This window comes from Oreochromis niloticus, linkage group LG16 (assembly GCF_001858045.2).
Source record: "Oreochromis niloticus isolate F11D_XX linkage group LG16, O_niloticus_UMD_NMBU, whole genome shotgun sequence".
In the NCBI taxonomy this organism is placed as follows: Eukaryota; Metazoa; Chordata; class Actinopteri; order Cichliformes; family Cichlidae; genus Oreochromis; species Oreochromis niloticus.
This window is the reverse complement of record NC_031987.2, coordinates 21,340,132-21,410,270: the sequence shown is the minus strand read 5'-3', so window position 1 is coordinate 21,410,270 and position 70,139 is coordinate 21,340,132. Positions and strand designations below refer to the sequence as shown.

At 39.9% G+C, this 70,139-nt stretch overlaps 6 protein-coding genes across 13 annotated transcripts in view; 2 read left to right on the top strand and 4 right to left on the bottom strand.

Annotated features, from left to right (window-relative positions):
• mrpl30 (mitochondrial ribosomal protein L30) overlaps positions 1-2,077 on the bottom strand; it is a 3,135-nt gene extending 1,058 nt beyond the window's left edge. Inside the window, exons 1-3 of the mRNA XM_003452887.3 lie at positions 1,768-2,077; positions 371-457; positions 1-78 (exon numbers count right to left, since the gene is read on the bottom strand). The exon at positions 1-78 is cut by the window's left edge and continues 69 nt beyond it. Coding sequence (XP_003452935.1) covers positions 1-78; positions 371-457; positions 1,768-1,809 — 207 coding nt within the window. The 5' untranslated portion in view covers positions 1,810-2,077. The remainder of the gene's footprint in view (positions 79-370; positions 458-1,767) is intronic.
• A 187-nt stretch (positions 2,078-2,264) lies between these two features.
• mitd1 (MIT, microtubule interacting and transport, domain containing 1) lies at positions 2,265-5,573 on the top strand. The gene is made up of 7 exons (XM_003452881.4): positions 2,265-2,530; positions 2,635-2,736; positions 3,318-3,454; positions 4,121-4,207; positions 4,307-4,419; positions 4,599-4,659; positions 4,750-5,573. Exons 1-7 carry the CDS (start codon positions 2,386-2,388, stop codon positions 4,843-4,845), a joined length of 741 nt encoding a protein of 246 aa, XP_003452929.1. The 5' UTR covers positions 2,265-2,385; the 3' UTR covers positions 4,846-5,573.
• A 2,416-nt stretch (positions 5,574-7,989) lies between these two features.
• On the top strand, positions 7,990-15,781 carry cracdla (cracd like a). Of its 4 annotated transcripts, none has more exons than XM_005457795.4 (10): positions 7,990-8,525; positions 9,496-9,555; positions 9,750-9,894; positions 9,992-10,127; positions 10,218-10,370; positions 11,031-11,282; positions 11,397-12,492; positions 13,019-13,935; positions 14,323-14,437; positions 14,543-15,781. In XM_005457795.4, the coding sequence occupies exons 2-10, from the start codon at positions 9,507-9,509 to the stop codon at positions 14,737-14,739; spliced, it is 3,060 nt and encodes a 1,019-aa protein (XP_005457852.1). In that variant the 5' UTR covers positions 7,990-8,525; positions 9,496-9,506; the 3' UTR covers positions 14,740-15,781. The 4 variants fall into 4 exon arrangements, 3 of the variants coding, with proteins under 3 accessions (XP_005457852.1, XP_005457853.1, XP_005457851.1); XM_005457796.3 differs by lacking the exon at positions 7,990-8,525 and adding an exon at positions 8,563-8,819; XR_266876.4 differs by lacking the exon at positions 7,990-8,525 and adding an exon at positions 8,991-9,383 and having other exon boundaries at positions 13,019-13,942; positions 14,543-14,682.
• Positions 15,782-21,388: 5,607 nt separating this feature from the next.
• On the bottom strand, positions 21,389-34,514 carry ildr1b (immunoglobulin-like domain containing receptor 1b). The gene is made up of 8 exons (XM_005457797.4): positions 34,221-34,514; positions 30,425-30,595; positions 27,368-27,517; positions 27,149-27,268; positions 26,891-27,037; positions 24,997-25,122; positions 22,677-23,545; positions 21,389-22,144 (listed from the first exon to the last, which is right to left on the bottom strand). Exons 1-8 carry the CDS (start codon positions 34,267-34,269, stop codon positions 22,106-22,108), a joined length of 1,671 nt encoding a protein of 556 aa, XP_005457854.1. The 5' UTR covers positions 34,270-34,514; the 3' UTR covers positions 21,389-22,105.
• A 5,980-nt stretch (positions 34,515-40,494) lies between these two features.
• ildr2 (immunoglobulin-like domain containing receptor 2) lies at positions 40,495-61,107 on the bottom strand. 5 transcript variants are annotated; one of them, XM_005457799.4, is made up of 10 exons: positions 60,875-61,106; positions 55,759-56,088; positions 54,752-54,871; positions 49,899-49,955; positions 48,866-49,012; positions 48,579-48,743; positions 47,638-47,751; positions 44,604-44,808; positions 43,055-43,721; positions 40,495-41,061 (listed from the first exon to the last, which is right to left on the bottom strand). In XM_005457799.4, the coding sequence occupies exons 1-10, from the start codon at positions 60,912-60,914 to the stop codon at positions 41,026-41,028; spliced, it is 1,881 nt and encodes a 626-aa protein (XP_005457856.1). In that variant the 5' UTR covers positions 60,915-61,106; the 3' UTR covers positions 40,495-41,025. The 5 variants fall into 5 exon arrangements, with proteins under 5 accessions (XP_005457856.1, XP_005457857.1, XP_005457858.1 ...); XM_005457800.4 differs by having other exon boundaries at positions 44,604-44,805; positions 60,875-61,105; XM_005457801.4 differs by lacking the exon at positions 49,899-49,955 and having other exon boundaries at positions 60,875-61,107.
• A 1,920-nt stretch (positions 61,108-63,027) lies between these two features.
• On the bottom strand, positions 63,028-68,826 carry LOC102082739 (cell surface A33 antigen). Its single transcript, XM_005457804.4, has 7 exons — positions 68,662-68,826; positions 68,202-68,368; positions 67,430-67,643; positions 67,158-67,322; positions 66,927-67,043; positions 65,923-66,046; positions 63,028-65,796 (listed from the first exon to the last, which is right to left on the bottom strand). The coding sequence occupies exons 1-7, from the start codon at positions 68,705-68,707 to the stop codon at positions 65,094-65,096; spliced, it is 1,536 nt and encodes a 511-aa protein (XP_005457861.1). The 5' UTR covers positions 68,708-68,826; the 3' UTR covers positions 63,028-65,093.
• Between the last annotated feature and the right edge of the window lie 1,313 nt (positions 68,827-70,139).

Genomic DNA, 70,139 nt, shown 5'->3' with positions numbered 1-70,139 from the left:
CGTCACTATGTGCAGCTTGTGCGGCTGGTCTGGATCACCACCATATTTCTCATGCTCTTTCGATCGCTCAGCAAAAATCTGTTAAGAAAATGCAGAATAAAGGATTATCATTATTCCATGGCAGGATTCATCTGTAATGACGGCCCTAAGGCAACACTAAAAATGCTGAGTAGCTAATAATCCCCCTAAACCATTTTGTCTACCGGACCTGCTGGAATTATACCCAAAATTACTTAATCCAAATACATATTAACGTAAAAGAATTAGATTTTGACACACACATGGGTAGGGTCACAAGACGTTACATACTTTAAGTGTTGCTAATTACTTTACAAATGTACAACATTATAGATTCTACATTTATTCTTACCTCTTGTGGGATTCTAGATTTGGAGAATTTGCTTCGTGCTGACACATACCACGCACATGGTGACAAAACTGGAGCTTCAGTCAGGGTCTATAACATATGCAAACAGAGAGAAGGTAAAAAGCAAAGCCCAGTACCATGGAAAATGTGTTTACATACATATACAGAAAATCTAAAAAGTTCTGTAGGGTTAGGTCTCAGAGATAGATTGCCGTTACTGGTGGTAGATTTTCTTTTCTTTCGGGAACAAAAGTTTTTTTTGTTTTTTTTTATGATTTAAAAATCTGATATTCTGACACATCAGCAGATATTTTGTTTTTATCTTTGGTCAGGTTGTTGTATTTGTGTTACTCCAAACAGCTAAAGGCAACAGGGAAGTTGGAGCGTGCCCTCTGGTGGACAAACTACACAGATCACATTCCTCCCATATTAGCTTTTCATCTCTGGATCCCTGTTAAATCTAGAATTGGATATAAAATTCTTCCTTCTTACATACATCTGATACACCTGAGCACTTCCACTTGTCTCTTTTCACTCCCCTTCTGTTTACACACCACTGCACTACGTCATTATTGCATACATACATTTTTGTCTTCCCTCTCTCCCTTAGTCTGCTTTTTCCTGCTTCTCTTTGCTTCCCCCCCCCCCCTCTTCTATTTCCTCTCATACCCCTCTCCAGTCACAGCATATGCCTGCCCCTCCCTGAGGTGGTTCTGTCAGATGTTTCTTCCTGTTAAAAGGGAGTTTTTCCTTCCCACCTTCACAAAGTGCTTGTTCATAGGGGCTATTTGAAATCACAGTATTAGATTTCTCAAATACTGTAGGGTCTTTTATCTTACGGCATAAAGCATCTTGAAGCGATTTTGATGTGAACTGGTGCTATATATAAAATAAACCTGAATTGAACTGAATCTTAGATGATAATATTAGTATTAAAGTTCTAACTTAAATACTTGGAGCACTTTCTGCAGCAAATTTAGCCTAGTGCACATCACAGCTGACTGGATGGTGGTGCAGAGAAGCCCAGTGGCTTCACACCACAAGTTTTGAATTTCATTAATGCTGAGTTAGTTACAATGGCCTCGTTTTCTCTTTTTCTTAATATAACTGAGCACGTTGTATATGTATACAGAACATTGGTGATTATATTTGAAAGTTTCGCGTCCTAAAATTCAGCACTGCAGTCATCTAGCAAACAAAATAAATAAATCCAGTAAACGTAGAAAAATCCAGTAACTATTCTGCAAGTCCCTTACTTGGGTTTCAGGTTTCATGTTTAGCTTGATTTTTCCTCAAGCAGCGTTAAACTAAATGAGCCCTTATGTCAACTTAAAGATGCACGAAACACTTTGTAGACAGTTCAAGTCTGAAACATTAAAAACGTGCAGTGATGTACCCACCTTGACTGATAAAAAGCTCAAACTGCGACAGACAGCTGACATGTTGTGTTCCTTCTGCTGCTCTTTAGCTAACAGGGGCTACGAGCCAAGGTTACAGCCCTGCTAACCGCTAAATAACACCGAACTCGAGCCTAACTAACCGATATGAAAAACTGACCTATAATTATACCATATTTACCAAGTTCGCACATTAAACATTAATTCGGCACTGAAAACAGCAGTGAAACAGGAGAGTCACGCTAGTGCCAAGCCCTCTCTCTCCTCCATCTTAACCGGAAACGTTGGGGAGTTACATTAAAAGGGCACCGCCTCTTCGACAGTACCGGCTCTTTGCACATTGTTCCTACCCTCAATTTCCTAGCTATTAAAGTGTTATAAATATGTTGTTTGAATTAATTTAGACTTAATAAAAACTGAAAATACTTTATCTGTGTGTTTTTATAAAAAATATATATAACCATCAATTTTCTAACCAAAGTCATTACGTTTCTCCGGGAGTTATTTTTGTGGGGCACTTGTGGGTAGAGCTACTTCTCTCAGCTTCTTTTCTGTCACTGGTGAAACGTGAAGTTTATTTAGTGTTGTATATGTTTTAAAAGACAGTTGAAAGACAGAACAATGACACAAAACCACCTGTCGGGAATGGAGGCGTCCGCCGTGTCTGTCTTGAAGCGGGCGGTGGAGCTGGACCAGAGCGAACGTTTCCAGGAGTCTCTCATCTGCTACCAGGAAGGCATCCAGCTCCTTATGGACGTGTTAAAAGGTCCTCCTTTAAAAATAAATAAATAATGATAATTACACATTTTAAACATTGCCCTGAATTACACTGAACGTCTCATTGTAATGTTCTCTTTGTCGTGTGAACAGCTGTAAAAGACGACTCAAAGAGAGGACACTACAGAGAGAAGATAAAGGGCTACATGGACAGAGCAGAGCAAATCAAAGTTCATGTGAATCAGATGAAGGAAGGTAATTTGCCAGTAATGGAGCAAAAAAGGGCAAAGTGGGTCGGGCAAAGATGAATTACCCCGATCTACGGAGCCTCTTGTTTGCAGTGGTTTTGACTGTTATGTAGCACCTGTGTGTAAATGAGAGGGAGACAGGTGTAACAGTGGAGCGCAGAGGTAGATGTAGCGACCCCTAAAGGGAGCAAGAAGAATAATTTTGTGGTAATTTTGACACAAGCAAGAAGTCAAATCAGGTGAACAAGGTGCTTCAGTGTTGCATATGACCAAATTAATAATTTGCACAATCTGACTGACCCTGTGGATTTGGGTTGCTGAAGCCCACTTTGCCCTGTAATCCAGCTCTAGCTGAATATTGACTGTGCGATCTTCTCAACAACCAAAATCTAGTTTTAATTGTTTTGTTATATCCTTTACATTTATGTATAAATCTAATTATGTCTAGTATCTCTTATAGATAGGATCCTATTCCAGTGTAGGACTGTGCTGGTTAAGTTTTTAGATTTGGGGGGGAAATGTATGGCAAGAGCCACAGCTAAAGAAGAAGGATTTCAAAATTTGTGTTTCTCTTCTCTTCCCTGACAGATGGGAAGTACCACGAGCAGATAAGAATATCAGAGGATGCTACTGGTTACAGCTATGAGGTTCTGTTCAAGCCATACATCAGCAGCGCTCTCACTGAAGTCTGGGTGGAGGACCCGTACATACGGCACACCCACCAAGTAAGAGTTTTGTCTTCATTAACTGGGGTTTTTATTTATTCCACTCTGTCATCAGTCTTTTATTAGCCTTTGTTCAGAGGTTGGAGCTTATCTTTAATGAGTTTATCCATTAATTTGATACTGATAAAATGATACTAGAGGACAAAGTCTGCAATACATGAATACATTTTCCGCCTTGGGTAGCAGGAGCAGTCGACGGGGGGGACATAATCTCTTTAACGTGTCCTGGTCTGCACCAGGGTCTCTCTGTGACCAGAAAGCCTTCAACATTTACATTGCTAAAAGATTCATTGATTAAAAGAACTGTCACAGATTAGTGGAAGTTCAACAGACAAATGTTATAAAATCTGTCTGGTAGGTTATTAAAAGACTGCTAAGCTAATTTTAATGAAATGTTTTTGTAGAGGTCGTGTACGCGAAAAGGAGGAACCCATTCAGTTATGATGTGGATATCGATGAAAGCCTGAACGTATATACTGAAAATCTTTTTTTTTCTCTGGTCATGTGTTGCAAGCTGCAAGGAAGCAGCTTTCTCCTTATTAGTTTGACTAGCACTTTATAATAAATAATTGTAATTTTATGTTTATGATTTAAAAATCAACCCTAAACTGTACCAACCTTATATAATATGCCAAACAAAGCCCTCGCCTTTCCTCTCACAAACAGTTGTACAACTTCCTTCGGTTCTGTGAGATGCTGCTAAAAGCCCCCTGCAAGGTGAACAAGATCCACCTCCTCACGTCGCAGGATGAAGTGAGTTACTCACATAATAGAGTTGCATTTTATAGCTAAAGCTGAGCAGCCACTGCTGTCTCCTCTGTTTAGTTTATACTGTAATTTCCTGTTCCGCAGGCTGATAGTGGCCAGCAGAGCGGCGCTCTGGCCGAGTTGAAAGAGAGTCTCAGCGCTCACGGAGTGACTTTAGACCTGCAGTACTCCTCCACTATCCATGACCGGGAGATCAGGTACACCTGCAGATTTTCCTCATTTACAGCAGCCATGTACGTGCAGCATGAGGATTTTTGTTTTCAAATGGAAAGAAGTTCATCCTTATGACATCTGATGTTCACTCCCACATTAACACTCCATTGCTCAAAATACTGTCTCTTTTATCCAAGTAAATTAGACCTGATTTTATTTTTAGGTTCAATAATGGTTGGATCATAAAAATTGGAAGAGGGCTGGATTACTTCAAGAGACCTAAGGTGAGTATACGCATTATATACTTATTAGTATTCATCTGTATTTACGGAGTGGCTAAGGTGAACGAGATCTTTCTGTCATTTGTCTCGCAGGGCCGATTCTCTGTTGGATACTGTGACTATGACCTCAGGCAGTGCCAGGAGACCACCGTAGACATTTTCCACACCAAACACACAAAAACTCTATGAGACTCACAAAGCTAAAATGATTATTTTTTGCCAAGCCAAGCCATTTAATTTACTTACCTGCCTTCCAAACACAAACAGATCTACAGTATTGTTGGATTTGCCTTAGCTTGCGGGTGTCTGGGGACTGACTTTTATAACAAGATGGGTTACTGTTTGATTTCTCATGCACTGGAACATCTTAAATTTCTGCTAACTGTACCGCCGCTGCTATTGGTGGATTTTTAAGGACAGTTCTTGAGTTTTCTATGATTTTTTTTCCGTTTTCTATGATATTTATGAAAAACGTTTTATCATTTTTTTTACTTCCACAGATTGTAATTCTACAGAGACCTTTTTTTGGGAAGATTAATTATTTCAAAACATTTTTTCTAGATTACTTTACACAATTAAAATGTATTTTTGTTTAAATCAAATTTAAACTTAAAAATTCAAAACCAAAACATACTTAAAACATATTAATAGTAAAATGTGTTACAGGATTGCTAACTTTAGGCCCTTTTTAAATGAATTGCTTATGATGGGTAATTGGACCTCTAGGTAATGAAACATTAGGCCCTTCTCGGTTGACTGGAAATGTACCGTCCTGATTCTATTAGTAGATTAAAGAAACCAAACATGGACCTAAATATCGTTTTGTACTGAAAAATGAATAAAATGTAACCGTTTTTAAACTATTTATAATACATAACTGCAGAATAAATATTAAAACTGACCAAAGTGTGCTGAAAGATTGTGAGATGCTTTCTTGTTTTCTACAGAATAGAAAAAGTCCAAGACACAGATAAAATGAAAACAGTGACAAAGAGGACGAGAGTGGGTAGAGTTACACAGAAAGGTGTACTTACAGAAAGCATTTATGGTAATCAGCTGGTTGTTTTCCAGGTTATTACAGGGTTAGGGTGGAGGATTACACTAAAACCTAGAAGTAAAACATTTTAGTGAACTAAAAAACAAAAACTAGACTTGGGAAAAAAATGAAACTAACTGAAAAGATTTTGTGAACTTGGAAAACTGACTAAAAAAATGGTAAATGGCCTGTATTTGTATAGCGCTTTACTTAGTCCCTAAGGACCCCAAAGCGCTTTACACTACATTCAGTCATCCACACACACGTTGGCTACATTGTACATTGTTGGCTACACAGCTTGGCTACATTGGCTACAATGTAGCCAAGCTATGTAGCCAATGTAGCTACATTGTAGCTACATTGTAGCTACAATGTAGCTGGCAATTGTAGCTTGCCAGGGCCACGGCTGCCCTGGGGAGCACTGACAGAGGCAAGGCTGCCGGACTGACCACCACCAGTAGGCAACGGGTGAAGTGTCTTGCCCAAGGACACAATGACTGAGACTGTCAGAGCCGGGGCTTGAACCGGCAACCTTCCGATTACAAGACGAACTGCCAACTCTTGAGCCATGATCGCCCCACGATCGTGGCGATATAAAATAAAAATGTAGAGGAATTTTTATAATTTGTTAGATTGGTCAAATTTTATCGTAGCTTGTCTGATGAAGCGTTGATAGAAAAGTTTATGTCTGAATGTCCACAAGACTGAGTCCTCTGATTCAACTAAACATTTGCCAACAATAAAAATCTGACTTAAAAAAAGAGCAGAAGCTGGTCAGTGCAGATCAGACCTTATCATAGTCTCCACACAGTCAAATTATATCCATGACAAGCCACTTGTTCACTTATACACACTGTATTTGATTCAGACATAGATCTTTACATCTGTAACAAGTTCACAAATATTGCAAATCCCATTCTGAGTCTAAGCTTAAGGCACATTCACCACCTGCTTCATAGCTTTCATACATATTACATGGATCAGCAGATCGAGCAGTCATGGAGCACTGAACTAAAACCTACATATTTCCACAATTATTGAGTTCTAGATAAGATTATTATAAGATAAGATTGTAGCCAAAGCTTCCTCTGTTTCTGCTGGCTCTGTATTGGTGCAACATTTCATGCATGCAAGACACTGATGTCTAGTTAACGATTACCATCAATCTCTTATCTGAATCCGGAATCCCAAACTAAATACAGATAAGCTGCAGGGGAAAGCTTGTTCAGTGGTTTCAGATATCAGCTAATTGTTCTTGGATGAATCAATGGAAACATCTTGCCAAAAAAAAGTCCTCTATAAAAGTGAAAAAACAAAGAAAATTCCCTCACATTTTTTTCACATTTGCTAGAATGAATGGTAACCCTCGTGAGTTCAAACAGCGCTGTGATCGGATTATCTATCGGCCTTAATCTCGATATGCACAGCCCTCATCTGTGCTGTGAGAGGAAGAAATTATAATCCATCACAACACCACATGAATCAGAGACTGCCATATACTGCTAAAAAAAAAAATCAGTACCTTTGCTTTCTTTCTGTCAGGGGGTCAAATGCTGTGATGACAAAAGCAGAAAGTGCAATAAACGTGTATGATGCTTTATCTACAAACAGCCTCCCTATGATAGCAGATATTAGCCATAATCACATTACATCCCTATTATAAGATAAAAATAAGCCTGTGTGTGTATTCTCCTTTATGTGTAGATTATGGACAATAAATCTATGAATGAGGGAATTAAATAAAACCACATCCCAGACTGTTATGTCACTGTGGGCTCTTATCACAGTGCATGTGTCCCATTGGATGTAATCCAGGTGTTACCCAGCTGGATGTGGGTTCTGGTGGGAGAGATGAGGATTTATCTGTAAGGAGACTCATTGGAGATGCTGCTCAGCCACGCTTCCAGACACATGGATGTGGATGCAAGCGTTCGCATGCCAATTCCTGCAGGCCCTCCCTCTAGCCGATTGTAGCCCAGTGGCCTAGATTAGCGCTCCCATCTCCCAGTACTGTCCTGTGTGAATGCGCAGGAAGTAGGACTCGCGGGAACAATGTGTCATTTCGTTGCTGCGAAACGAGGCGTCGTCTCACAGATCGGGAAAAATGTGTGTGGGAGTTATATAGGAGCAAAGGTCCCAGGCAAACATTTCAAAGACCGCACCTTCAGGACTGTGGCCAAACAGTCTTGGGTGAAAATGATGTGATGTGCTGGGAGGTGGCTGATTCCTGTTTGTTTCTATTTATTTATTTCGTTTCTGAACACTCACAGCACACCCACAGACTCCGCTCTTTGATCATCGGAAGGGCGTGTGCGAGCCTGTGCAATATGTAAACAGCTCTGTGAGCCATAATTCCTATATTCATGCCCTCTTTCCAGCTGGAGCTTTATTTTTTATTTTTTTACCCTCTACTCTCATTTCTGGGCCTAAAATCAGGTTAACGTTTTATAAGGAGCTTAGCGCAGAGGGCCACAGTGTGCCACTAATGTAATAGAGTATCTCTCTCTCGCTCTCTCTCTTTCTCTCTCACACACACACATTCTCATCTGTCCTCTTTTCTCTCGTGCATTTGCTCACCCTGTCAGGAAGTGACCTTCTCTCTCTCTCTCTCTCTCCCTCTCTCTCTCTCTCTCTCTCTCTCTTTCTTTTCTCCCAGCCTGTTTTTTTTTCCCACCTCCCTCACTCCCTTCCCTCGGTATCTTCCTCTGTCTGCAGATGTGGTAAGTCTGAGGTTTAAACATTAAGGCAGGGACACAGCTGATACGAGAACGCTCCGTGAAGAGAGGAGGGCGATCAGGAGGGACAAGTTGAGGTGCTTGGCTTTAGATTTTTGGTAAGTTCGGCCGTTGTTTTCTTTTTTTTCTTTTCTTCCTCCCTCCCCATCTGGAGTGCGTGCGACTGTACGTGTGTGTTTTCCCCACCAGGTGACATTCGCAGGGAATGTCACCTGGTGGGGAAATGTTGCAGCGTCGTGGATCATTACGGCGTTGTGAAATCTTACAAGGATCTCTCTGCAATGTCAATAATCCACCGGATTATCCTCTGTTTCTCTGGGAGCTACAGTTCAGCTCAGTGAACGGTGAAACCGCAGGGAGCACTTCACTGCAAAGAGGAAATCAAGTCTGAGGTTTACATACTGTTTAAATCAATTTGCTTAAACTGATCGCAACTTTTTTGAGGATTGAGTAAAAAGGGTGTAATCGGTGGCATGAGAGGTGCAGTGTGGACTTTGCTTGTTCGTCCATAACCTGGCACATCTTGTCTTATCAGGCAGTTATACAGCCTCATGCTCTGTTGACATCAGTTCCTTAGAACTGTTGTCAACAGAGCATGAGGCTGACATATGTATATCCCACCTTTTGCAGCACCCTGCAAAAGGTGGGATATACATGTGTCAGGCAGGTCTTCATCAAAAAAATTGGAACTGACTTTAGCATAGAGTAACATGCCAACTCAGTCAGGATGTTTGTAAGATGGTAAAGCAGTGAAGGAAGATTTTAGCTTTTGCTTAGTTCATCAAATGTGTTGTTCGGGCTGTACGGTGCGATGCCATGCTTCAGATCCACGTTCTTCCTACTCTGCAGTACCTGGGGTGTTTTTTCTTGGCAATGCCACATGTAACATCGATTAAGATGTTGTTCATCTTGACAACAGACTGTCCTCGCCCAGCCCTCCCAACTGATAATGAACAGTAATAAACCTTTGAACCTCGAGTCCATGTTTACTCCTGCAAAGACAACGAGCGAATGATTTTCCACTGAACACTTAACTGTCATCTGCTCGACACTTTTTTTTTCTTTTAGGGATCAGACCGATGGAGTCTTTCTCGGGAGACACAGAGGAAAGCACAGAGGACGTCGCAGGTGAGGTGATCTGTCTCGTAGTTTAACCTGAGAGTGCTAACACATTGTCATGAAGTGAAATATGAAAGAGATGCTCATTAAAGAACGTATCGAAAACAGAAAATAGAGAGTGTGTGAGAGCACGTGAGTTCTTCTTGTTCACGTGTGCGTGAAATGCTGTGACCTGGATCTGTCTTGGTCTCAATCTCTGTTAGGACGTAAAAGATCCAAGATCAAGGATCTGAAAACTCGTCTATTTGGGAGAAGTAAGAGAGCAGGCGGAGAAGGAAATGCCAAACTCAGCCAGTCAGCCAGTGACATCACCGCAGGAAAAGATCTCGGATCAGAAGAAGATTTGGTGTGAGTGTTTACGTGATACGACGCCTTTCTAAAAATTCTCTTTCAGATTCACTTACTTGTCCTTACTTTGACTCGTCCTTCTTCTGTTTCCACTTAGATGCGCACAGGGCATTATGGGATCGCGGGCGCTGTCCCACGACAGCATCTTTCTGGATGACCTGGTCATGACAGACCCTGAACCCACCAGGGTCTTATCTCAGGAGAACGTTCACGGCAAAATCAAAGCTCTGCAGGTACTACACTTTTTTATTTTAGGCCTGTTGTTTAAACTTATGGTAACAGTGACTCTATTAAAATCCTCGTGCTGCGCTCTGTCATCACAGATGAAGCTTCAGCAGCAGAAAATGCATTTGGGCCCACCTCCTATGGTTCTGCCAGTGAGACGTCCAGCGGATCTGAGCAGCCAGGAGTCACTTCCTCACAGTCCTCCTCATGATTCAGGAGAAGACAATGAATCTCAGGAAACCCTTACAAAGGTGAATAATCCTGCTGATTAGATGATGCGTGGATTCGAAAGCAGGATTTGCATTTGTATAAATTTAACAAACAAGCATGAAGTGTTCTGATCATATGTTTTTATTCTCAGCATATTCCATAAAAAAGGCCAGCGCTGTACCCCCATTTTTTCCTACTATAGTTATAAGTGAAAAAAAGTGGGGTTATAAATATATTGCATCATTTAAAAAACAGTATTTAGCACAGTAATCCCTAAAACAGCTGGTCTCTGTAAAACGTTTTATTGAAGCAGGAGAAGCTGGTGCATATGTTGGGGACTATTTTAAGACAGATTAATGCACGGTCTGGACCCTCCTGAGGATTTACTGTGTACGTGGGATTGACTGGACATAAACTTCAAGAAAGGAATCTGTCATCTGAAATGCTGTTTCCAAAAGTCGAATCAGTGATAGAGCCAGAGGGTTCTTATGTAAGGTGCACCGTTAAAGTGTGTCCATGCAAGCCTGGCCCCCCTTTGGCTCCACTCCATATAGAATATCAGATAGGTAATAGAGGTTACCAACAACCACGTGTGATAAATTTATCATAATAATCCAAAACAGTGTATTTTGTAGTTCTTTCTCTTAGCCCGTTGTTTGCAGTATTGTACAATGATTTTCTTTGCCTTTTTTTCTTTGCAGGCGATATCTCAGCCAACATCTCGCACTCTCTCACCCATCCCCAAACCTGCACCTGTCAAATCTCTTCCCTCGACTCCATCCCATGCTTTTCCTCTTTCCATCCCCTCTGTTTCTCCTTCTGCTGCCGAGGTCCCATCGGATTTTAGCAAACCGGCTCGGTTCACTTCCCGCTTAGACACTTCTGCTGCACGCCACCGAATGTCTATCAAACCCAAAAACCAGAGGGCCGGCACTAAGATGAAAGCTGCCGCGGTAAGTTGCTGTAGTTATTTCTCTCTCTTGTATGCTCTTTGTATAAGCAAACAGTGCACCGCTAGTTCACTTTCCTGCCCTTCAATTCTCTCTCTCTTTTTTATTTATCTTCAGACTGTCTCTCAGTCTCATTTAGACACCGTGAACAACATTGACCGACCCGAGCCTGTCAAAGAACTAAAACATCTTGGTGCTCAAGAAGAAGTAACAGTGAAAACAAAAGAAGAAGAAGAAAAAGAAGGGGAAGAAGAAGAAAAAGTTGGCGTTCCCGTTGTACATCAGCGTCTTCCTTCAAAATGTGCAGAAGTGGCACAGGTCACATCAGAGGCGGTACCCAAACCATCGAGTCAAAGTTTCTCCAAACAGGACCACGCTCTTCCTGAGACTATAGCCTCCCAAGTACCTCGAGCTAAACCTCGCAGACGTGTGGGTTCAGCATCTGGTGAACGTCCACACTCATCCTTCATAGAGTCAGGACTGAAGGAACAAAGACAAGAGGATATAGAGAAGCGACTAATGCCTCATGATGATAATGCCTCAGGAATGGCATTCAGGTCTTCCTCTGCTAGCCAGGAGGTTCAAGGTGATGGCGAGACCACAAGAGGAATTAAACGATATGCCCAAGGATCTGGCTCTTTCCACTTTTCTGTCACTGCATCGAGAAACCGAGATGGAGAAAGACCCCGATCGGGCAGTTTTTTGGGAGTTTTGGAACGGGCTGAAGCCAGGAACAGGATCACTAGGGAAATGGAGGAGAAAAACAAGGAAGAGGAGGAACTTAAAGAGCCAAGAGAGCGTCCTTTTGCTTTAGGAAGGTTTCGTCAAGAAGGCGCACAACCTAAAACCTCAGCTGTTCCCTGGGACAGGAGTGACAGCTTCAAAAAGGTGGAATCAGTGACAGCGTCCAAAGATGCACCTGCAGACACAGGCGCTGCTGAGGCGGAGGAGATCGAGAGCAGCCAGGAAGAGGTGGAAGAGGCGGTGGAAGCAAAAGAGCCCCAGGAGGAACAAGGAAAAACAGCTTTCGGTGTCAAACTGCGCTCCACATCTCATTCACTTCGATTTCGGCTTGATACATCTTCTAACAGGCATTCAAAGTCAGCACTGGGTGAGGACCAAGGTGACCAAAAATACCAGGAAATAAGTGAAAAAAAGCTGCAAGCAAATACGTCTTGGACGCCATCCTCCTCTGGAGAGCTCAGACCAGCTGGTGAGTCTTTCAGAACTCCTAACATTGTCATGTAGAAGGTTTGAAAGTACTCACATTAGTTTTTAAAAATGTCTCACAAATTCAGAAAAATCCAGCTACGTAAATTTGAACAAAAAGGAAAAAGCTAAAGAATTTAGGCAAAATGTCTAAAATAAAAATAAAATAAAATAAAGATTAGATTGAAATAATATGTAATAATATAGCATAATGCTGACATAATGTCCACCGTGTCCTTGATTAAGTGGAATCACAGTGATTATAGAAGATAATGTTTAATTTGGAGATCTGCTTTAAATTTACACTGATAGTGAAGCAGTGTCTCACAGCCATTATCTCTTTGATTACAGAGTTAATATTGCACAGATGTGCACTGTTGTTGCTGTTTAACATGGTAAATAATCACTCTAGGAAGATAAGATTTTTACTGATCACAGGGAACTTTGTACTCATTAAGATACCACCCGGGTGAACTTTAACAGTAACAGTGCTGCCGAGCGTATCTAACAGATTTGTGTGTCTCCCTTAGATCAAACCCCATCTGGCTTCTCTCATCCAGTCAAACATAATGCTCCATTTACCAGCGAAACTTCTGACGTTCAGACGACGCCTGCAAACCCCAAAGAAACAGAAGCTACACCCCGGGAGCCTCAACCTGCCCCGCAGAGGGCCTCATCTGAGGTATCTTGGATGGCTCTGGCCATGGAAAAAACCAAGAGCCTCCAACAGCTTTTCATTAGTAGATTCCCCAGAGAATTTGCAGGAAATTTACAGGCAAACATGCAATCTGCAGCTCGACCGCAGGCACAAGCGCAGCCCACAAATCCAACAGAGACTTTTACACAAGTACGGACACAGACGGTGCAAGCTGCAAAGCAGCCATCTGCAGAAACCAATCAAAGTGGAAGCCAAGCACAGACTGTCAAAACATCACCAGTATTTCTGCAACAGAGGGCATCTCCTGCGTCGTCCAATGCCTCCAGAGATCCACAAATGTCAAAACACACCAGTGAAGACCAGACGAACACAACAAAGTTTGCCTCACATTCAGTGGTAACCACCAATCCGTGGACAACCCATTCTCCTTTGCGCTCCCCTTCACAAACAGACACCTCGTTTCAGTTTGCACAAGGCAGCGCCACACAGTCTCTTGCGCAGTCTTACCTTTCCTCAGGCCAGCAGCAATCCTCCTGGAGCAATCGAGGTCTCCAGTCTGCCCAGCAGCTCAAGCCCACACCTTCGGCGCAGACTTCAGCCCCTGCAGCCTCGTCAGCTGTTGGTTCTGCTTCAGCTTTTGCCTCAGGAAGAGGGGAGAGAGAAGCCAGTGAGCAAAAAGAGGCTCCTCCACTCACAAGTCGAAGAGCATTTTGGTCTGGTTCTGTAAGCGAGAAGGCTGCTTTTTTAGAGAGACGGGGAGAGTGGACCACACCACCTGGACCCAAGGGGGTTTGTGGTACTTCTTTATAACTGTCTTTCATATCATTTGCCATCCTCACAGTGCTGCCTGACCTCCCCTTGCTGTCTATGGCAGTCAGATCTATGCCCATTTGAAAATATAAATGTTTAAAAAATCTCTAAGTCTCTGTTTGGCACCTATAACAGTAGGCTAGCATGTGTCTGTCATTCATTTGGTGTCCTGGTGGCTACCAACATATTGTTTTATTGCAATGGAACTGATGATTTTGACTGGGTTTATTAGCAGGTTAAATTTATGATTGTTTCTGGACTTTTTATGGCACTTTCTCACGGTGGTTGAAATGCAGGCCATGAACAGATAACAGGGATGTTTTGAACTGACAAGATTGTCCTGTTTGTGTGATTGTGTGTTCTTAGGTGGAATTGAAGAAAACTCATACAGACATGCAGGGATCAGGTGAATCCCCTACCTTGGCAAAAACCGCACCTTTGATCAAAGATACAGACGAAAGACAAGCAGTAAACCTTGCAGGTGTGTTTGCTCAGAGTGATAATAAATCATTACTGTATAAACACCTTTTTTAATATTCTTACTGAACCCATTTGACCTAGATTTTTTCTGCATTTTGTTTTTTAGAGTTAAGCCCCACCAAAGTTGCAGACAGATCGCGTGAGGACAGATGGTCACGGAAAAATGCAGCGTCTTCTTCATCACCGTCATCATCACCCACACTGCCGTCGGTGCTGCAATCCATGTCTGACAGCGGTCAGCCGTCCTGGATGGAATTGGCCAAGAGGAAGTCAATGGCCTGGAGTGATAAGACCATGGACTAAGAAGGACACGAGTCTATGAAGAGCCCGTCATAAAGACTAAAACCGCCTTTGCCATGGTTAAAGTGTAGGCTGTGTGGTGAGGCTGTCAGACAGCCGGTTGTTTGATGCCGTTTTTATTTGGATTTAAGTGTTAATGTTTAATAGGATTAGGGCCACTGGAAAACAATAAAAAGTGGGCACGTCTTTTTTTCTTCTTTTCCAGAATTCTGAGAAAAAAGTAGTCAGAATTTTCAGATTGAAGCCAGAATTCTGAGACAAAAGTCAGAATTCTGAGATTAAAGTAACAATTCTGAGGTAAAAGAATTCTAAGAAAAAAGTCAGAATTGTTACTTTAATCTCAGAATTCTGACTTTTTTCTCAGAATTGTAAGATTAAAGTCAAAATTCTGAGGTAAAAGAATTCTGAGAAAAAAGTCAGAATTTTGACTTTAATCTTACAATTCTGAGAAAAAAGTCAGGATTCTGAGATTAAAGTCAGATTTCTGAGAGTAAAGTAACAATTCTGAGGTAAAAGAATTTTGAGAAAAAAGTCAGAATTTTGACTTTAATCTTACAATTCTGAGAAAAAAGAATTTTCAGGTTGAAGCCAGAATTCTGAGAGTAAAGTAACAATTCTGAGGAAAAAGAATTTTGAGAAAAAAATCAGAATTCTGATTTTAAAAAAAGTCAGAATACTGAGATTAAATTCAGAATTCTGAGGAAAAAGAAAAAGATGTGCCCACTTTTTTTTTCGGTGGCCCTAATCCTCTTCTGTATTTAATTGAGAGGGAGGGAAGCAGAATATCTTCTGAAAGTTCATCATGATTGCTGTTATTCAGTTAAGGACGAATGTTTCATGTGATTGAGCATTTCACTGCTGTTAAAACTTTATGTTAAATAATAAATTTGTAAGGACGAGTTTGTTGTTGTCATTGAATGACTTAAACTTCAAGTAAAATGAAATGGCCAAATTACATCGCTGTATAGAGTCATTCACTTGGTATCACCTGAATATCTCCTGAAATTGTCCATCAAACTGCTAAAAATAAACTTATTATAACACAGACGCTGGCTGTGTCCCAATTCAGGGTCTGCACGCTTGAAGTACGCGCACTACGCGTACTACGTACGGTGCGTACTATAAGTACGAGAAGTGCGGAAGTGAGAGGCTTGTGAAATGGGACGGTCTATCCTTCGTCGTACTGCTCAGGTTGCCTAGCAACCATGATACTAACCGCGAGAAACGTTACATACAGCATTGTTTGACAGAAATGAAGGAGAAAGAATGTTTTGTTGGTCATTCATTTTTGTCATGACATCACTTTGATTAGTTGAGTATCTGAGGCTGAGACCACGGGACTGTAAAACATGATAGTTGGGCTTCATTTCTGTACTGAACAGTCATTTTAAGATTAGTTAGTAAATAACAATTAGCTAATGTTGTTCATTAGACTAAAATTATCTCACTGTGGTAATGTAAATATAATATGGCCAATATTATAGTGTTGTCAGATTATTATGATATATAAATATATATATATATATATTACAGCAGTGAGCTTGAACTCTGGGTCAAAGATTCAAGTTGCAGTTATTTATATTTCCTATCACCTTAAATCTTCACTCAAAGACAAGTATCTTTAACAGTGTATATATAGATGTATTATGCATAAGAGACAAATATTGTTCGTTTAATATGTTGGCATTATTACATTTGGCTCAATGCTTACATACATGTGTAAAAAGGAAAATGTACGAGCTGTGATAACCGTTTCTGATAGAATGAAGAGTAGACTGATATATTAAATATTCCTTTATTGGGTGAGAAAATCAGACCATGTCATAACTGCTTTAAGTCATACAGAATAGATATCAGAGCCTTAAACAGGCTGACTTCTGCTAAATGGGTCAAACTGGGCAGAAACTATACAAACACATAACATCCTTATAGAATATGATGTAACACTATAGATCAACTTACCTCAGAATATATAAAGCATATAAACAATTACAGCAATATGATGCAACAAACACAGCAGTACTACTAATCCAAAATACTCTAAGCTTCATAGAACTGAAACAAACATTTATTTTTAGCTCCATTCTGCTGCTGATACATACTTTAGCTTTCTGAATATTAAACTTGTTTCTGCCTTTCATAGTGTGTAACTTGAAGGCCCTGAGTACTTTCTCCCACACTGAAAACACTGGAATGATAAAATTATTTGAACATTACCTAATAAGACTGATTCAGGACAGACAATTAGTTATTTTAAACCTTTCTAGCAGTCCTTCACAAACAGGGAACAGTCTGTCTATTCTCTCCATCTGTCAGCTGCTGCTGGCTCTTCCTCCTCCTCTTCCTCACACACTGCTGAGTTTGTCCTGGTGGATCATCAGGGGTGCAAAGCCTCACAGATGATGTGCAGCAGTGGGTCCCTCAGTCTGTCCTCACTCTGGACACTTGCAGTTGTCACACATGGAAATCAAATGTGTGATAAGCTGCAGGATTCAAACACAGGTGTAACTTATAAATACATGTTCATACTTTTATTCCACAATCAGAGAGAAAGAAACAGAGAGAGAGTGCAGGACAGACAGACAGGTGACAGTCTCAGGTGTATACACTGCTACAAAACAGCACAAGAGAAGGAGGATTTAGTGTTTGTGTTATTACGAGTGCTAAACAAGAAGAGTTCCCAGATGGTACAGTGGACACATGTGTGACTCCTGTGATTAAAGCATCTTTCTTTCAGCTTAACGAGTGAACCGTCAGCTCGTTCAAACACACGTTAAAGTCCGTTTGGCTCGACACCACCGAACAGAGGCAGCAATATAACATAGCTAACATTAACAGTGCAGTGAATCCCGCTTGTGCCGTCATATTCAGGACTGCAAACCGAGCAGCATCACTGACTTTCAGCTTGTGTTTGTGGATATATGACTGACTTTAATTATCCATAAAATCATCACATTCTCTGTAAGATTAAGGTCAACTATATATATTTTTTAAAGTAGAGGCTTTAAAACCAAGTTAACGCTGAAGGTACAAACATCACTAATGTCACATAACTTTGCCGACATGTGGCCAACAGTAATGTTTTAATGTTCTTCATTATTAAACATTCGCACATAAATAAGTGACATCATATTCAGTACTTACTTTTGACAGTTCACTCTTCGGCCGCTCCCTTCTGCCGTATTTTGCGGCAAAATTATCCACACCCACCGCCGCGCTATGAATTGTGGGATACATGGTATGGCAAGCCATTTTGGCACTAATGGCTTGCCATAATATGGGACCACGAAGCGTGCACCGGACCACGCTTGATATTTGGGGAAATCGACGGCGCATTTGGAGTATGCATTTGAAGTACACTTCGAATTGGGACAGCACTTAAAATGCGTACTTCAAGCGTGCAGACCCTGAATTGGGACACAGCCAATATGTGGAGAGCGACGGTCAACGCTGAAAAATGTCCCGATCTACCTGTTAGATTAACCTCTCGTCTGCCGGTGTTTCCTGGACGTTTACTTCTTCACTAACTTAGTCCACATCCCCACCTGCAGGCCAGATCTGAGACCTTGTACTGAGCTCTACAGCATTACAGCAAACATGGATTCAAAAATGGTATTTTTTTATTAAAAAGTCTGAGATCAACAGGTACCTTATTTTCACACTTTAAAGAAAGATGGGTGTGATTTAAAAATAATAAAAAATAAAAAGGCAATGAAGGCTAACAATCTCAGGACCTCTCATGGCCTTACACTCTTAACATGACTTATAATGAACCGTGCCATTGTTAATAAATAATGTTAGCCCATGCTACACCCACACAGGTGAGTCATCCCCTGGGACTGTGTGGGTGACATCGGTGTCAGCCTTGTTTGTGCATAACATACATCAGAGATTCTCAGTGTGAACATTTTGACTTCCTAATATCTGCTAGATAAATTAGGCTAGATTTGTGAGTTCATAAGTTTTAATGCATGAAACAACTTTTGAATTGTTTTTTTGTTTTTTTCAACAAGGCGATTTATACTTTCAATCCTTTTTGCAACAATATATTTAGTAATTATTGCAGCGTCAGTTAATAAGGACAGGTACGGGACTTCTCTTTGACATCAGGAGACTGCAGAGTATGAAAAAGGTTATCTGATGTCACAGTTTCTGCACTGGGATGTAACCCATAATGCACTGGGCTCCCAGGAGACAGCAGCTCAGCTGTGAAATTATTGTTGTCCGGGAAACGCAGAGTAACACATTTATCTAATGAGCTTTACATTCTGAAATATTTAGCATACAGACTTGCCTTTAGTATAACTCTGTCATCACAATATATTTTTCAGAATTCAAGGTTAAATAATTTAAAGGAAATTATTATTAAGGAGGAAATAACAAACCCTGCTGATGCTGATACAATCTTCTAATTAAAGTGGGAGATGAAAAAGACGCCAACAAGTATTGTTAGCTGTAGGTCTTAAATACTCCAAGATCTTGTGCACCTGGTTGCCAGACAATCATGCCAGTGTTTTCAGCTTTTATGGAGAATCTATAGTGGAAAAAACAGAATCCGCTCTCCCTGGATTTGATTTTCATCCCCACATGGCGCTGTTATCTGGCTGCCACATAACGCCTCTGGAGAAGCCACTTCTTTTTTTGCAGGACTCAGCTATGTTTGCTGGCACGCAACAGTTTTCTTTGCGTCACACAAACCCAGTCAGGTTGTGTGTATTCTTCCAGGTAAGTTTTGCAAAAGTGCCTTTCCCAGTCATCAGTCGTGTGTCCTCTGTGTTGCACCTGTATCATCATAATTATAAAAATCCCTGCCAAGTTAATCACGACCTTAATCATCCTGCAGCCCAGGCACTCACAATACGACTGACTCATTCCCACATCAGTCTGCTATTCAGTTCTGCACCATGCCAGCCACCCACAACAATAACACAACTCACCTGTGCATTAGACTACAGATAATTATAGGACATTAACTGATGTAACAACAGTTCACATGTCACTTGTTAGCAGAAGAGCAGATTGAAAGAGTAAAAAAGTAAGAACTTCTTTAGTAAAGATTAAACAAAGACAAGATTAAATAAAACCTGATGTAACGTCAATGATCTTCACTTCTATTTTGAGTTAAAGAGTGTTTGTGTCTTATTTACTGTGAAGTAACTGGGACATCCAGAGCCAGTTTGGCTCCCTCACTCATTTTTTCCCAGCGTGAATGTAGCTGTTGATCATAATAAAAAAAAATAAAACAAAATTTTCATTTATATAGCACCTTTCAAGACAGAATCACAAAGATTTTAAAAAGACAAAATAAAACAGGCAAAAAAATTAACCAAAAGCAGTTTTAAAAAGGTGAGTTTTGAGTTGTTTTTTAAAAACAGCTACTGAGTCCACAGTTCTTAATGTTTGGGGGAGAGAGTTCCACAGTCTAGGGGCCACAGTGGCAAAAGCTCTATCACCCTTAGTCCTCCTCTTAGTAATTTTTATAGCAAGTAAGCCCTGATCAGATGACCTCAGGGACCTGCTGGGGACATAGGGCTGTAGCAGATCAAAGATGTAGGCTGGTGCCAGTCCATGCACAGCTCTGTAAGTCAAGACCAGGATCTTAAAATGTACTCTAAATTCAACAGGAAGCCAGTGTGGCTGAAATAGCAATGGTGTCACATGTGAGTACCTGGAGGATTTTGTCAAAAGCCTAGCTGGAGCGTTTTGCACAACCTGCAGACGATCCAGAGAACCTTTGCTTAGACACATAAACAGCGAGTTACAATAATCCAAGCGTGAGGAAATAAATGCATGTATAGCAATCTCCAGTTCAGAGCGAGATAAAATCGGCCACATTTCTTAAATAATGTGGATTTGGGGTCCTGTTGGTTAATAATAATATGACAAATTGCACATCCAGGAAACCTTCTTTTACACAGTCATTGGCTCAGCCATGTTTATAAAGAGTAATATCACTCCTTGCTATAGTTTGACTAAATCAATATCTTTGAATTAGAGGGACGGTGCCATGTTTGTTTATTACTGTTTAATTCTTGATGAATACATTCATATTCCTTTTTTGCCCTTTTAACAATTCAAAAACTGAACGTTAGCCACCTTTGTAGATCCAAAGCACCAGGCATTTGTTCAGGTGTGCAGAGACTGTGGTGGTAAAGTGGGCCATCTTAAAATTTGAAGGTTTGTGGTTTGATCCCTGGCTCCTCCTATCTGCATGCTGAAGTATCCTCTGGGAAAATACTGAACCCCGAATTGCCCCCCGATGCATCCATCAGAGTGCAAGTGCAAATGTTAGACAAGGTATAGGAAAAAACTGCTTGTAGGAATCTGTGTGTGATTGGGTGAATGAGGCTTGTAGTGCTCAGTCACTGTAAATAGGCGCTATATCCGGCCATTTATCAGATATACTAAAAACTTGAATTATTTTCCACCCACGTGGTTTAATGTTTTACTCTCTTTTCTCAGGCAGTTAGATTGTACTGTTTTAATTAAATGACTAATATGACTAAAACATGGCCACAGCAAACTATACTAGTTCATAATGCAAACTGATATGTGACTTTAGTATCCCAAACTTCCAAATAATCCAGTCACCCCTGCGGTAATGGGCTACTACAACAGGACTAATTAAATAAAATCCACGTCATGCGGGCAGTATCGTAAAGATTTTATTAAAAACACATACTTTACAACAAAGCTACATCTTAAAAAAAAATCCAGTCACAATTATATTTTGGTGTGGGTGCATCCAGTTCTCAAAACGTCCACTAATCAGTCCATCTTCCTGCAAATGTAGTTTCCATTGCAACCGTTACTGCTTTATCCACGTACAATGGATAAAAAATATATATATATATATAAAAATAATTTTTAAATAGCGTAAGGAAGGCAAAAAAGAAATTACTGTAAAAAACAAACTTAACAGCAAAACAAAAACCAAAACAAATAAACACTGTATCTTTATTAAACTTATGCATAACCAGGAAGTAAAACTAGAAATTAGGAATCTCTTCTGCGAGTCCTGGATCTTTTTCAGCACAGGCGCCTTTTTACGACAAATGTACTTAACCCACAAAATCCATCACCACACGTAAGACAATTCAGGAGAACTAGTACAAGAATCACATACAACCATATTAATAACAATCAATAATATGACTTCGCGCAGCTGCACATCACCTGCAGTATACACCATCACCTGAACAGTTATTTTTGGTGCTGTTACATGCAGGGTACAATTATACTCATACAGCATATTTACACTACTAAATGAATCAACAACATCTTTGTTCCTTCCAGGTGACCAAACAGGCACCGACTTCTTCATCTTCATTTTTACCATTTTCAAGAAAAGATCAAAGACAGAAATGTTTCAGATGACTACGGTGGTGTTGCTATGGGAGCTTCTATCCTATGAGAGAAAAGTGAAAAGGTGAAATTAGAATTAAAGATGAGGCGATGCACACAGGTAGAGAAAAGCACCAAGACATTAGAAGAAAATTAAAAATGAAAGTAGAATAAAAGAATGGCACTTCACCCACACCTTCATGTACACATGTATGAAAAAATCTTTACAAATCAGTCTTTTGCTTAATTTGCAATTAATTAAAACCCCTAAATGCAGTTCTGTGAAATTGCCCGCTTTTATAGTTTTCTCATAGTTTTGCTATTAGTTTTGCATAAAACCTCTTTAACCCATTTTATACACTGAATCATTTCAGTGTATGAAATGTATCCATTTTCTGTGTCCTCGGTCAGGATTGTAAACATATTTCAGTTAAAATACAATAATTCTGGAGTCGTTGTATGATCACAGTGGTGGACTGACTGATACTGCCAACCTAAAGGTGTGGCTGGGTTATTAAAAGCCATGCAAGATAAAAGCAGAATAAAAGGACACACCACTGGGTCAGAGTGTGTCACTAGCTGTTTGTGGATCTTACAGAAAGGCGGTCGTAGTTCCTCTGGTTGTTACTGCGTGGAGACTGGATGTCAATGGAGTGGTAGCTGGGGGGCAACTCTGGCCAGTCCCTCCCTCTTCCTCCTTTCCTTCTCATACTGTCCTCTTCATCTGAGCTCCAGGACCCGTTGCGGTGCAGGGGAGGTGAGTAGCTCCTCTGCCTACGAGGAGCTCTGCTTTGCAGCTCATCCATGAGGTCATCGCGACTTCGGGCACGGCGCCTGGATGAACTACCTCTCTCGTTCCTTGAACTCCTGTGAGATGCTCTTCCCCGCCTGTTGTCCCTATCCGAATCATCAATGTAATCACGCAGGATTCCCCGCCTGGGAGGAGATGCACTTCTGTATCTGTCTCTTGATCCACGACCGTTGCGGTGGAGACCACCTGCTGAGCGGTTTGTACTCCCACTGGACTGGCTGGACATCCTGGGAGCCCCCCTAGCTCCATCTCCACCACCAGGGCCCCTGCGTGAAGAAAAGCTGGGTACACGCTGGATAATAGGAGGCAGGGTGATCACTCTTCTCTCCATCCCTCTCGTCCCCATCTCATCCAGTGCTGACAACATACTCGGAGGCCCTGGTGTGTAGGAAACTTGTGGAGGAGCAGGCTGAGCCTGTAATGGAGGCACATTCTGGACAGCATGAGGAGCCATCCCTGGTGCAATGACATCAAGCCCTCTCACTTGATTCTCGAAGTATTCCAACACCTGGTTGTTACCATAAATGCTGCCACCCACACTGCTGTTGCCATGGTGTGAAGGAGGAGGTGGGGGCTGCTGCTGTAGGCCCATGGGTGACAGCTGCATGGGAGCCATGGCAAAGTTGTGCTTGGTTGGGTAGTCTGGGTATGAACCTGAAACCAAAGTGACAGCGATTAAGAAGATAAACAACAACTGTTGAACCTACAAGAACTCAAATTATTCTCTGGACATTTTAAGGGAGGAGTATTGTTTAGAGGAGTATTGCCAAATTTGCACACAAACAAGGAATTTGCCGCAGTGTCATGATGCAAAAAACAGTGGTGCAGAAATAGAACATATGGTATCTACAGTAATTCACAGAAAAGGAATATATACTAACTACCTAGAGATACAGATATACAGAGTACAACTAGAAAATAAGAAGTAAGTAAGCCTATGATTAAGTGCTTTAACTGAATCTGGTGTGCAATGTTTTTATAAGCTGACTAAATAAGGTTGTTATTGTAGCACGTTAACGGAGCAGTGAGGGGGGTGAGGGGGCGCTGTTGAGTAGTCCAACAGCCTGGGGAAAGAAACTATTCTCATGCCGTGAGATGTCTGTTCTGCAAGGTGCATGAGTGCACAGGGAAGGCAGGGGCGGGCCCAATTACGTTAAGAGATTTGATTGAGCAATCCAGTGTCAGTAATGGCAATGAACGAATGGGCTGCTGTCAGTGCTTGTAGGGCCGGTGCATATGTGTTGCATGTAAATGTTTTACATTGAAATCCCTGTTAAGAAATGAAGCCGTTGTGACCACTGAAATGCTCACATGAAGTGTTGAACCAGTATTAAACACAGACTGTATAAAAAAGACAAAGCCAGTACAGAAAAGAGTCTTAAACCTGTATTCTTTCTATTGGCCAGCAGGGGGTGACTCCTCTGACTGCAAAGAGAAATCAGACTGTATATAAGCTTAACGAATAACTATTCTTGCTTTATTGCCTTAGTAAACATTTTTCTGTTTAGGTGCTCAATGACTTGTTTCAACACTTCCTGAATACAACATGAAGTTTATATTGTGATTTATCATCAGCTTTAAAGTAAAAGAGAAGATGAAGCAGAATATGTTTCAGGCCAGGGCTAAATTATCACGATGCATGTTGTACGAGCATGCAGTGCCCTCCGTTTCTGACTAATATCAAATCCAGATTTTAAAAAATACAAACAGGTGTGAAAAAGCAAGAGTCCACAAACCAATGAGGGAGCTTTGAATCGTCTTTTATGTACAGTCTATGGTTTTAAAACTGTTAGAGTAATGCAGATACAGACAGGGCAGCAAGTGCAGATTCCAAAAATCGAGGCTTCTTGCAAAAAAAGAGTTTATGTGGTGGAATCAAACCACATTATAACCAGAGGTAAAATAAATAAATAAATAATAATAAAGGCATGACTGCAATACAAGCCTGCTTCAAAGGCTTGTATTGCAGGTCTGTTACCTTCACCAGCTGAAGTGAATAAAAGCTCTGATGCCCATATGCAGAATTCCACATTGTTTGGGGTTTATTTTACGTCACTGCAAATAAGGGATTAAGGACAAGTCTTATTGTGCTTTCCCTCACTCACCTGAATACAGAATGGGAACGCCCTGGGAGGAAGCATTGGAGCTGATGGGAGCATAAATGGGCTGACCATTCATCCAGGGTAACATAGCTTTCCGAGCTTCTTTCAGCATCTTGTGCTCCATTACAGCTGAAATCAAAGCAAACGGAGCAAGCAGTTCAAAATGACTGATATAGGTACTTAACCAGCAGATACTGATTTACAGCAGAGGGTAATATTAATACTGTTTGTTCAGTAAATATTCTGACTTAAAACAAACAGAGGAATTTCAGCTTACATTTCTTTACTAACTAATGTATTTCCTCTTTTGTAGCGTGCCGTGAGAAGGGCACATAATTACAATGTGTTTGCAGAGTGCATATTTCAAATATTTTCGAGAACACACAGGGCTGCTTTTTATATCGTACCACAGCCATGACCACACCCACACAGGATTATATGAAACACAGTGACACATCTGGCAGCTGCGGTGACCTTCAAAAGAACAGTGCTGCATACCATTTACAATTCATGTCCTCATCAAACATTCAGAAATTTTTCTCTATGGATTTTAAATTTGTTTGCTTTTGTTTGATCTATATCTACTCAAAATACCTCTCTTTATCTTAGACTACAGGCTTACTTAAAAATAATTAAACAGTTTAAAATTGCAAAATGGTTTATGCAGTAATAATGAGATACGGCATATGGGTTCTCTCCATGCACTGTGGTTTCCTCCGATGGTACAAATACATGTTTATTAAATTAAGTGGCACCCTGAACTGGATAAGTGGTTAAGAAAAATGACTCATGGAAAACGTAAATACATGGCTGGTAATACTTGTGAAATATTAAACTTTTAACTAATGCCTGATTTAGACTTCTGCAGGGAGCCGTTGCAGAGATCTACGTAAGTTGGCGAAGTCATTGCCCACATTTATACTTTTAAGTGCTTATGTGTTATTTACCATGTAGTCGTATCCCAGTGTTTTATATACAGTGTTGGGGAGCAACGGAATACATGTACCAGCGTTACGTATTTAAAATACAAAATATGAGTAACTGTATTCCGTTACAGTTTCCGTTTAAATAGGTGGTATTCAGAATACAGTTACTTTGTTGAAATAAATAGAATACACGGCGGTCATTTCTTGTTTCATATGTTAGCCTATCCCCACTCTATGCCTTCTCCAATTTTGGTGATTAAACACAGTTGGGTGCAGGTTTAGCTCAGTTGGATGAGCATGTAATCATATGTCACATAGCTGAGAGGGGCCGGCCTGGGTTCGAGTGCAACCTGCGACCTTTCTTTTAAATTTCTTTTTTTTTTAACTCAATTTCCATTCAGGATTAATACATTTTCTTTGATTCTGATTGCTGGAAATCCAAACAAAACAAGAGGCTCTAATGTAAGCGTCCTGTAATGTTGGTGGCGTCAGTTACACAGTGGACCCAGAGCCAGCAGAGCACGGGCAGGAATGCATTTCTTACTTGGACACCACTTCATAAGAAGAATGGGATGGGTGAAACTTCAGTATCTTCGGTGTACTACTGCTATGTGATTTTTATTACTATTAATGAAGGCTACTCGCCACCAAGCTAACACTGTTAGCTGGCGTTGGCTGAGGTTAGTCCATAGGCTGCAGACTGTTAGGCTGTTTTTAAATACTCAAGTACACAAGTCCATACTCGCTTTTTCGCTATTCTGGACTTCGGAAGATCACACAGGAGTCCGGACTTCCTGAGAACGGCAGTGTACTTGATGACATCACAACTCCGGAGTTTTTACTGCCATCCCCTCTTAATTTAACTGTGATTAATATTTGTAAACATATAAATTGTCCCTCAGGCTCACGTCCATTTTGATTTCAGCAATGTCCTTCGAAAAATTTGCAAGCAAAAACAGCATTTCTTCTACCTTTTTCTGGACAGCAGCATGTCCGAGGACAACAAGGGCAGCGGACGTAGCAGCAACAATTCTGCGGGCAGCATTGACAGCAGCATATGCAAAAGAGCATGATGAGCAGGAGACCACCGATGATGATTAAGAGGACCGTCAGCCAGTCTGGAGCAGGTGACAGTAAAACATAATTACTGACAACATTACTAATATAGCAGTATATTTTACATTTTACTACCTCAAATAACTTGACTTGAAGTGACTGAGTTGACTTACGGTACACGATGAGCTTGACTTCACGATCCGAGTCCCCTGTTGTGTCACCGGGAGCGTCAATGGTGCAAAAATACACACCGTTATCCCACCACATCACCTCAGTGATAACCAGATCAGCGTCTGTTGGCAGAAAACATCACATTAGTCTGAAATGTGAAAGAAATTGAAATACGTTTAGACTGTACTGCAACATTATAGCTATGATGTAATCAAGCTTACTGTTTCGAATTGTAATTTTGCGGTTCCTGTATTCCGCACCCAGGATGGGCTCATTGATGCCCCGTTTCTGGATGACAGTACGAACTGTGCGCTGGCGGTCCGGGCAGTCATTGGAGGGGTCCTGACCGAGCTGCAGAGCTGCCTGATAGGCTTCATGAACAAAAGGAAATTATTTAAATAGGAATAGACGTACATAGGTTCTTTCAAACTCTTTGCACTGTATAATTACAACTACAATATGCTGCTTAAACCACTGAAAAACAGTCTGATAGGAATTAAATATATGAAGGAAAATTAAACAGTACACACAAAGATAAAAAAAAACAGCTGATGCTTCAAACCTGTGTAAAATTTAAAAACAAAACTATTTTTATTTTAATTCTTATGAAAATATGCATAATGCAGAGCCTTACAGGCTGAAATTAGACATGTCTGTAATTCCGTATGTGTTGGTGTGAAAAGGAATGCAAGGATCGGGTGTGTCTGTATGCACACCACACTGAAACAGGGCAAATAAAAAAACACAATGGAAACCACTGCACGCTTGTCATGATCTCTGGTGTGGACCCTGGGATTTTCAGTGGTGTCGGGTTGTGGGTTTTTTGTTTTTGTATTTTTTGATATTCATAATGGTTTCCCCTCTGTTTGTATTTGTGTTTCCTTGGTCTCTTTATGTTTTCTTGTTTTGTACTTCTTAAGCACATGTTGGAGGTTAATTCCTGTTTTACTTTGAAGATTAGTTTTGCTCCCTGTCTGTCCTCCCGATTCCCTGGTTGCTTTCACCTTTTGTTGATTAGTTTTCACGTCTCACTTCTCATCTGTGTCCCTTCCCCCATCAGTCCTCTGTGTATAAATAATCCTGATTACACTTTTTCTTTTATTGTGCTGTCACTGTATCCCTGGGGATTTTTCCCTGGAAACTTTGGATGTCATTTGTTATCTGGCTGTGGATTTTGTACTTTGAATTTAGCCATGAATCTAAAAAGGTTGGTTTTTGTTTTCTTAGGTTTTGCATTTGGGTCCTTTACTAACAACCATAGCAATACTTAGCCCAAAGTTAAAATTCAGATATGCAATGTTTGGATCCACTGTGCATCTTTCTCTTTGTCAAAATATTTTTGAAAATTACTGTTGACTTATCTGAAATGTTGTCCAGCTGAATTAAATTTTAATTAGTGACTTTTTGAATAACTTGTGTCGTGTTCAGGGTGCTGCCCGCCTTTCAACCGGGGCTCAAGGCTTTCACAACCAGGGCCCTATACTACAAAGCAAGATAAACATACCTAAGTTATCTTTCCATTATCTGGAGTCACTTAAACTAACACTGGCAACCTGGATAAGCATTCAGTGAATCTGGTTATCAACTCGCTGAGTAAACCCGTAGTTTCCCCTGCTTGCTGACGTGAAAGTGGCAGCATCTGACTAACCCCACTGATGGGTACTGGGAGCAGAGCGGCTCATTTTGAACAGAAGATGAAAACTATATTATTAGAAACATATTATGTATCAAAGTTATTACATTTTTATATTTTCTAATTAGTTGTTATTTTTATTTCATTTTTATTTTAATTCACTCGCTTTTAATTCATTTTAGTGTCAGTTAACTTGCAGAGTGGATTTGTTTCAGATTCGTTTTTCATTTTTGAAAATGTTTTCCTTTTATTTAGTTTTTATTAGTTTCAGGATATTTCCTATTTATATTTCAGGATGTTAAACTAAGGATATTTCCTCTATATTTTTATTTTATAAATTAATTTATCATTTTTTCCCCCAAAGTCTACTTTTTATTTTTATTTTAGTTAACTAAAATGCTTTTTCACATCTAGTTTCAGTTTTCAGTTTAGCTTTAGTTTACTATAATAACCTTGGTACAGTAATACAATTTAGTAATAAAACTGCTGTATGAATGTGTGAGTGCTTTAAATGTTTGGTCCGTGAGACTGAACAAGATCTACTAAAGTTTAGCCCATATGTACCCAGGAAATAAAGCCAGCAATAATGGTGACTGTGTGAGTTAACAGATTTATCACAAGTCTATCATTAAGAAATGAGAGAATGATGATGCATTATCTCAACAACGATATATATATATTTTTTTTTTTCCTTAATTCAACAAGACAAGAAATTGTTGAAATGTTTATGTGAGTGTAGTGTGGAGTGATAACTAGAAAGCGAATACCTAGCCACAGAAATGCAAACACGACTCAGTACTGAGAGAATTCATAGACTTCATTCAGCTGCTATCTAAAGTGATATCTGCAACACAGGAGGAGTGAAGACACTGGTTTAATTTGTAAGAACAGAGCTTTGATGTGGAAACACATTAATAAAATAAGGTTAGAAAAGACGGAAAACATACTGTTTGATATCATTTTGAAAAATTAACTTAGTTTTTTTGTGCACGGATAGCTACAAGTGATTTACTTTGCTGTTAAGACTGGTTTGTAACAGGATCTAAGTCAATACTGAATACATTTTTGGTAATTTATAAAAGACTTGCATATTTCAATCCTTTGGTCTACAATAATAGAAACACAGGACTCTGACACCAGAAAAGGAAGTTCACATCCTGAATCCTGTGTGGCAAAGATTTGAGCAACAAAAGGAAAGAAAAAGGGGTCAAAGTTTCAGTTAAATATTAAACAAGGTGATCCACATGAGTCATTCATCCAGTCGGGCTGAAGACTAGAACTGTAAAAGAAGAAATTACTGCCTCGCTGGTATACGCCTTCATCAGCAAGTCACGTTGCAGTTTTAAAATGATAAAAGTATTTTAACTGAAGGACGAAGGTGATTCTAATAAAACAAACGCTGTAGCCATTACAAAGCTGGAAAGTGTTTCAAGCATGGATGCTGACAAAATGAAACTACAAACTATGAACACACCAACAAAGCACAGAAAGAGTCTAATCTGTTAATATCTGCTCATTTTAAAGTACGTGTATCATTAACACGTATCCCTTTTTATAGAATATTTTTCTTATTTGGCATCCCCAAAGGGAAAACCTCATGACAGAATAACAACGTACCACCCTCTCCTTCCACCTGTAGCCTCACCTGTGGAGTAGTATTCCAGTACGGGGTCTTTACAGAAGGATTTGAACTTCCAGGAGACCAGGACCTCCTGCTGGTTCGCTGAGGTTGAGTAGTCACAGCGCAGAATCACAGAGGCAAACAGCATCGTGCTCCTCTCCGTCTCTGGAACATTCACTGTAACGGACAGCAGCTCTGACACAGGAAGGGAAAACGGTGAGATTGGACTTAAACTTAAACAGCAACAGCTGATTTGACACACACACAATTGGAATTGATATTCCATCAGCCAGAAAAAACAGAGACCTCGGTGCGATGGCTGCTGAGTGATGGATTGAAAAGAATCTGACCAAACTGGTTAACAGTTTACGCTTGAAATGCTTAACTGTGCACAGATTGTACTCTATTATTACAAATAATAACAGCCTTCAGTCACGATCTATAATGGCAAGTTTTGGAAAACAAGCTGATGACAAAAAACATCTGCTGATGGACAAATGTATCAGTTAATGTTTAAGGTAAAAATGATCAACTTTCTCCTCAGTTATTCTTGAAATATGCAGCTGTATTCAGTAGATTTATATCTCAAAATACTCAAAAACAAGTCTGCAATCAGTTATTTTCCACAGTTCTATATCTTTGTTACAAACTAAAATTTGTTGATGCACTAAATGTTAGGAACCATGTGAAAAATGTCTTTAAACCATTTCTGCAGTTAATATTGCGAGTCTTCTTTTTAGAGTTTGTTCAATCCAAAACTTAATATCTTCTCATCAAAGAGCCATTTTTAAACTGAAGAAGACACTTGCTAATAATAACAATAATATGAATATGAATTTATCTCCTCACTATGCAAATACTGACTACTGAATACATGATACTGAATTACAAGTTGTAGATTTTCTGGTTCCCACGTGTCAGGCTAACATGTAAATGAGCAAAACCCAGTAGGAAGATACTTAGGAGCAGAAACTATGTTCATATTTCTACTTATAGTTGAAGTTGCTTCTTTTATTGAGTTTGAGCCGAAAAGAACTGAAACCCCTAAAAACACAACAGCCAGTATTCAACTCAGTGCAGAAACACATGGGAAGACATGCAAAACAGCCAAAATATTATGCAAATGAACTCAAAAAATGCAAAAATGGCCGGAACAACCACGAAGATGACCGCGAACAGACGCAAGGTAAACAAAATCTAACCATAAAGTGATACAAAATCATGCAAAATATCTGCAAGATGCATTGTTGGAGATTCAAAACAATTTTTAATCGCAATCTGATGACGAATCCTTTGAGTTTGTGTGTCTGCCGGTTATTGCCACTATTTGTACAAGCTTTTGAGACTTGCATTTCCATGACAATAGTTCTTAGCTCCAGTTAATATAAGGCTTGTTCAAATTCAAAGATCAGTTAGTTACCTTATATTGTAGTTGATAATTCAACAAAGTTTTTGTGGTGCAAAAAAAGGCAAAATTGCAACTAAAACACTTCTCAGAAATATTTTGAACAATAACTGAGCATTTCTGACTTCAGGAATATTTATAGCAGGAGTAATAAATGATTACTGGTGTTTAAAAATAAACTGACTACTAGGGATGGGTATCGAAAACCGGTTCTTGTTGAGAACCGGTTCCCACTGTTTCAATTCCTTGGAATTGTTTGCCATTTTTGCAAACGATTCCCTTATCAATTCCAGTCGCCCCGAATGACGTCACCACGTTGCGGCGCGTCGGAGCGTACCTGGCAGGAAACACGGCACCTAAGCGGCTCAAACGCTCAAAAGTTTGGTTATACTTTACCAGAACGGATGACAACAGGGCAACTTGCAATACTTGCAAAGTAGATATTTCATTTAAGGGAGGAAACACTACGAATATGCAAAAGCATTTGCTCACAAAACACGCGATGAACTTAAATGAATGTCTTTAATTCCGCTCCGGACTCGTGAATCTCAACCCAGCAGCAGCGGTAACGTTTGCACGTCCTCTCCCGTTAATGCGGCAGGTAAATAATCAACTAACAGTGCATATTATGTTAGCGCGATCTGCCTACAAAACCTGCCATTGTGCATTTAGGTGACCATGATGAGAGAGACAGACAGAGTCTGGCTGGCGCTCGCTGGCAGTTGTCGCTGCAGTCCATCGGTAGCGTCTCTTTTCAGGCCCGAATGTCACCGAGCAGTGACTAAGTTTGTGGTAAAAGCCTTGCAGCCATTTGCCACAGCAGATGGTAAGTGAATGTGTTTAATTGTAGGCAGGGACATTACTGAATATTCTTGTGTTATTGCTACAGAAGAATATTTATTTTATTATTTTACATTTACAATTTTCCCCGGGGACCCTGTGACACCCCATTGAAGAGCCGTAGGCTGGATCTCTTAAGATCTCACTGTTGGGTTTATAAGGCCATGTTACTCCTAAATTTCTATCTTGTTCAGAGAGAAGATATAAAACAAAATTCTAAGCTAATCGACCTTAGTGTTCTCCTTTTTTAAAAATAAGAATCGATAAGAGAATCGATAAAGAATCGAATCATTAAACAGAATCTAAAATGGAATCGGAATCGTTAAAATCTTATCAATACCCATCCCTACTGACTACAAAGTGTTTATGATCAGTGAGCTCTTAAAAGTATTTGGTACTTTTTTCCTTTAAATCATAGCTGCGTTAACAATCTATGGCACAAAATACTACAGTTCCACTAAACAAGGCATCTTCAAATTACTTGTTTTCATTGACCAACAGTTTAAAAACAGTTTCATTCACGGTGGAGAACAAAAGAGAATATTTGCAATTATTTCCTGCTCCCCTTTGTGTCATTAAAAAAAAAAAAAATCAAACACAACATGTTTAGATTAACTGTCATTTTTGACAAATTTAAGTTACATGAAGTCATGATGGGTATTTTAACCAGTCTGTGATACAAGTGGAAAGCATGTTAATAAAATGATACGTGATAATTAAGTCGGCTGCAGTGCTACTTATCTGACAAAGATTATTTTTTACTGTGTGTTGACATAATGTGATCTATTCAGTGTAAAGGGGGTAAAGATTGCACAGTATTACACTGGGCCACACCTGTGACCGTGGAGTGAAACGCTTGAAACAGACTGAAGAAATTTGTTTTTTTATGGGAAAATACACAAGGAAGTGTTTTCTGACGTTATTGTACTGGAATACATTTCGCTGAAATTCTGTTTGGATCCTGAGAATAAAACATGTAAGAGTGGGAAACTTTGTCACATGAAGGGAAACTGTTTCATGAACGATATCAAGCTACTTTCAGCCATAAGCACTCTTGCCAAACAGGTCATTTTTCAATTTTATTAATAAAATCCCTTCATAAATCCTGTTGAACACAGTCTATTAACCCATATGAACATTTTGGCACCACAGAAAAAGGCGAACAGGTGGTTTAAGGTTAGAAAAATCAGATTAAAAAAGTTTTAAATGGTCTGTATCTGTTATTTTGACGCATTAATCCAAATAAGTTCTCAATTATAGATGGCATTATTATTATTAAACTTTTAAGTTAAAGTTCCTTTCCTTTAAAAATCAATAAAAACTCAAAAAAGAGGGGTAAACATAAACGTCGCCTTGGCCCTCTTTTGTTTACAGCAACTTAAACAAACCCCCACGGAAAGTAGTGGAGCGGTCACGTGACCACAGGTCGGCCTTGTCCTGTTTACACCTGCCAATAATTAACTTGTAAAAATTACTGCTAGTTTTGACTTTTTTGCTTTAGTCGACACACACCTCCATATAGCGACATGTATGAGGAAGAAAGTGCGTTTGCTGGAGAAACCTTTAAAGCCTCACCTGTTGGCAGGCGAACCAGCAGAAGCGCCATCAGGATCATATTTCGCATCTTGCTGCTCTGTATCCTCCTGCGGAAGCTCGACTTCTTTTTATCGACTGAAAATCCACAAAAATCCGGAATGTTTGTAGGAAACCGCCTTGCACGCGCCGCTGCACATACTAACGCGACTTTTCAGTTAAGCTACAACGTCAGCCCGCTCGGCTGTGCGGCTCGTTTGCGATGAGAGGCGAGTAGTTACAACGTAACAACCTACAACCTTCCAGTAAAGAGGCGAATCATCCGCCCCCCCACCCTTCTCCGGTCCGTTCCTCCACACTGCTCCAGGTGACATCAGTGGCCCCGCCCCCTTTGGCAGGTGCCGCAACGAGGAAAGAGAAAGAAAGAAATGGGACGATACCGAGATAAGCTTAATATACGTTGTATGACACTGGGTACTGTCGCTCATATGAAAAATAGAGCCTCAAATCAGAAGTACTTGACTCCCTGGTATAACTCTCAAACACAGCTTAAAGCAGATAACTCATAGATAATTGGAGAGGAAGAGCTGGAGAGGAAATGGGCAAATTTAGAGCAAATTTAGAAGATCATCCTTTAGCCTAGAGAATCAGTTTGCTGCTTTATAAGAAAGAACTCCGTAAAGCTAGAACATCTTACTATTCATCATTGATTGAAGAAAATAAGAACAACCCTAGGTTTCTCTTCAGCACTGTCAGCCAGGCTGACAAAAAGTCAGAGCACTGTTGAGCCAACCCTTTAATGTTAACTAGTAATGACTTCATGAACTTCTTCACAAATAAAATTTTAACCATTAGAGAAAAAATGACTCATAATCATCTCACAGATGTAATATTATCTGCAGCTACTTTCAGCAACATTGACATTTATTTAGTCTTTTTCTCCAAATGATCTTTCTGAGTTAACTTCAGTAATTACTAACTATCAACATATATTTTAGACACCATTCCTACAAGACTGCTCAAAGAAGTCCTGCCATTAATTAATGCTTCAATCCTTCAAGCTATTTCTAATAATCAGCTATGTACCACGGGCCTTCAAGCTGGCTGTAGTTAAACCGTTGCTTAAAAAGCCATGTCTTGACCCAGCTGTCTTAGCTAATTATAGGCCAATCTCCAACATTCCTTTCATATCAAAAATTCTTGAAAGAGTAGTTGTCAAACAGCTAACAAATCATCTGCAGAGGAATGGCTTATTTGAAGAGTTTCAGTCAGGTTTCAGAGCCCATCACAGCACAGAAACAGCTTTAGTGAAGGTTACAAATGATCTTCTTATGGCCTCTGACAGTGGACTCATCTCTGTCCTGCTCGACCTCAGTGCAGCTTTCGATACTGTTGACCATAATATACTATTAGAACAATTAGAGCACGCTGTAAGTATTACAGGTACTGCGCTGCAGTTGTTTGTATCATATCTATCTAATAGACTCCTCTTCACACACTGAAGTTAATTATGGAGTTCCACAGGGGTCAGTGCTAGGACCAATTCTAGTTACATTATACATGCTTCCCTTAGGCAGTATCGTCACAAGGCATAGCATACATTTTCACTCTTATGCAGATGACACATGACTTTATCTATCCATGAAGACAGGTAACACACACCAATTAGTTGAACTGCAGGAATGTCTTAAAGAAATAAAGACCTGAATGGCCGCTAACTTTTTGCTCCTTAATTCAGATAAAGCTAAAGTTATTGTACTTGGCCCTGAAAATCTTAGAAACATGGTATCTAATGGGATTCTTACTCTGGATGGCATTACCTTGGCCTCCAGTAACACTGTGAGGAACCTTGGAGTCATTTTTGACCAGGATATGTCCTTCAACGCACATATTAAACAAATATGTAGGACTGCTTTTTTCCATTTGCGCAACATCTCTAAAATGAGAAATATCCTGTCTCAGACTGATGCTGAAAAACTAGTTCATGCATTTATTACTTTTAGGCTGGACTACTGTAATTCATTATTATCACGATTTCCTAAAATCTCCCCAAAAAGCCTTCAGTTAATCCAAAATGCTGCAGCAAGAGTACTGACAGGGACTAGAAAGAGAGAGCATATTTCTCCCATATTGGCTTCCCTTCATTGGCTTCCTGTTAAATCCAGAACTGAATTCAAAATCCTGCTCCTCACACACAGGCCCCATCCTATCTTAATGACCTTATAGTACCATATCACCCTATTAGAGCACTTCGCTCTCGCACTGCAGGCCTACTTGTTGTTCCTGGAGTATTTAAAAGTAGAATGGGAGGGAGAGCCTTCAGTTTTCAGGCCCCTCTTCTGTGGAACCAGCTTCCAGTTTGGATTCGGGAGACAGACACTATCTCTACCTTTAAGATTAGGCTTAAAACTTTAGGGCTGGATCAGGTGACCCTGAATCCTCCCTTAGTTATGCTGCAATAGGTATAGGCTGCTGGGGGATTCCCATGATGCATTGAGCATATCTTTTTGAGTCACCTTTCTCACTCACTTTGTGTTAATAGACCTCCCTGCATCGAATCATACTTGTTATTAATCTCTGTCTCTCTTCCACAGCATGTCCTTTATCCCGTCTTCCTTCTCTCACCCCAACCGGTCGCAGCAGATGGCCCCGCCCCTCCCTGAGCCTGGTTCTGCTGGAGGTTTCTTGCTGTTAAAAGGGAGTTTTTCCTCCCCACTGTCGCCAAAGTGGTTGCTCATAGGGGGTCATATGATTGTTGGGTTTTTCTCTGTATGTATTATTGTAGGGTACCTACCTTACAATATAAAGCGCCTTGAGGTGACTGTTGTTGTGATTTGGCGCTGTATAAATAAAGCTGAATTGAATTGAATTATACTCACCTCAGCTAATCATCCTAATCATTAGGATGTTACTTCATATAATATAATATAAAGAGGTTGAGATCATTTTTAAAATATAAAGCATCATAAAAAGAAGTTTACATACGCAGTAATTATCACTGATTCATTATTGACTGAGCTGTGGATTATCCTCTGATATTCCTAATAATTGGAGTGGGGGATAATTGAGAATATATGATGGTGATAATATCTAAATCACCCAGGACCTAAGAAATGAAGGGAAGAGAGAGGAAAAAGAGAAAAGGAAAAAATAGTAGGATATGTTACTTGCTATAACTATTGGCCCAGTTTACATATTATGGTGGCTATACACTTCCTGTCCACTTTTTTAGTTATAGTTGTTCAACTGCTCATTAATGCAAGTATCTAATCAGACGCTCAGTGCATTTAGGTATGTAGACTAGGTCAAAACAACCTGCTGAAGTTCAAACTAAGTATCAGAATGCGGGACGTATTTCAGAAACTGCTGATCTACTGGGATTTTCCTGCACAATCTCAAAGGTTTATCAGATATATAAAATATCCAGTGAACAGCAGTTCTCGAGGAGAAAATACCCTGTTGATGTCAGAGGTCAGAGGAGAATGGCCAGACTGGTATCCTTATACAATACAATACTTTACTATATTACATTATACTATAGTTTACACCATAGATGGAGGCATTGTTTATGTTAAAGTTAAGATCCATGAAGGGAGTCTTAAGTCTGCTTTCCCTCACTGTATAAAAGGAAGCTTGGATACTGTGTAAAGTGAGTGAGGGAGAAGCAGGTCGGTTCCATTCCATTTATCGTTTATGGCATGCAGCCAGAGTGTAAAGTTCACAGATGAGCCATGTTGTAGAAGCATTTGAGCTCTTTGTATGATGTTTACTTTTCCTATCGAGGATGTACACCACGGCAGACTTCATGGTAAAAACAGAAGACGAGCGCGCTTGAGCTGGACTCAAGTGCTGAGCTCAGCTCATTCAAGTGGGCTTGAAATTCAGTAAAAATACAAAGCTTCATGGATAAAGAGCTTTAAAAATGTTCCTGGCTTCACTCTGAAGCTCACTACATGCCAATTTTTCAATTCCTTCTTTATCAGTACCTGCTGAGGACATGAAGTACCTTTGTCTTTGTGAGTCTCCAGTGTATACAAAACATTTACACTGTAATTTGCGGCCCGTGTTATATTACATTACCAAATGTTATCCAGTTATGGTTTTGTCTGCACTTTTTTTTTCTTTCATTTTGTTCTAAAGTAAACAAATAGTCACAGTGAGAATGACAAAAAATGGAGACAAAACACATCCACAAAAGGAAGCAAAATTATTCTACATAACACAAAATGACTTTACACGAAGGAAAAGGAGCAGAAAGACACACAAATCCTGAAACTGTTTATATTAGTCCCACACATGCCTCATACCAGCGCCACTGTGTGTATTTCTATACTGAATGTTGTCAGTGTTTATTCAGCTCTGTATATTTGATAAGCTCTGATAAAAAACACAGGCTTCATCCAAGCTACACATGCATTATCAGACTCAATGAGCACTCAAAGATCAAATTCTGTGCTGACAATAGAAATTTACATTAGAATAAGTGGCACTGCTTACATGATAATATAAAGTGCATTTACTCAAATACAATACTTAATATAAGAGGGTATTTCTATGTTGTGCTACTTTGTACTTTTTATCTTCCTATAATGATGATCCAATACAATGTATTATTATTATACAAATAATGACTCTATCTATCTATCTATCTATCTATCTATCTATCTATCTATCTATCTATCTATCTATCTATCTATCTATCTATCTATCTATCTATCTATCTATCAGGAGGTGAAGTGTGATTCTCAAGTGAAAGTGAAAACATTCTTTCACCACTATGGAAAACAGCTCATTCAAAACAAATCAGTTTCCAGGCTCTCGTGTAGCACCACTTTACATGTATTAAATCTGAATTTATTAGACACTGGCTGCACATGCCAGACACATGCCTGATTAAATGCTTTAGATTCATTGACTGCAGGTTTGAAACCAAATAAATATGCCAGAAAGAGCAATAAATTGCAAACATCAATTAAAATCAGAAAACGTGAGTGAAAATATGTGTAAGAAAACATATCAACTTAATTTTTATATGCAAAAGTTAACAATGAATGAATAATTTAGGGATCAGATATACAAATGCTGAGTGATGATACATTAGTGTTGAATGCAATTTTCTGTCAGGCTGGAGTACTTTCTGTTTTGTTAGGAGAATTGTTATAATCTCATCTACTTTTTAGAGTAACTAGTACTGTAAAAAAGTCTGGAGCCACCCTCCTTCGAGGAGCCACATATTCTAGTAATTTTTAAGAATAAAAAAGTGACTGGACTCAAGAATAAACCAATTTTGTCTAAACATAACAGAAAACTAAGCAAAACACATAATTTCTTTCCATTTCTTTAGTTAAATCCCAGTCCCAGTCGAAGGGTGGCTGTCAAGAAGCCACCTCAAAGGAAGGGAAATGGGCTGAGCAACAACTGGACTGAAAATCAGTGGCAACAGGGATTATGGAGTGATAAATCAAACAATGCTGGTTCAAATCAATTGATATGGAGGTCAGGAGAGAGGTGCAATAGTGAGTGTCTACTGCCAGCTGTAAAATAGATTGAAACTCTGTCATCGTTTGGGCTGGACTGATAACATCCGAAGCGGGTGCCAGTGCTGTGGATCTTGACAAAAATGATAGAAATCTGAGTTTGACTCGCTGTACAGAACCATCTGGAGAACATCTGGCTTAATTTTTCAGCATGACAATGGTCCCAAACACACCGCAAATGCAGTAAAAGCATACCTCAATAGAAAAACATGTATAGAAAAACACTATCAGTCATGGATTGGCATCCCCAGAGATCGGACCTCAACATTACTGAAGCAGTGTGGGATCACCTTGACAGAGAACGGAATAAAAGACAGCCAAAGAAGAAGAAGCTTTAGATGTCCTTCAAGAAGCCTGGAGAACGATTGCTGACGACTGCTTAAAGAAATGAGAAGAAAGTTTGTCTACGAGAGTTCAGGCTGTGGTGAAGAAAAACCTTGTTCATACCAAATATTGACTTTGGAGATTATAAGAATTGTACATACTCTGTTTTGTCATTTATGTTTGGACATTTCATTAAATCACTGCTCCTGTTTCCCATTTTTCCTAGCAATATATAAAGACAAGTTATTCATTACGTAAATAAACCAGCCCCTCCAATCCTTTGACTGGTTTAAATGAGTCGAAGTTCAACAGGATGTGCCAAAAATCTGATGTCAGTATTACAAACAGCAGTTTCCCTTTAAAATGATCAGACATACCTGTTGTATTTCTGACGACTTTGCCATTTTGGGCAAGTTTTACAGAGCAAAGACTAAACAGACTAATCAAAAGAAAGATGAGACTATAGCAAAGTTTTCTTTATTTAAAAAGTTATTAAGCAGTGCAACTGCAATCTGTAGAACAAATTCAAGGCGCAGTATTTCCAGGAACACAGGTAACAACAGACAAAGGCAAAAATACAAAGTAAACCTGAGCTGCAGCGTAGTAGAGATGTATGGAGACTGAAGGCTGATTGGAGTTTAACAAAACTGTTCTAAAATGTTCAAATAACAAAAAAATAAAATACAAAATCTGTCCTTGGCACCAGTGTGAGTCCAGTTACATCATTAAAATACAAAGTAAGACAAATTAAAAAACAAACAAACAAATAAAATATGATATGCATGTACAAAAACACAAATACGAACAATTAAAATCCACGTTTTCCTCAGGATTCATTACTGACGTTTTTCAGTGATGTTATTTCAGTGAGATGAGCTTGACTTGCCGTGGTTGGAGCTGTAACAGTTAGCATCTCCTGCACAGCTGCAGGACAGTTTTAATGCACATGCTGGCAGCGCTGTGCTGGGTCCAGGCTGGAAACCCTGTCACACTATGAGTGAGTCCCTGCTCAGTGCAGTGCTCTGTTAGGGAAACATACCAAGAGCAACATATTAGGAACTTCACTTTCATGCTCATGCAGGGTTAGCACAGCCTGGGGACAGAGCTTTGTGACCATGCACAGAAATCATGCAATACTGCAGTGGTTGCCACCTTGCTTATAGAGGAAGAAAGACTTTGGGATATTTAGAAAGCCAGAAAGCCTGTGTGTAATGTTTGCATGCAAGGCTGGGTTATAGAGGAATAATGTGCCTTCATTCATTATCCATTATCAAAAATTAGGTTTAAAAAAGCCACTGCTACATAAAGTCATGTAAAAACAACACAAAATGATTTAGTGTTGACACCACAAATCTAAAATCCACATACATATTATGTACATAACACTGAGAGACATTATGAAAGATATATAAAAGATATAAAAGGACAAGGCAGATGTTTTTTCTCTATATTTCTTACTGTCAACAAATCTCATGTAAGGCTCAAACCAGCACTGTTAGAATACACACACAGTGCTTCTGTAAAAATTTAAACCAGCTTTAGCAGATTTTGGGAAAGCACAGCTTATAACATTTATCGGCTATTTTGATATATAAACCAGTTCAAAAGCTTGTTAACACAAATATCTAATCACCCAACCACATTGCAGCAACTCATTGCATTTAGGCATGCAAACACAGTCAGGATGACTTGCTGAAGTTCCAACCGAGCAAGTGATTTAAATGTCTTTGACCGTGGCGTGATAGCGTTTCAGAAACCGTTTCAGAAACTGCTTTAACCTGATAGGAAGGTAACAGTAACTCATATAATGTTTGGTCGCAACCAAGAAGACCATTTCTGAACACAACACGTTGAAGCTTGAAGCAGATCGGCTGCAACAGCCACTCTTGTCAGCTAAGAACAGGAAACTGAGGCTACAACTCACACGTGCTGACTAAAATTGGACTGAGAAAACGTTGTCTGGAATGATGAGTCTTGATTTCTGATGCGACATTTGGATGGTAGAGAGGGAATTTGTGGTAAACATAAAAAGACAGATCAATCCTGCTATATATCAACAGTTCAGGCTCATGGTGGTGGTGCAGTGGTGTGGGGAATGTTTTCTTGGCACACTTGAAGAGCATTATTTAAATGCTACAGTCTACCTGACCTGTCTATTGTTCTTGACCATGTCCATCTTTTTATGGCCACTTTGCACATCTTCTGATGGGTGCTTCAGAAGTGTATAGTGGAATATTGTTTTTAAATCGATATAACAGATAAACAGCTGAATGCTTATTTATACAGCAGTCAGCCTTGAAGTTACATAATAGGTAAACCGGACAGGTGTTTCCAACCATGTGATGAAAGCAAGTGAGTTGCTGCCTTTTAGCTCAGCTTTGGTCTCCACCAAGTCTTGAGGGATATTCCTGGTTGTCTGTCTCATGCCCGCTCCACTAATTATGAAAGAAAGTGTGCTAACTCTACTGCTTTGGTACTGAACATATAACAGTATGTGCGTGGACTATAAATAATAAGAGTGATCTGAAAAACAATAAAACACTGACCTGATTGCAGAGCTGTGGGCTACTACAAAGCTACTGCTAATTAATTGGGGGTTTGTCCATGAATCCGTTTCAGTACGGGATGACCTGGAAACAAACAATATGTCCCAACTGGACTCCAATGATATCAATATATAAAGTTCACCTGGAAATGTTTTTACTTACTTACTAATTTTTTTCATAGCATCATGATGCTGCATGTGGGATTGAGTCAGGATGAACGATAGTTTTTAAACTACATAAACTTTTTGAGGACATTAATTGACAGAAAGGAATAATTCATGACTTGATTATACAGATAGTTGTTTCTGGACTGACACATTGCTGGTTTTATGCTTTTTACAGTATTTGCTGACAGTAAGACGAAAACAGGATATCACCAGACTTGTCCTGCAACAGTTTACAGGATTTCAAGGCTCTTTTTCCTGAGGAACAGAAGAGGAAGTCCTTGTTCCTGCTATAAGTAACTCACCAGATTTCTGCTCCTTTCTCTCTCCTCTCTGCCCCCCTGCAGTGTGTGAGACATTCCCTGGTTGGGGCGGGTATAAGAGAAGGGCTTCATGGCTGCCTCTGGGGTCCTGTACCTCTCTGATCTGGGAGGTTCTGCTGTGCGGTACCGCTCTGTAGTTTGGTCAGCCCTGCGGTATCTCTCAGCCTCGAGCTCAGAGTATGGAGGCAAAGAGTCCTCATCTTCTGGGCGGTTGCTAGGTGAACGGCTGTAATAACTATCGCTGCCCTTTCCTCTGGAGCTGCCTTTAGAGGGAGTGTCACTGTCCTCGTCCATCCTCCCAGCACCTCTGTCCCTTCCCCGGCCCCTCATCTTACTCTCAAGCATGCTGTTGAGCAAGGTGTCATCATAGGCTCTGCTTTGGGGCAGTCGAGATGGGCGATCACTGTCCCACGTGTCCCTTCTCTTTTGCAGTACTGGTGACGGGCTGCGGCGCCCCCAGCCATCATCTTCATTTCTATAGGAGCGCCTGGGAGGGCTGTAATCCCGCTCATAAGGCCGGTCTGAAGGCGCACCCCGACGTCCATGTGCGCTATAAGACTGAGCAAATTCCTCCAGCTCATCCAGAGAGCCCGTGCGCCCTCTTCTGCCCAACGTCTTTCTCTGCAGGTGCTCCGATCGGCAGTTCCACCTACAGCAAGAAGCAGCCCACGCTATACATGTTAATAACAGAACAAACAAAACTGGAGAAAACATTTATCTCACTAAGCAGCAACCTCCAGGGCTGACAAATGAAGCCAATGTGGAAAGGCTCACTCCAAAATTTAGAAAACCCTTGTAGACTCCCATGTTAGCTACTTTTAGCTGATGCCTTATTCTCACTGGGTCACCACAGCGGGATGCTCTGCACGTTTGACACAGGAATTTGTGTCTCCTCCCAGGATCAAACCAGGGATCTTTCATTTGTTGGGCAAAAGTGTAAACCACTACACTACAAGTCATTACTGCAGACAATGTTTACATCCTGGTTTAATCTTGCTTTTTAACAGCTCTTTTAACAATTTTTTAAAATGGTAATTACCTGTATTAACGTTCTATTCATGAACAGTTTTGGTGAGAGAAAATAGTGGTATAGTAACATGTCACTTTCAGGAGGTTTACATTTGGACTGCTTTTACTTACAGAGGGGGAAAAGGGTGCTACTTCAACCATTTATTCAGCAATCCATTCAAACTTTTCTGCTTGCATGATGTTTTTCACAATGCCACGTTTGCTGCAGGTGATGCAGTGAAGTACATTGAACAGAGTGGATCAATTATAATTTATTGTTTCTATTGGCAAAATTACATTCCTTAGCAAAATTTTTGGTTGACAAAAAAGTATTTCAGCCATTTTTTATGGTGTTATTGTGCTTTGTGTATGAATATCTTTGGATTCACTTTGTTTGAAGCAACATACAGACTGATGTACCACGACCCTCAGAAACATCTACTGTCAAATGTTTTCTGGCATTAAACAGTAAACACAACAACCTGATAGAAAATCTTTGGAGTGAAGCATCTCTCCACCTTACCTGCGGTCCAGTTCATCATCTGAGTGGTTAATTCTGTCTTGTCTGAGTCTTCGGCTTTGTGTAGGTGGAGCTGCTCTCTGCACCGACAGGTCATCGAGGTCTACGATAGGTGGAAGTGCTTTCATCTGGATTGCCTTAAAGGTGTTTCTGAAGTCTGTAGTCCCTCCATCATGAAGCGAGCTGAGCTCTGATACGCTCCTGGCTGCTGGGACAGACACATCACTAACATGATATTTGCTGTTTATACTAATAAAGTCATTTTGACTGAACAGCGGGCGGTATAAAGGTATGATTGCATTCAAGGAGGAGTAGGATCAGACGATGTTTTTTATTTTTCTAATTTAAAAAAGAATCATTAGGGAACAAATTAATTAACATTAATATGACAAATGCATGATCTGTCTATTATTATTATAAACACAGGAACTGCAGTGTATCCCATACATTCCACAGTGATGCCATTAATGCTCCATACATGTCTTTTAAATGCTCCCAGAAATGCTTTGGTAGATCTGTTTATGAAAACTGCACAGGCTGTCTCACAAACTTAAAATACTACATTTGATTATCTGTATGAACTGCTGTACTTGAAGCTGAATGATAGACACACTCCTCGAGAAGACTCCATAAAGAGATCGCAAAGATTTCGATTTTGCTGACAAATATTCTCCACTTTTACCCACTAAAGTGTATAAAACACATACTTATATTTGTGCACACTAAACTGAGTGAGCACAGCAGGGCAAACCATGACACTTACTCCCTGAGATGTCCTGATATAGAGCATCAACAATTGGGATGGGCAACATGGGCAACATTCTGCTGTTTCAAATTATTTCCTTTAATTTTAATTCTCTCAGTGAATTTGAGATTGTTAACACTGTCATTTGGATATGGTGGGCCTGTGGTTTTTAGATTAGGATGTGATGTGCTCATATTCCAGCCCCTATGTGGGATTCAGCTGATCTATTTTGTACAATTGTGAAAAATAATCTACACCTTCTTTAGATTATTAAGGTTATAAATTTTAGGACAATGTAAAAAAATAATCTGGTCCTTCTCAGGTTCTAAAATTACCTCAGATGAACAACAACACATGACATATTATACTGTATTGTTATTTATTTAGCAAAAAGCTCACCCAGAAACAGTTTGTGAGAAAAATATGTACACCCTTCGTGCCTCTGTAGTCATTAACAGTGCATCATTCCACAGTGAGAAAGATTATTTACAAATTTAAAACATTCAAAACAGCTTCCAATCTTCCCAAGTGGACTTTAGTTACACTGCTCAGACCCTCACGCTCTACAAGCCCCAGTTAGCATGTTAAACTTTAAACTGCAGTATTAGAAACAGACTGAACAAGTATGACATGCTTGGAAGGGCTGCCAGGTACAAGCATCTTCTCTCTAAAAATATTTTCTTTTGGAAAGGTTTGGATAATTGCATCTAAATAAACCACTAGACTTTTAGAACAACGTTCTTTGTACACATGATGCCACGGTACTGGGTCTTTACCAGGACTGGGTAAAGTCCTCAAAAGACAGATCATGCATTTGTCATATTATTCTTTCCTTTATAATGATGATTTAAGTTCAAGTTTACACAGATTTAGTCTTGAGTTTTATTCATTTATGTTTACTTGTATTTCCAGGCTTTGGTTTCTTGTCTTTGAGGGTCGTCTTGCGTGTTTGTCTCATCGCTGTGTCTCGTGTGTGAGTCTGTTTGTGTCATTTGTGTTTACGTCTCCCTCGCTCAATGTGTGTCTCGCTCCCTCTGTTCCCTGTACCTGGTCAGGTTGCGTCTCAGTGTGTTTCTCGTACTTCCTGTTTTACTTTGATAGTCTCCAGTATTGTGTGCAGCATGTTCAGTTTTGTCCCGTCTCGTCAATTAGATTAGGTCCAGCTGTGTTCCCCAGGTGTTTCCTCTTTGCCCTGATTCCCTCTTGTGTGTATATATTGTCTGTGTCTCCCTCTGTCCAGCGTTGTGATCTCCCTCAATCACGTGTGTTCTGCCTGTCAGTTTAGTTTCTAGTTTCTCCCAGTTTGGTTTCATGTCCTTTGTATTTCCAGCAATAAAGCTGAGTTTTGAGTTCAGTCCTGCTTGAGAGTCTGCATTTTGGCTTTTCAATCCTGCCTGCCTCACACAGCCGTTATGACAGATGGAACCAACGTGGAGCTGTCTGGCTTTAAAGCGTCACGTTTGGAGAAAAGCAGATCAACATATATCAGCACAAACACCTCATACCAGCTGTGAAGCACAGGTCCTGTCACTTGGTTGCAGTGACAGGACCTGAAGGGCATATGACAAATGAAATTCTACACAGCCAGGCTTTTTTTTTTTTGCTTTAGCTGACTCGACAAAACCTAAACCCCAAGTAGGAGATAACAGGTATCATGATGGTGGCTTTCTCTGTAACGCCTCTGTGTGCACTCCCATAAAAAGGGGTGTTTCACCGATCATAAAACTCACTCCTACACAAAACGATCCCTGTGAGTGTCACTTATTCCAGACAGAGACATTATCAGATAATAATGACTACTTAACTAATCTGTTAAGTACGGCTTAACAAATTACATATTTCCCCAGAAGAGTTTATTCCACTTAAAACATGCTGCAAAATAAAAGAATCTGTTAAAACGACAATTTTAAGCCAAAACTCTCAACATAACCTGGTTCTAACATATATTCCGACTATATTTTCAGTACAAGTTACCATGGTGATTTAGCAAGGTAGAAAAAGAGACACAGACAACTCTGACTTGACAAAGCTTAGAAAAGAAGATGTGCTTCACATGTTTTCACATGACTGTGTGTTCTCAAACTCATTAAAAAGTGTGACTCCACAACTTAGCCTTGCAATTTGTGAATGAGAAAAAAGGGACAGATGTTTTTTTTTTCAAATATGGAAGGATTAGATGGCAACTAGTAAGAGTTAATTCCCACAAACCATGCACATAAAACACGCACATACATATAAACACACACACTGCCACACAGATTAAAGAAACTAGCCTAATCTGTGCAGGCTTACATTTGAATGCTGCCATCTTGCTGCGCGGAAACTGAGCCAGCTCCTTCTCTATGTAGTACAGAACTTTTATTGAGTCCTGGTCTGGACTGGCTTTGAGCCGGTAACCACTGCGCACTGTGAATGTCAACACACACACACACACACCTATAGATAGATCGAGAAAAACAAAACCATGCAAGGACGCACACAAACACTCTTGAGTGTGTAAAGTATACGAGACAAAACAACCTTACGTGTTAATAGTGGATTAAATTCAAAAAAGGAAAAAGAAAAGAACAGACATTTCTTCAGACATTCAGACCTTTCATTGTAGAGACAAGGACGAGAGATGATGGATGAAATGAAGGTTAGTCGTGTCAGTGTTTGACGAAGAGAAAAAGACAGCTGTCACTGAAGTTTCTATGTAAGACTATAAATAACGTTAATAACATACACCACTTGTTCAAATAGTCTCAAAAGAGCTCAAAAGCAGTGATAAAGAAGAGTGAATACTGAGCTCGTCAATACTGTTTCTGCCTCTCCAAAAGCATTAAAAAACAGTTATTGAATTTTCAACACTAGAACCGCTGATTGCAGTCATTTTGACCCCATCCTCCGACACTACCATCAAAGAAATCATTTCCAAAGAAATCAGTTAAGTTGTTCATTTTCATCTATTTTTTTAAATAATAATAATAAAAGTAAGATTTGACAAAAAATCCGTTTTTGGGGTTTTACAAATAATTTTGATTATTTTATTATAAATCACAAAGGTGAAATTAGAATTTTAAAATCCATCAATAAACCACGAGCACAACAAACAACACGATAACTACCATATGCAAATATTAAATATATATTGCATACAGGCAGCCTATAACTTATTTTGAAATTTTACCTGTAAAATTACAAAATAATTCTCATCGTTCAGGAACCATTTGAATTCTTCCTCTACCACTCACCTCCAGACAGGTTATTCTCCACTGAGGGGATCGAGTTGATCTTGGGGTCCGTGTAAGAGGAAGAGGCCACTGGGACCACAGTAGGTATACCAGGAATGTAATAGGGATACACAGGGACCTGAGCAGCAGGCTGTCTGCTCTTTGCCATCTTCCCCGCTTCATACACTGCATAAACAACACACTTTCATTGTTGATGTTAAAGAAAAGGGATATTCAATTTTAAAAAAAAGGACATTCATTTTTTAAAGAGGATGCAGGACAGTCATTGGGTTGTTTGTGTTACTCACGGTGTCGTGGGCAGCAGCAGGTGTCGGGGCAGCAGCAGCAGCGGACGTAGCAGCAGCAGGAGTGAGGACAGCACTGGCACCAGCAGATCCCCAACAACAGCAGGAGCAAGATGCTGCCCACGACTACAGATCCCACAAATGCCCATTCTGATTTACATACAAAAAAAAAAAGGTCACAGTCAATGATTAAACACTCTGAACAGTGATTTAACATCACTACACCAAAGTGAGAAGTTCAACCAGTGGAGGTCAGCAAAACCAAGGTTTTCACATAACAGTCATATCTAATGGTAACTAGATGCAACTGAAATATGGCCACAACCATTAAAATAAGTCAGACTGGGCCAAACTCAAAGGGATTTGTGCAGTTTGTAACAAAAGCTCAATATTACTAATGTTACGTTAAAGAAATAAATGAAGCTGAGTGAAGAAATTCAGCTAAGGGGCTGAAAATTGTTCTCCAAAGTTCAAAGTCTTTTTTGAAATGTCTTTGTTTTTTTCAGATCTCAGCATTTGAATTCCTGAAATGTTATAACTGACAAAGATTTGGGACAAAAAATAAACCCAGTCTCTGATTTTTCTATTAGGAAAATCTGATGTTTCTCCTCCACTGATGTACCCGGAGGCAACAGACCCCTAAAAACAGGAAACTTTAGGGGGACATCAAAGGAAATCAGAGTGACTTTTATCCGTTCTCACATCTTTGAACCATCCAAACCATAACAACAGACTTCCTCAGGGAGTGCCAACAGTCAAAATCCACAATCATAACTGGAGGTAAACAATAACAACTACAACTCTGTGAATTTGGCTTCATGTAGCTTCACTAACTAACTGACTGTGTTCATATCGGGCGTAGAAGCTCCAGCTACAAGGCTGTCATGTTTACTCAGTCAAATTTCTAACAAGTGAATGTACATTTGTTAGTCAAAGAGCGTTTTATCTGGTCAGTTGGAATCAGAAACATCAGGAGGCAATAGAAAAGCTGGAAAATGCCAGGCAGAGAGGCAGACATGCAGCGGAGGGACCGTACCTGGCATAATCTCCAAATCAAACTCAGGGAGTAGATCTTGCTGCTCACCTGTCCTGCCTGCAGAGAGAGGGAGAGGACAGGTGAAGGCCGGCAGAGGAAGCGGGAAGCGGGAGTCAAAAGGTCAGGCAAATTAGCAAATTTGGCAGAAGGCAGATGATTAATGGTCATGCACTATTTGGGGAATGAAAGTTTAAGTATGAAAAAAATGGGTCTGCATCTAGAAAATATCAAACTTATCAATGAAGACGTTTGTTGTTGACCACGCTGTCTGTGACAAACTGAAATGTCCATTAGATGGACTCCCGTGACATGTGGTTCACATGTTCACGTCCCAAAAGTTTGACCCTTTTTGATCTGGAGGTCCATTTACTTCCAATTTGTACCACCAGGATGTTTTATATAGATAATAACATAATATTCATTGTTCCCAGAGATCACTCTCTGATCTCTTGAACTACAATATGACCCACGTGCCAGACAGCAAGAGGTAGACTAACAAAAAGCAAGCCTTTATTAGATGCTGGCAAATTAATAGGTATAGTTGAACTGAGACTAAAGGAAACACAAAATAGAAAGGGCCACAAGGAGGCTAAACTAAGAGAAACTGCCAAACACCAACACGGAGTCTAAAAGGTGATTATAGCAAATACAAAGGACAAAGGAAGACAGGACTATTTATACACTGGGGGGTGATTGGAACAAGACATGGGTAAAGACAATGAGGACAATCACAAAGGAGCCAGTAAAACTGACATGAAAGAAAACCAACTTTCAAAGAAATCAGGAAATAAACAAGAGAAAATTACACTGCAACACAAAAACTAACACTAACAAGATGCCAGATAAAAGGCAGCACAGGAGGGCAAAGGCACTAACCAGAAAGATGAGACAGAGGGAGCAACAGATAGGGATCCCAAAAGGTTGATTCTGTTCATCTGCACAATAACAGTAAATTTGCACAATAACTGAAACAAGGGTTTTCACTTATTGTGCAAATACAATATTTGCACAATAACTGAAAACTTTTTTTAAAAAAAAACTATTAAAGCCTTATTTAAAGCCTAAATAACCTTTTTCTTTGATGCCATGCACAGTCAACGTGCCTCAGCGTTAACATTAAAACTGCACGCTGTTAAATGAATGCTGTTAATCATTTTACATGCATGCAGACACCCAAACACATGCAAACAATTGAGACGTGAGAGGCGACAGACAGGGAGGTTTGGAAACTGGGACACTGACGACACCAGGGCAATAATTTACCGCGCGAGCTCGTCAAAACAAGGTCATGCAAGTTGCGCTGCTGTGAAACAATGTGCCTGTTGTGCTCAATACGTATCACATAAAGGTCAAAATCAGAACAAAAATTCAAGGAAATTACTCGCTGAATACAGAAAGGGATCTGCAACAGGTGTGCAGGAGTCAGCTACAGATGTTTTTAATGTGCTTATTACGAGGTCTGAAAACACTGATTACAGTAAAGACTGGTTACTGTCTGATATGACAACATTGGTAGACTAAACAACCCCTGGTACTGAGGCTGCAGAGTAGTGCTGGGCGATATGACGATATATATCGTGTGGACGATAGAAAAGTTTCTATCGTGCCATTTGTCTTCTATCGTTTCTATCGTTTCTAACCCGAATTTTACAAATTATTACATAAAATATATCATTAACCCTTTAAAACCGGTCGGAGCAGGCAAACTCCGTTTTCCCTAACTATTTTTAAATCCCTGTAGAACTGTAACCACGTAAGGTAGCGCAATAATGGTTTTTTTTGCATATGAAACGGTAGGAGTTGTACTTACATCTTATTCCATTAGCTTGCCCTAGGTCACGGTTTCCTTCCACACATAGCTTTGCAAAAATTGCATAAAAAGCACTTCCAGCAACAAAAACATAATATTCCAGACTTGCAGCAACAAAAACATAATATTCCAGAAACAGGTTTTGCCGATCCGATCAGCTGTTCATAACACTTCCTAGTTGGAATATAACTCAGCGCGAACTATCGCATGTCCGCCATTACATGTCCGAAACCGGAAGTGATGTCATTTTCGCGGAAAATGTAGTTTTTTAAGCTTCAAAGCCTATGTTGGTGTTTTTAAAAGTCATGTTTGACTTTATGTTCTTCTGTATCGTTTCTGGGATGCTTAGAAGTCAAATTACACTGCTGTAAATCGTTTATTTTGATGCACATGCTGTGTTTTTGCAAATTTGCATTTATTTATTTTCATTTTTCCTGTAGTATATAAAAATTTGTGTATCTCAAAAATAAAACTATGAAGACACTCAAAATAAATCAATTTTAAGATGAGCTCTGGCGGACTTGGTTCTATGGTAGGTCTTAAAGGGTTAAATAGCCTGTGGCAAATATATTAGTGTTGTCTTCTCACTTTACATACTCTTAACTTTATGCAAGAGAAAATAAAGTATAAAAAAATGACATTTTTCACAAAGAAACTCTGTCTTGTTGTTTTGCAACATGGTGCTGCTTTACATGCACCCGGATTTGCGACATGCTTTACAGTAACTCAAAACAAAGACTGCACCCTCTCCACTCGCTGTTTAAAGACTGCATACTTTCCAGATGACCACAGGTCAGGTGGTATATCGTGATATATATCGTTATCGTGATATAAAATAATTCATATCGTGATAAATATTTTTTCCATATCGCCCAGCACTACTGCAGAGTGTGCTGAGTAAGCACTTATTAAGGAGTGGGGAAAAAAACAGTCTTGCTACCTTGGCCCTGCCTCACTTGACTGCATACCATCCGTAACCTGAGAGAGCTGAGGAGCTGTGCAGCTCCGAGAGGGAGGGGAGGTCGACGAGTAAGAAATGGAGGAGTGCACGAGAAGATTTTGCAAGGCAAAAGGGAGGGAAGGGGAGTGAGTGTGAAAGAGAACTGATTTCACGAGTAAATGTTATCAGCGTTCAAGGTGCTGGTGAGCAAAAGAACACTGAAAGAAGGTTTTTTTGATCATGTGCTTTCATATTTGCACTGTGGCCTAAATATGGAGTTAGAGCCAAGCAGCAGTTTAGTAGTAACGCTGGTGAAGAAAGTTGAATATAAGTACCAGAAACTTTTAAAAACAACCAGTTTGGCACAGAAAAAGTTTTACACACTTTCTAATTCTGACTTCAAAATTACAACATTCACAAGCTAAGAAGTTCAGCACTAAAGCCAAATGAGTCTTGTTATTCTCACACGTTTAAGCCCCTTCTCTCCTGGGAGATGACTGTAATCAGATTAGTGTTAAACTAAGGAGGGCTATATGAATGAGCAGACTTCACAAGCATCAGTCTGACCTAACTTAAAGGGAGAAAACCAGTTTGAGTAACTAACAGATCACACCATCAGTTACTTTTTTAAGTGTTTAGTCATATTTATTTCACATCAAAAGCAAAACAAACAACCAAGTAGACTTTTTGATCCTGGAAGTGCAGCGCAACAGCAACATCAAAGCACCATGCCGTGTTCCTGTATAAGTCAGAAGTTGGAATTTCCAAGTTACCAGTCGGAATTTGAATCTGGAACACCCCCTCACCTCAGAAAGTCGGAGCAGTCCCATCAACCCTGAGCTAACAATCCTGTTTTCCCTGGCTTTTTCTGGAACCTGCTAACTCAGGAGTGACGTCACTCCCAACTTCCTATATTCCAGTTCCGAGGTATCTGGAATGTTGCTTCAGATATATTCATTCACACAGTCAGGGTTCATAGGCAACAGACCAAAGAAACCAATCCTATCAACCAGGAAGAGTTGGCTAATCTCTCTGATGTCACAGTTGGGAAGTTTATCCAAAAAAAAAAGGATGCTATTATTAGTTGTTCGATAATATCCTCATATCTACATGTGCTTCTACTGCTATCCTCTGCTCTATGTTTCACTCTGTGTGTGTTTGTCTTTTAGCTCCTTGTGTGTGATGGTGAAACAGACACATGCAGAGCGAAGGAGCGGAGAGACGGGACGAATGAAGTTAACATTACTTTTACTGCTTATAGTAACATAAGAAGTAAGTGCTAATTCATCTGAATGATTTGTGTTGGCAGTTAGCACTTAGCTGTTGTCCCATGAGCACAAGCTACTGTGGATTTTTTTAAAGTGCTTTGAAAGCTCCACCAAAACAGCAGCCTCTGGATATTTTGGCATTGTGTGTGAGAACTACTGAGTAAAGCTTGAAAAAGTAGAGAGAGAGGGAGAGGAAGGGGAAGGGGAAGGGGAGGGACAGCAGGAAAGGGGAGGAATTAATTTGCCTATTCCTCAACTGTACATACTAATTGAGGCAAAAGGCTCAATATTTTCATCTAACTGTATTGAATACATCAATGCTTGGAGGGGGACCTTTAACAAGCTCTTGTGTGGTCTGAAAATAAATACAAACAATCTTACTTAGTAAAAATGCTACTTCAAGATTTACAGTAAGTCATGACTCTCTGATCTTAGTGCTGAAGTGTTGGGAGTTTAGTGTAGATTTGGGAGGTTTGTATAATGATTAACCAGTGATACTCCCCAAAGAGCAAACGCCACACAGACAAACATGCAAGCTCCCCTGCAGTCTCTGAGCCTCCTGACATACTGTGTAACTGACCTGAGATGTAACGGCTCCACACCGGCTCTCTAAAGCGTGCGACCGGCTAAAGAATAGAGTCTGTTAAGGATCATCGAGGGCATGTAAAGAGGGAAACACCATTTAGCTGTCTCCATGGAAACTGTAGTAAGGGCACTCAGGAATGCAGCACAATTAAGAGACCACTTCTAAAACCTTTACCAACAACATGCAGGAAAAAACTCCCAAACAAACAAACAAACAGAAAAATATAGGTTAATTTTCTCAGATGCTTACCGAGCACCAGTAATTCCACCTGATCCTCGTTCTTCCCCTCCAGATCATCGGCGATCACAACTTTGCAGAAATACACACCGCTGTCGCCCCACTGCAGCTCCCCAATACGCAGGTCTGCTTCTGCACAGATTACAAAACAAGGACAAAGATTATATTTCTACATATTTACAAATATTAATATGTCAAATGGCACATCATGTTCACAAAGCAAACTTTTTAATGCTGCATTTTTAAAATTCAAGTGGAATCATTTAACACTGACGCCACCCAATAAGACTGTGCCCCAAATTTGAGGACTATGAACTGGAACTCTTTTGAGATCGATGACATGCTATTGATTATTCAGTGGGAAGTGAGAGTATTTTCCCCCGCTGAGGTGGTTATGCTTGTCTCTTTGTTAGAATTATAAATCAGAAAGTCTGAATTCATCTAAAGATCCAAAAGTTATAATTCACGTTTGGACTCAATCCTGAATTCAGAGAGGGAGAATGTCTTCTTTACAATCTTTACAAAAACATGTTCAGTTGAAATGCGAGGAAGTGTAAGTCATCAACTGGGTGTTCTTAACAAAACACCACAAACTAATCTGGATCTTAGATATAATTCTATTTCCAAAGACTCATGGTGTGGAGAAAATTTGTTAAGAGTCCTGAAGTCAGTTGTTTGTTTGTTTTTAATGTCAGTAATGAAAAAAATACTGCCAAACATAAAGAAAGTTATTATCGGTCTACATGTATTTCCTTTGGCCTTTATTGTTATTGGATTTTGTGACAACAGGAGGGCGTTGTTGACACATTTAAATGGCAGACGTGTTTTGTCCTGATAAGAAGCCCACATATGAATGGGCGCGAGGGCGGGGGCCTCTATGTGGTACTGCCATTCTTGTAGGACTGAAGCAGAAGAGATTTATTTATAGAAAACCCCGTCAGCTCTGACTCATGTGTGACGATCAAACAGCTGCAGAGTCCTTCACCTTATTTCACTGAGGATAAAAGCGGTGACATTACTGTTTATGATGCTGATGTCTCTGCCTTTGTAGTGCTCAGCCAGCGTCATGGAGGCTCCCTGGGATGATGCCACTACCCGAACTGTGCGGGTGTTGTCGGAGCACTCGAGGTGGGACTTGGGTCCCAGCGCTGAGGTCTTGATGCCCAGGGTCTCCGAAAGGGAAAAGGACTCCTGCGTGTGGTCTCGACAGTAGGACTTGTACCACCACTGCACCACCGGGAGCTGGACAGAGGACGTCTGGTACTGACACGAGAGGACCACGGACTGGAAGAGGATTGCATACTGCTTTTCCTTCTGCACTGAGACATGCACACTTTCACACACGCACACTGATGGACACATACAAGCAAAAAGAATAAAGCACAGGTGCTTTTGTTAATCTACTAAAAATGGACATTAGAGCAGGGCGATATGACCAAAAATATTTATCACGAGATACATTTGAAAATTTGCGATAACGATATAACTGACGATATAATTGACACTAGACAAAATACTTTACAACTCCACAACTTTATTAGTGCAAAAAAACCCCATCAATGTATTTTCACTTAAACAAGCAGCTGTTTTTTATGTGCATTAAAGTTATATAAAAATGTAACAGTGCAAATTCCTTGCTGACAGTTTAACCAAAAGGCATTTCCAGTGGAAACTGGCCGACATGTCCTCAGTATAACCATGTATAATATCCACAAAACCTAAAAAGAGGTTATACACACACAATACGGTAATATTATGTTGAAGCACAGTACGTATCACTCCGCGAGGCTCCTGCCTTAGCCGTAATGCTCCGACAATCCATCAAGCGGTGCGGGTTCGTAGCTTAGCAAAGTCGTACTGAAACATTTGACAGATTTTCGAGCGCCGTGTACCACATAAAATCGTTTCGAGGTCAGTAAACACAACCAGAATTCATAAATAAGGCGCACGGGATTATAAGGGGCACTGTCGATTTTCAGAAAAATCAAATGATTGATTTTAAGTGTGCCGTGTTTTCCAAAAAACACGGTAATAACGACGGCCCGCAGCATTTTTACAAACCAATTCTGGTTCATCCGTTTCGCTCTTCTCATGTGCGTATGTAAACATAGGCACTGCGCATGCGCATTTTACCCATATTCTATCCCGATATTTCATTTTCCTATCGTTGCCCAAAATTACACCGGTATTACCGTGAACGGTATGATATAGCCCAGCCCTAATGGACATATCAGTTCAGTTTGACTATTAAGTCATGCAAATGGTAAATATGCTCGATGCTAACTTAAGCAAGTCAGTTCCACCTATTCTGCAGAATGAAATACAGAGTTTACAGACTCATTTTTTAGTCCAACCAATATAAGCGCCAGATCTGAAAACACACTACAAGCATTAAAATCCGTCCCATTTAAACAAAATTAAACCTTTAACATATTTGTTAATCAATAAATTATGTAATAACAATGAGAGGAGCCAATATGTTTAATTTCAGAACATACTGATTTGCATCAATTTTACTTGGTTAGTAAGTCAAAGATCTGATTAGGCTTTACACCACTACTTAGTTGCAATTTTATTATTAACTAGAGTTATAAACTACAGTCTTTAACAAAACTTACATTTAAATCTTAATGAGCTATATTAGACAGCTTTACTGTCCACTACTTGGTCATTTTGAAGGCTGCAGCTTTGTTGGTGTTAAATGATAATGTGACATTTGTGTTATTGGGGGTGGGGTCACTCTGCCCCCCTCAACTGACTTCTTTCTAGTCAGTTATTGCAGCTCAAGCTCAAGTTAATTATTCTCTGAACAGTCCCTGCTTTAGCAGCAACCTCAGTAAGTAGTACAGCTAAGGGTGCTGATTTTGGAGTGCATGTGTCTATGCAAGTGGAACGTTGGGAAGTGTCTTTGGAACGATCAGCACGTGAAGCTAGTTTGCTTGTAATCATGGATACTAGATCATGAAGAAGATGTGAGTGGGAGTGCAAATGGTCTGTCTCTGTGCTAGTCCAGTGATAAACTGGCAATCGCACCCCTCGCCCCGTTGGAGCTGGGATAGGGTCCCACCCTCTTGTGAGCCTTAATTGGCTGAAAAAGATGGATGGATGAATCATGATGAATAATGAATCAGCTTGTTTTCAGAGGATGAGTTTATTGCCTCCTGTAGCACTCTTTTGAATGCAAATATAATGCATCTTACTGCGAATTTCAGTTTATAACCTGTGTTTTGTGGACACTGCACGTCAGCTGCCTGTCCATTTCACATGCTCTGAAGCCAACCCTGTAATAATTTGCTCTCTGTCATCAAACTTCAGGTGAAGGAAAAGATTGCATAACTAGCGGAAGGTGATAAACTGGCAGGTGAGTCTAGATAAGAAAAGTTTAAAAACAGTAAAATGATGCAAGTGACAACTTTATGAGCAGAGCAACAGCTGCATCTCATCTTTATTTGTACAGATGACTGATGATGACTGTACTTCGGAGAAACTGTCATTATCATCATATCAAAACCAAAAGAAAGACAGGAACAGAGATTAAATGCGTGGGGGTCCGCTATTGCTCGGTGCTGGGGTCAGGAAGGTTAAATTCCAGTGTGCGTGGGGGGCTGGGGAGATCTAGGGAGAGGCAGGAGGTTGTCATCACAGAGGGAGGGGGGTGGAGCAGTCTGATGGGGATTTTCTGGTAGTCATATTAGCTCTAGGTGGGGCAGGAACTCAACTCTAAACATGTCCCAGAAGACAGGAAATCAAAACAAAACCAAGTCCACCAGCCTGCATCTCCTCAGGGCCAGTAAGAGGAGAATACACACTGTGTTTAGACATTTATCTAAAATGAGCACCTCTATGGCATTCTTCTGAAAAGACATCAAGTTTCCCCATTTCCAGGCAACAGTTAGGACTGTGAATAACTATTCTTCCCCCAGAAGGGAAACCCAAGGTAGAGGAATGTCATCACTGCTGGGTTTTTATCTGTCTGTCTGAATGTCAGCGGGATTACGCAAAAACTACCAGGCTTAATTCCAGAAAAATTGGTGAGGTGGAGGAAAGAAAGAGCTCGTTGCATTCGGGTGTGGATCTACACCACATTCTTTGAAAAGGATGTGTTATCCGAGTAATTGATTTTGTCTGTGAATCCTGGGAAAAGGGTTATAAAGTCAAGCTGCTGTGTTTTCTTTTTTTCTGATATGTCCAACAATCCAAAACTCAAAGAAATTCAATTAAGAATAAGAAGAAGTTACTTTCAGTTGCTGTCTTGTTAATAAGGAGTTGCCACATATTTGATCTGGCACATTTCTTTTACACCAGATGCCCTTCCTTACACAATCCCAGAGGGATTTGGGTCTCCTCCCAGAATCTGACTAGGGATCTTTCAATTGTTGAGTAAATGTGTAAACGACTATACTATGAAGCCACAAAAATATTGGTATATAAGCAGCAAATCTTTCCATTTAGAAGCTTAAACCAGAATGAATAAATCAACAGAAAAAAATCAACAATAATTTTAATAACTAATTTATTAGTTAGTCATAAATTTTCCTGGTTTTCTCCATGTGGGCTAACATGGAGCTAAAAATAAACTGAAACAAGGAGTTACAGATATGACACTGATGACATCTTAGTCAACTTCTCCATTAAGTGAATAATCAGCATGCTAAAGCTTCGTCAGCTTTGTGTTTTTAACATTAAGTTGAGGCCAGCTGGTCGACGTCATCAGCTTACTTCTTCCTCTGATACACTTTAACTGCACAAACAGGAGGAAGGGTCACCAAGCTCCTAAATTCCTGCCACAGAAAGCTGTGGTCTTCCCTTTATTTCTTTTTTTCATGGACCAGTCCATTGTTAGGGCTTCCCCTCTCCTGTCCCACTTGAGCAAGCGAGAGGGGGGAGGAGGTCGCAGACTCCCAGCCAATGGGAGTGTCAGGCCTTCCTCCAGCTGGATGTGAACAGACCAATTAAGCACAAGAGATTTAAATCAAACCGTTAGCCGATGAACTGGAATTCATGAATATCATGAGTTTGAGGTGAGAGGAGTGAGGACTGCAGTAACTGCTGACATGCATCATGATTACACCTGTTAACCAATGTTTACTGTCTGCCATGACTCACTGTAGGCTAATGACTGGGTTTCAGAGGCAGTAGACAGTCACACCCTCACCACCTGCATACAGTGGAAAGGCCTCAACACATACAGGCCTCAATTAAAGATTAGATGCCAGTTTAAACCGGGGTGAACACAGTATGTGGTCGCAAATGTTTCTCAGGTCAAAGCCCTGCTCTTGGAAGCTGCACGTTTCCTGAGCAGTCAGACTTTTCCTCTCCAAAGCTGTCACATTTCCTGCCTTTACTTTGCAATACATTCCTTCACATTGACTCATTAGCCCAACAAAAAGTGATAAGGATGAATATAGCCACTGCAGTTTCACAAAACACTCACAAAGTTCACAAGAAGTGAGGTGAGGAGCCCATTCTTCACAGATGCACCATCATCAGTACATTTCCAGCCTTCCTGGGTTTGGTACACTTAAATATACACACTTACATATATAAAGTACATAGTGGCCTTATATTTACATTTTGTATAACTAATCGGTCTGACTAATAAAGCGATAGTGTGATAGATCACTTGTGTTATTCTATAACTCAGATGAGTTTCTTAATATAAATAACAAAGACATGCATCATTTTCTTGTATTTTAGATTCAGAAAACAAACAGAAGTGCCTATTTTTCAAGCACATCTACCTGAAAATAGCTAAAATACATGTAGTATTTACTATTGTACTCCAAAAAGTACTTTCATAGAAAACACAACAGCATAAAGAAGTGCCTGTAATAGCAAAGCTATAACACACTAATCAGTAAAACATCTTAGGACCACAACATACGACCGAAACAGCATTAAATACCAGACAAGAATTACTTGGGCTGCTCTATAAATGTTAATGGAGCAAACCATCGCTGTAATTGAGTACCTATTTCTCTTTATTCACTCAAATAAAACAAAAAGAAGGCTTTACTGAGTCCTGTGTAGCCCCTGGGTCTGGGATAAGCACGGAGTTAACATGGGATCAACCTGTTGCGCTTTAGCCGTAAAGAAAACACATTTTAACCTTTTATTTTAGATGGTAAGACTTACCTGAGGCTCCCAAAAAAATAGCCAGCCGGTAAACGTTCATTATATTGTCCGTTTTTATAGTAACGAGTAGTTTAACCGTTTGTTGGTCATGTCGTTTTCCGCTAACTGCGTCTGCTGCAGACCGGACTCTGACTGCGTCTAACGGGACTGTACCACTTCTCAGGGAGGTGAGGCTCAGCACAAACACTGCACCGCTCTCAGACAACTTCAGCCTAAAATTTCGGCACAAAAACAGCGTATGTCACTAAGTGTCTGGGTTGCAGGATAATTTTGGTTCCTGCATCGGGTTGATAAGAGGGGTCTGCAGGGGCGATTCTAGGCTCAAACTTTTAGGGTGGCTCAGCCCCAATCATAATAGTACAGTGCCCTACAATTAAGATTAATGGAATATGCTGCTTGCAAACATATTCAACCTTTTTCACCTTAGTAAATGTCAGTTCAATTATATACACATTACAATCGTACTTGCAAAAGCAACCTACTCATTTGTATCACCTATTTAACGTCAGATTTAACATCAGATGACCGTTTTTGAATGCTTAAGTTATCAAACCTAAAGCAAAGGCTTAATCATGTTGATCAGAATTTACCAAAGCAAGCTGAAGAGCTACTTTTAGTGCACAGTACTGGATGTTAATCACATTACTGTAATCGCGTTACATTTTTCAGTAATGCAATAATGTAACTGTTATTGTACTAAATTAAGTAATTACATTACAGTTACCATTATGTCTTTTTTGCATTTCAAAAGTTCTTTAGTTATCTGAACACTATGTGGATAGAAAGAAAAAAACATCAAACCTATATGTTTCTTCTTCTTTCTGCAAACTTCCACAACAGTCACCTGATTTCAGTTTTTGTGCTGCTGAAGGTAAACGGTGTGGTCTGGTGTGGTCTGAAACGTTTCTGGAGAGGAGATATGGATATCGTTTATTAATTAATTTGTTTATTTATTGATCAAAATACTGATCACGGCAGATGACGGCAAACTGCAAATGCATCCAGGACAGAAATAATCACAAAAAGTTGATTCTGTTCATCTGGATGTTGCGTTTTCAGCAGGAGAAATGCTTCGTCACTCATCCAAGAGACTTCTTCACTCCCAGCTGACTGTAGGCTTCCATAACCTGTAAAGAGTACATTTGCATAATGACTGTACGCTGTTAAGTGCCAGGAGGATTGCTATGATTTATACATACTAAGTGGGTGCCACAACGCAAAAGATGTAACTCGTGAGGCCAGGACTCCGCAGTCTATTTACACCTAACAGCCAGTGGCCATGCCTTCATGATGAGGATATGCACATCCTGGACAGTGAGGAACAATGGTTTGAACAGGGAGTCAAGGAGGCCATTAACATTACAGGGAAAGACCATCTCTGAATCGAGGAGGGGGCCTAAGGGTGCATCTTTCCCCATCTTACAATGCTGTGATTGCAGCCATTCCCCAACTCTCTGTAAATGATACTCATCGCCATAGATCAATCGTCATTGATCAATGGCCACCGATCAATGGTCATGACAATTGTCATATTAATGATCAAGGAACTGACCTCACAGTCAATTGTCCATCGGTTTGCTAGTTTTCGTCATTGTGCAAAGGTACTGTTTGTAAGGTTGGGGAAACCTGCAGTCAGCTGAGACTGAACAAGTCACTTAGATGAGTGACAAAACGTTTCTCCCACTGAAAACGGTAGGCTCCTTAGGAAAAAGCCCCACAAAGTGCAAAGAATGAGAATAATGTCGCTGACAACACTGTTAGACCCACCATACAAATCACTTGGTTTCTTTAGCCCAACAAAGTCAGATGAAGCAATAGAATGACTCAACTTTGAACGTGTGAATACAATAGGGTCTAGAGAGTCACATTCATCTCCAGCATCACAGGATGCTGTAGCTGAAAGACCTGGTCAGTATTTTTGCTTTGGTTTAAAATAGCTTTTATAGCTATGAGCTATTATGTGTACACGCAAAGCCTTGAGAAATAAACCTTTTTTTTAACCAACTACTTGGCAGGGCCGAACATATGCAATAAGGAAGCACACAATATCAATGTTTTCTATGTATACTTGATTTTATTTAGAGCTGCATAAACACATGTAATATTAAGATGCACAAGCTCAATTTGTGAACAAAAAAAGCCATCCCACAGTATATTGTTTGCTAATGATTTTATTTTCTGACACAATACAAGAGTTGAGCAAAACATAGCCGAATCACAATTTTTGGTTTTGTATAACACCATAAAACAACCTTTTTAGTTTAAAATAATGAACAAGAAGAAACAACAAATTAGTAAGTTTTGTTAGAAAAATAGCGAACAGCATACACTTTCATCTCAAGCATAAAAAGGAGCTGAACTCAAAAATACAAAAACAACACATTTTGCATTATGAAAAAAAAGTAAAAAATGCACGAACTGACCAATAATGGCAGTAAATGTATCAATAACAACAAACTAACATTTATGATAAATTTGAACATGGGATTCAAAGATTAATCAAACTTTTTGCGAAAATTAACACTAATACATTTTTTATATAGGCCATGTTCACAGCAAATCAATGTCCTTCAAGAAAATCTGATCATGTGATGGTGTATTACAGCAAAGTTGTGTAAAACAAACTTACTGAAATTTGTTCGGTCACGGAGTTAGCAATAAGGTCTAAAGTTCCAGTTAATACAGAAAACTAATGGAATCAAATTATGTTTTCTTTTTCTTTTCTTTTGTTTTGTTTTACAGCCTGCTAGTAACAAAGTGCCCAAAGATGCTATTTCAAATTGGTTCTTTGCTAAGTTGCCTGCAGCCAAAACACTGGGGCGGCTGTGGCTCAGATGATGGAATTAGTTATCTACTGATTAGAAGGACAATGGATCAATACCTGACTCTTCCTGACTCTTCCAGTTGCCTCTGATGTATCCATTGGAATTTGAGTAAATGTGGGTGAATGTTAGAAACGGCTGTTTCTAACATTCATGAATGTGTGTTAATGAAACTTGTAGTAAAAAAGCACTTGCTCTGATGAGTAGAAAGGCGTTAAACAATGCATTTATAATTTTCCCTTTGGATTAATCTGTGAGTTAGGTGCTTTTTGTTGGCCTAGTATATTGTTGTGAAGTTTGAAGATGATCCATAAAAAAAAGATTATATCTTTACAACTTTGGCAATAGACTGCTAACAAGGAGACAAACAGACGCGCGAACTCGATTACATACTCTCTCCCTTCAGGGGCAGAACAAGGGGTAATTCAAGACTTTTGCGCAGTTTTGTAGTAATCAAAATTCAACTTAATGACTTCCATCAGTGTAATGTATGTTGAGTTAGCTCAACTACCTATGGTGGTAACACGTACAAACTCCAAAACACGTACAAACTCCAAAAAGCACATACAAACTCCAAAGCATGTACAAACTCCGAAGCACGTAAAAACTCCCAAACAAATGCAAACTTCTAAACACAACGGAAGTGCTCCAGGACGCTAGGGGCAGTGTTGAGTTCGATTTGCAAAATAAACGGCAAGTTTGTTGCAAACACATGGAGTTGGATAGGATAAACACCTGCAAGGATAGAACGACCACGCTTTATAAGAAAGGTAATGTGCAAACTGTTGTTCGTTTGATTTGTTTTTAATTACTATAAACGCTTGGTTTATGGTGGAGTCAAATCTGACTTTAGCTAACAGTCAGTGTGCTTTGCTCAGAGAGAAGCTCAACACTGCCCCTAGCGTCCTGGAGCACTTCCGTTGAGTTTTGGAGTTTGCATTTGTTTTAGAGTTTGTACATGCTTTGGAGTTTCCACATTCTTCGAAATTTTTATGTGCTTTAGAATTTGTACATGGTTCGGAGTTTGCACGTGTTTTGGAGTTTGTACGTGTTTTGTCTCTAGGGGCCGCCATAAAGCTAGAGTGGTCTGGCCATGAGTCTTCCAGGTTGCTATTTCTATTTTCTCATGATGCATTCAATTCAGTTTTATTTTATTGAAATAGCGCCAAATCACAACAACAGTCTTCTCAAGGCGCTTAATATTGTAGGGTAAAGACCTTACAATAATACAGAGAAAATCCAACAATCAGATTACCCCCTATGAAAAAGGACTTTGGCGACAGTGGGAAGGAAAAACTCCCTTTTAATAGGAAGAAACCAGCTGGGCCTGAGGGGAGGGAGACAAGGCAAAAGACATTAATTCATTTTGCAGGTTTCACTTAAGCAGTAAAAGATTTTTACTGGTTTCTGTCACTGTAATCAAGTCGATCTCGGCTACCACCATAGCGATCACCGCGGTCATCTCGACTGTAATCGTCAAGGCGATCTCGGCTACCGCGATAATAGTCACGGCGATCATCAAGGCGATCACGACTTCCACCATAGCGTTCACGTTGATCATCCAGGCGGTCCCGGCTACCACCGTAACGATCGCGCTGATCATCAAGGCGATCTCGACTACCACCGTAACGTTCGCGGTGATCATCAAGGCGATCTCGACTACCACCGTAACGATCGCGCTGATCATCGAGGCGATCTCTGCTACCACCGTAACGATCACGTTGATCATCGAGGCGATCTCTACTGCCACCGTAACGATCACGCTGATCCTCGAGGCGATCTCTACTACCACCATAACGTTCGCGTTGATCCTCAAGGCGATCCCGGTTACCACCATAATGGTCCCGCTGGTCGTCCTGGTACCGGTGAGAGTCTATATCACTGCCCTTGCCTTCATACCTTTCTTTGCTGCTATTGTAACTGTACTGATCATCTGCAAACTTCTGCACAACTTCTTCGACTCTGGAAATGTTTTGAGGTGCCACATCATTAACCTCATTCTGGCTGGCCTGTTTTTTCTCGCTGTTTGACTTGTCGTCCGAGTATGGTTCTTCACCTTCGGCAGCATCTTGGTCGTAATACCTCATTTCTTCTGGGGAACTAGGAGACAAACACATGAAGGAGTTGGATGGTTGATTGACCGAGATACTTTCAATAATTGTTTTAATCAAAAATTGTTTAAAAGAATTTGCAATGACAGAAAAATCTAGAAAACACAGTACGTACCCCTCAGGATATTTATTCTTCTTGCTCCTTCTCCGATAAAGACAGATGATGAGAATCCCCACCACCAGGAGCCCTGCGAGGACTCCTCCTATTATAGCTGCTGTGGATCCAATTTTCATGCTAGCTGGAGAAAAAAGTAAGTTAATATAGTTCGGTCAGGGTTAAACCTTTCATCCAGGGTTTAAAGCTTTACTTAGAGCTATTTCTGATTGTCAAGTTATGTTTTGGAGAAGATGGATTTCAATTGCAATTATTTCAATTATTATGTCAGGCAATTTAAATCACATTGTCATGGTAAAATAATAAAATGATAACCAATATGGCAGCAGTCCTCAGACCAGCTGCTTCTTTTTATAATGTAATGAGAACTCTGCACTCACTGTGATGGCTTGTCAACCACAACTTGTTGGCCAATGAACATAGCTAACAAACAAAACTAAGACTCTTTGAAACTAAGACTGGACAAAGTTTACAAAATGGACTCAATGTTTTCTTTAATATGATTTAATATGATGAGTGACCGAGACCATAAACACATCAGGAAAGTCTTTACAGTGGTCAAGTGAAAAGCTGCTTTCTCATAGACCTCTATAGGACCTGAAGATTTTTATTAACCACAACTATTGCCCCCTGGTGACCATTAAAAAGAATGCAGGCTTAAAGCGCTTCCATTTTTGTTTTGTTTATTTTGTCATATATCAACATTTCAGGTTTTAGCCAACTAGGTATCATGAAATTCTGACTTATTTATTTCTGTTCGAATTATATGTGTCTGAATTTTGAGATAATAACCAAAAATGTCAACCCAGCTCTACGTAACAATCCCCAGCCCCCACACTCCCATATTTAGAAGGTAAATACTACATTTGCAACTAAGATGTCATCTTGTTATCTACAATGAGTGTGTAAGAAACATTGTTCCAAAACAGTCAACTGTTGCTGCTGGTGTAAATGAAGAGAATTGGAAACTGCAAAACTGAATGAAAAGAAGTTGGAATGCTCACCAGGCATCACAGCCAAAGTAAAGTTGCAGCTGGCAGAACCAATTTGATTTTGTGATGTGCAAATATAGTACCCAGATGTCTCCCTTGTTATATTGAAGAGAGATAGGACTCCATCCTCTGAAACATAATGACAAAGATTAGCTGAAACAGTGCAGAGTAATGCCTTTTTTCCAATCCACTGTATTTACACAGAGCACTTGAAAGTGACATATTTCTAGTAGAAAAGCATACTTTGAGTTGCTTTAGGTGGAAATTGTCTGGGACTGTTGTCGACACTAAAGCTCTTCCAGTCGTAGGTGGGTTCTGGGGATGCTTCCTCAGACAAACAGGTGAGTGTAACATTTTGAAAATATTCTGCACTTCCCTGAAGCTTGCAGATTGGTGGAGAGGGACGGACTACAAGATAAAACAAGTTAACATAAACAAATGTTTTGATTTTACATCATTTCTGAGATTATATTTTGGAGTGTAAGAGGCTAATCTATCAGTTTGCTAATTCTCACCCAGGACCAAAAGGGAGGTGGTGGCCTGTGGTTTTCCATCATCATCACCATATATAAGGACACTGCACTGGAAGTGGCCGTTTTCCTGCATGGTGAGCTGTGTTAAATGCAGTGTGCTCACTCGAGTGTCAGGTTCAACGTCCAAGGATGCTCTGCCTTCATAAGCTGGGGTAATTTCAACCGGTTTGCCATACCATGCAGTAGCCACAGTTTTCTTGAGAAATAAAAACAAGCATAAGATATCTGCTTAGTTTAATGCTGAAAGTAATATTTGTAAATATTACCACATACAGTGGGCTACATGCAGAACAGCCTGTAAAGCCCTTTACGGCATGCAAATGTGGCATATGTATGATTTTATTCTATACAGGTAAAAGGCACTGTTTTTGGAACTAGCTAGGATTAGCTGAGCTACCAGCTTGGGCAAATAAAAACTGTATGTAGACTCAATCCTGTTTCTGGGTTATCTGATAGGTGAAGCAGTAGTTTATACACATGAAACCATACATGAGTCATTCACCTGTTCGTTATCCACTGGGACAAAGATCTTTACTTTATGAGTAGGAAGGAACCATGTTACATTCAAGTAACGTGTAGAACACATCTTTGTTTTCATAGAAATTCTATTTTACTAAAACTGTAACTGTCTGTTTTAAGACTATAGCATATTCTATATTAATACTATTAATCCCAAAACAGCCCTAATTCTTGAGTAAAATCAGTACAGTTCTACATAAACATATATTTAGTATTTAGTGTACTAATTTCTTACCGTTGTATCTCCACTTTTTTCTGGGAGGACTTCCCATTTCAGTATATATTCAATGAAGGATGGATTTGCAGGGACCCAGGAGCAGGTCAAGTCAACACTGCCCCCTTTTTCAGCCTCATATTTACTTTTTGGAATGGACACCTGGATACTCCTGCAGTAGGACAGCACTGGAATAAAAATGAATAAATATGATAATACATAACCAGTGTATTTTAGTTTCTTGTGCTTCTTTAATAATCACTTGAAAAACTAGTTTCAGGAATATGACCGACTCAAACTTTTACATTTATTTCAAGGCAGCTGTCGAAAAGAAAAATCTGAATGTCTCCTTTGAGTAAAACGATATCCTGTTCCAGGTGAGTAGCAAGAAGTTGGGTTAATGATTAACACAGGCGATAATACCATAAAGGTGTGGCAATGGTTTTCACAGAAGAGAAATAACATAAAGCATAAAGCGTACCTGTGAGTATCAGAAACAGCTTTCCCCATCCAAGCTGCTTGTCCATCGTCGATTATAAAAGAGAATAAAAAGATCCAGAAAAACTGAAAAAAATGAAAGTTTACGGTTTCAGTCCAAGAGCGAGAGCTCGCCTAACCTTCACGGTGAACTCCCAGGTGTGGAGAAGTTGACTCTTCCAGGTAATAAATTAGCAGCTACAAGTCACATGTCACCTCTGCTCCAATCACCGATCTGTTTCGCTTTTGATTAAACTTAGAAACTAGAGCTGAAAGTGATAAGCAGGGAATACACACGAAAAAGAGCTTATATTCAATTTAACATACAGACAGATGGACAGATGTAAACAAAACAACAGAAAACAACAAAAAACTTCATGTGTCTCTCTCAAGTGTTTCAGTATTATTAACTTACAAAACTGGATGGATTTTGGATTTTGACCTTCCTGGAAAGTGAGATTGTCTGTCAGCAGCTGCTGTTGTGCTCAGTTTGACCTGCAGGATGCAGTGTTGTATTGAAAATGTTATAACAAGCATTATCCAGCAGCTACTCTAGCACACCCAACATAAAAAGCAAATGAATGTAATTGAACAAATAAGAACCTTTTTGTGTTGGCTGAAGCTGAAGCTGTTTGAAAAAGAAATTACTGTATGAGGCACTTGAGCAGGGAGGGAGAAGTGACCTTCGCTATAGTACAGCGTGCTCGGTCAGAGGCTTTGTGGCATTCAGACGCAGCCCTTGATGATGCAGTCCTACAGACTGATGAAGTCTTAAAGTATTCAGCCTTTCTTAGATGTGAGGTTGAAAGCTTTAACCACTGCGGTTTAGCTTTAGTCATTTCATGTGTGAGAGAATCTAATAGTTCCTACAAAAAGTTGATTCTTTTCACCTGGATGTAGCGTTTTCAGTGGGAGAAACGTTTCATCAAACATCCAAGCGACTTCTTCACTCTCAGCTGACTTCAGGTTTCCCCAACCTTATAAACAGTACATTTCATAACAGCTCACAGTAGGACCACTGAAGGAACAACAGGCTGTGAGGTCAATTTTATGCTCATAATTTTGCAAATTGTCATGACCACTGATTAGTGGTCATTGATCAACGGCCATCGATTAGTGACCATTGATCAATGGCAACTAATCAATGACCACTGATCAATGGCCATGAGTACCATTCACAGAGAGTCGGGGAATGGCTGCAATCACAGCATTGTAAGATGGTGAAAGATGTACCCTTAGGCCCTCCTCAATTCAGAGAAGGTCTTTCAGTTTTTTTAAATGGCCTCCTTGACTCCCCGCTGAAACCAGCGTTCCTCCCTGCCTGGCCTAATGAGTTAACTCTTCTGTGTTGTGCTATCTGCTTAGCCAGAGGTTGTTTGGTTTCAGTTTGCTTAGGTACAGTGGTCGGACCATGAGCCCTGCAAGTTGCTACGTTTATTTTCTCACGATACATTCAATTAAGTTCAATTCAATTCAGTTCAG

Bases quoted from the DNA above. Each gene is read 5' to 3' on its own strand.
- mitd1 (XM_003452881.4), top strand. From the start codon at position 2,386: ATGACACAAAACCACCTGTCGGGAATGGAGGCGTCCGCCGTGTCTGTC. The intron at 2,531-2,634 runs GTCCTCCTTTAA...TCGTGTGAACAG, and splicing joins CCTTATGGACGTGTTAAAAG to CTGTAAAAGACGACTCAAAG. The intron at 2,737-3,317 runs GTAATTTGCCAG...CTTCCCTGACAG, and splicing joins TGTGAATCAGATGAAGGAAG to ATGGGAAGTACCACGAGCAG.
- cracdla (XM_005457794.4), top strand. The intron at 9,556-9,749 runs GTGAGGTGATCT...AATCTCTGTTAG, and splicing joins AAGCACAGAGGACGTCGCAG to GACGTAAAAGATCCAAGATC. The intron at 13,936-14,322 runs GTTTGTGGTACT...GTGTGTTCTTAG, and splicing joins CACCACCTGGACCCAAGGGG to GTGGAATTGAAGAAAACTCA.
- ildr1b (XM_005457797.4), bottom strand. From the start codon at position 34,269: ATGCGAAATATGATCCTGATGGCGCTTCTGCTGGTTCGCCTGCCAACA. The intron at 27,038-27,148 runs GTAAGTCAACTC...CACCTGCTCCAG, and splicing joins AGTCAAGCTCATCGTGTACC to ACTGGCTGACGGTCCTCTTA. The intron at 22,145-22,676 runs GTAAGATCCACA...TTTCTCTCATAG, and splicing joins GGAACTACGACCGCCTTTCT to GATAGAAGCTCCCATAGCAA.
- ildr2 (XM_005457799.4), bottom strand. From the start codon at position 60,914: ATGAACGTTTACCGGCTGGCTATTTTTTTGGGAGCCTCAG. The intron at 56,089-60,874 runs GTAAGTCTTACC...TGTGTCCATCAG, and splicing joins TATTTTTTTGGGAGCCTCAG to TGTGCGTGTGTGAAAGTGTG. The intron at 43,722-44,603 runs GTAAGGTGGAGA...TTCTTGCTGTAG, and splicing joins GATGATGAACTGGACCGCAG to GTGGAACTGCCGATCGGAGC.
- LOC102082739 (XM_005457804.4), bottom strand. From the start codon at position 68,707: ATGGACAAGCAGCTTGGATGGGGAAAGCTGTTTCTGATACTCACAG. The intron at 68,369-68,661 runs GTACGCTTTATG...TTTTTATTCCAG, and splicing joins GCTGTTTCTGATACTCACAG to TGCTGTCCTACTGCAGGAGT. The intron at 66,047-66,926 runs GTGAGCATTCCA...TTTTTTCTCCAG, and splicing joins TACTTTGGCTGTGATGCCTG to CTAGCATGAAAATTGGATCC.